Source organism: Schistocerca americana, chromosome 8 (genome assembly GCF_021461395.2).
Source record: "Schistocerca americana isolate TAMUIC-IGC-003095 chromosome 8, iqSchAmer2.1, whole genome shotgun sequence".
NCBI lineage: Eukaryota > Metazoa > Arthropoda > Insecta > Orthoptera > Acrididae > Schistocerca > Schistocerca americana.
In genome coordinates this window covers 83,046,067-83,118,155 of record NC_060126.1, presented here as the reverse complement: position 1 = coordinate 83,118,155, position 72,089 = coordinate 83,046,067, and positions in this window count along the sequence as shown.

Below are 72,089 nucleotides of genomic sequence, written 5' to 3'. Positions count from 1 at the left end.
CAAATGCCTTGCGGAAGTCAAGAAACACGGCATCTACCTGGGAACCAGTGTCTATGGCCCTCTGAGTCTCGTGGGCGAATAGCGCGAGCTAGCTTTCACACGATCGTCTTTCTCGAAACCCATGCTGATTCCTACAGAGTAGATTTCTCGTCTCCAGAAAAGTCATCATACTCGAACATAATACGTGTTCCAAAGTTCTACAACTGATCGACATTAGAGATATAGGTCTATACTTCTGCACATCTCTTCGACATCCCTTCTTGAAAATGGAGATGACCTGTGCCTTTTTCCAATCTTTTGGAATGCTACACTCTTCTAGACACCTATGGTACACTGCTGCAAGGAGGAGGGCAAGTTCCTTCGCATACTCTGTGTAAAAGCAAACTGGTATCCCATCAGGTCCAGCAGCCTTAGCTCTTTTGAGTGATTTTAATTGTTTTTCTACCCCTCTGTCATCTATTTTGATATCTACCATTTTGTCATCTATGCGACAATCTAGAGAAGGAACTACAGTGCAGTCTTCCTCTGTGAAACAGCTTTGGACAAAGGCATTTAGTATTTCGGCCTTTAGTCTGTCATCCTCTGTTTCAGTACCATTTTGGTCACAGAGTGTCTGGACATTTTGTTTTGTTCCATCTACTGCTTTGACATAAGACCAAAATTTCTTAGGATTTTCTGCCAAGTCAGTACATAGAACTTTACTTTTGAATTTGTTGAATGCCTCTCGCATAGCCCTCCTCACACTACATTTCACTTCATGTAATTTTTGTTTGTCTGCAAGGCTTTGGCTATGTTTATGTTTGCTGTGAAGTTCCCTTTGCTTTTGTAGCAGTTTTCTAACTCGGTTGTTGTACCACAGTGGCTCTTTTCCATCTCTTATGATCTTGCTTGGCGCATACTCATCTAATGCATATTATATGATGGTTTTGAACTTTGTCCACTGATCCTCAACACTATCTGCACTTGAGATAATACTTTTGTGTTGAGCCATGAAGTACTCTGAAATCTCCTTTTTGTCACTTTTGCTAAACAGAAAAATCTTCCTACCTTTTTTAATATTTCTATTTACAGCTGCAATCACCGATGCAGTAACAGCTTTATAATTGCTGATTCCCTGTTCTGCATTAACTGTTTCAAATAGTTCAGGTCTGTTTGTCACCAAAAGGTCTAATATGTTATCGCCATGAGTCAGTTCTCTAATGCACTTAAAAAATTTCACTGGATTCTTTGTCCCTGCCACCCATTATAAATGTTTGAGTCTCCCAGTCTATATCTGGTAACTTAAAATCTCCACCCAAAACTATAACATGGTCAGGAAATCTACTCAGAATATTTTCCAAATTTTCCTTCAGGTGTTCTGCCACAATAGCTGCAGAGCCACAGGGCCTATAGAGACATCCAGTTACCATTTTTGAGCCTGCTTTAAGCATGACCTTCACCCAGACTATTTTACATTTCGGATCTCCATCAATTTCCTTCAATACTATTGCACTTTTTATCACTATAAACATGCCTCCCCCTTCACTGTCCAGGCTGTCTCTGTGGTATACATTCCAATCTGAGTTTAGAATTTCATTACCGTTTACATCTGATTTCAACCAACTTTCCGTCCCTAATACTATATGGGCATTGTGACTGTTTATTAATGAGAGCAGTTCTGAGACCTTTCTATAGATGCTACTGCAGTTAACTATTACCACATTAATATTGTCATTCCCTGTTGCGTTTTGCCTACTGCCACCTTGTTGCCTCTCAGGAGGTGTCTTGTCGGGCCTAGGGAGGGAATTATCTAACCTAAAAAACCCACATGTGCGCTCCACATGTACTCCGCCACCCTTGTAACTGCTTTGTGCATGTAGTGCACACCTGACCTATTCTGGGGGACCTCACATTTCCCCACCCGATAGCGGAGGTTGAGAAATTTGCACCCCAGATCTCCGCAGAATCGTCTGAGCTTCTGGTTTAAGCCTTCCACTCGGCTCCAAACCAGAGGTCCACAATCGGTTCTGGGAACGACACTACAAATAGTTAGCTCAGATTCCACCCCACGAGCAAGGCTTTCTGCCTTCACCAACTCCGCCAACCACCTGTATGAACTGAGGATGACCTTTGAACCCAGGCGGCAGGTGTCATTGGTGCCGATATGAGTGACAATTTGCAGTCGGGTGCACCCAGTGCTCTCTATCGCCACCAGCATGGCCTCCTCCACATCTCAGATGAGACCCTCCCACGGCAAGCAGACAGAGTGAACACTGGCCTTCTTCCCCAACCTTTCCACTATTTCCGTAAGGGGCTCCATCACCCGCCTGACATTGGAGCTCCCAAATACTAATAAACCCCTCTCCCTGTGAGCCTGCTCGGACATTGCTGAAGGAGTGGCTACATGTCATCTCATAGGCAGTGATGGTGATGACGCATGGCCAGCCTCCACATTGACCCTCCACCTCGTGCGACGCGAATGCCGTTGAACCCGCCGCTCCCCTTGGGGACAGGGTGGCCCAACTGCGCCTGGTACCTGCAAAGATGTCTCAACAGCAGGGACCGTGGGTGTACCATGTGATGCACCAGACTCCCCTCTGCCGCTACACTCCAAGGCAGTAGCCTGAAGATGGCTGACCGTGGCCATCAGCACATTCAGCTGTTCGCATACAGTGGCCAGCTCCTCCTGCATCCATACACAGCAGTCACACATCCCATCCATCCTAAGAAATCAACAATTTACTGTTGAGAGTTAAGTAATCAACTTTTAACTAGACTGCTAATTCACCAAAGGTGGCTGATAGCTGACTAAACTGTGGTTACCAGAAAATTCTTGTTGGAAACAATGAAAATAAGCACTAACTGTCTCAGGACTGTATTCCAAACAAACATGAAATCTATGGAACACTATTACTAGTACTCGAAAATTAAAGCTTCCTAAAAGCAAAAACACATGGAAAAAGATGTGACAAGTAAGAAAAACACAGTTAATCCTTAAATTTACGTAGCTTGCTGCACAGGAGACATGAAGCAGACACAGTTACGAGATGAATGCCTGTTTGGTTGAAAGCTTTGTTTGACAATCTTTTTGTTGTGCCTAACTGTGAATCAGCATCTCCACTGTATGGTGAGTAGCAACTATCCTTTTTATAATACTGTCAATCATTAATCTCCCTTTTTTATTGCTGTGAGATGACAAAGCAATCCACATACAGTTATTGGTATCGCTATTTTAAACCAGACAACTGCTTTTGTTGTTATAACCAGTGCTTGATTTGTGAAGGTATACTGTGCCTCTGATAAAAAACAATTAAAATAATGTTTTAAGACATCAATAAAAAAAAATCCCTGGTAGGTCAGAGTACTGGTACTACTACTTTTCTGCAAATCAGGCACTGGTCATAGTGGTTGCAACCTCTGCTTGTTCTGTTTCTGCAAGATCGTGTCATATCCAAAAGGTCAAACCAAACTGAACATTTCCAGAAGGAACTGTTGTAAATTAGTGTTCATTTTCATAGCCCAATATGTACTCTCACAGACTGATCAATCCGAAGTTAGAAGCAGAGGAAAGGTGATGTGTCGAAATAATCAAAGAAAAAGAACTGAACACATGACAAATAAGAAGCTGTGTATCATTGGCTCATTATACCCTATTCTAAACATATACACAGTGAATCTTTGATGAGCTTTCTAGGACAGATGAATATTCAGTATTTCTTCATCCCATTCACATTCAGATTGCTGAAAGTTATGCAGTCAAAAGACTGGTTCAGTAACATCTGACAGCAAACCCATAACTTAATGGAAAATTTCCTTGCAACAAGAGAGAAATGTAGGTTCAAGTCGCAGTCCGGCAGAAATTTTCATATATCACTAATAGTTATGACAAACAATGGAAAATCCAGGACGGAATGTAACAATACCAGAGAAGGAAAGTTGCTACTCACCATGTAGTGGAGATGTGAGTCATGATAGGCACAACAAAAAGATTCACACAATTATAGCTTTCGGCCATTAAGGCCTTTGTCAGCAGTAGACACACACGCACACACACACACACTCACGCAAACACAACTTGCACACACGTCTGCAGTTCCAGAGAACTGAAACCACACTGTGAGCAGCAGCACCAATGCATGATGGGAGTGGCGACTGGGTGGGGGTAAGGAGGAGGCTGGGGCAGGGAGGGGGATGGATAGTATGGTGGGAGTGGCGGACAGGGAAGTGTTGCAGTTTAGACAGAGGGGGGAGGGGGTAAGTAGCGGAAAGGAGAGAAATAAAAAGAAATTAAAAGCCTTGGTGTGGCAGTGAAATGACTGCTGTGTAGTGCTGGAATGGGAAGAGGGAGGGGGCAAGGTGGGTGAGGACAGTGACTAACAAAGGTGGAGGCCAGGAGGGTTACGGGAACATAGGATGTATTGCAGGGAAACTCCCACCTGCACAATTCAGAAATGCTGGTGTTAGTGGAAAGGATCCATATGGCACAGGCTGTGAAGCAGTCATTGAGATGAGGGATATCATGTTTGGCAGCGTGTTCAGCAACAGGGTGGTTCACTTGTTTTTTGGCCACAGTTTGTCGGTGGCCATTCCTGTGGACAGACAGCTTGTTGGTTGTCATGCCTACATAGAATGCAGCACAGTGGTTGCAGCTTATTATAAATCACATGACTGGTTTCACAGGTAGCCCTGCCTTTGATGGGATAGGTGATGTTAGTGACCAGACTGGAGTAGGTTGTGGTAGGAGGATGTATGGGACAGGTCTCGCATCTAGGTCTATTACAGGGGTATGAGCCATGAGGTAAGGGATTGGGAGCAGGGGTTGTGTAAGGATGGACAAGTATATTGTGTAGGTTCGGTGGATGGCAGAATACCATGGTAGGTGGGGTGGGAAGGATACCGGGTGGGACATTTCTCATTTCAAAGCACAACACGAGGTAATCAAAACCCTGGCGGAGAAAGTAATTCAGTTGCTCCAGTCACAGATGGTACTGAGTTACAAGCGTAATAGTTATTACATTTATACCTAATACTGCTGATGTCTAACAGTTCACAGTAAGTGAATAAATTTTGAGTAATTGAATGTATTATAACAAAACATTCAACATTCCATGCAGAGACAATGACAAAATATTTTAATTTCATACTTTTCACAGCTTTGCTTTTGAAGAAATGTAAGCAACTCAATCAAAAAATATTATCCTTGGACCTATAATCATTAGTGGATAGACCAATAAACAACTCTTCTCAGAAGTGCATGGACTCCCCCCCCCTTCCAAGACACACACACACACACACACACACACACACACACACACACACATGATGTAACACTAGACATGATGATTCTGTTGATTCTGTAATTACTTTCTCTAGGTGGGGATGCGAGCAGGGATTGTGAACAACACACACATAAAATGAGATGATATAACATATGCAAGAGACATAACTCCTTTTGCAATATACAAGTTTATTTTACTGCAGTGTTTTTAACATGTCACACTAAAAAATCTCATTCTTTGCAACACTTCAATAAAAATTTTATGACAGTAAGTTTTCACAGTGGAATGTAAACCATTTCATTTCCTTAAAGTGTTCTATGATACAACTATTGACAGTGCCATAACATTAATATACTACCAGACACATTAATTTGGCAAAGATGGTAAAATATAAAATAACGATCTTGGGTATTTGCCATGCCCTATCCTTAGTAACTATCCCACAAAATGTAGGGTGGTACCAGAGAACTTTTAGTTGTACAATCCTGTAGTTCTGGTGTGGTACTAGATTTGTGATGTGTTTCTGACCATAAATCAAATGTATACTGAATGAATTTGTGAACAGTTTTTGATAGAACATGGCACCAATGGAAATAACTAACGTAAGTAGAATATCATCACTGTATGTCAAATTAGAAAAGAATTAAGTATGTACTTATTAGTAACATGAAGATTGTATGTAGAGTACACCCCTCCATCACCAATGAGATACAAATTAACCTCAAATGAAGTATCTATGAGTAAAAGCTCCTGCATTTGAACATATATTAAGTTGTCAAATGCTAAAGTACATATCCAGCTAGTTCATTGTAGCGATTGGGTCACCAGAGAATTCAGGGAAAGGAAATAGTATAGTGTAGTGAGGTGTTTTTATTTTAACAAAATGATTTAGAAGTGATATTATGCAGGTTTTTAATAGAGTCGGAACTGGAACTTCTTTGTGGCTAATTACAAGTCATTTTCTAGGATATTTAAAAATGCTTCAAATCCCCACCTCTAGACCCCTGCAACTGCTTACAAACTATCATATAGTTGCCCTTGCTATGAGACACATCTATCTGCTATCCTGCCTAGTCAGATAATTTTGTGTGTGCAGTATGTTTTGAGGCATAGCCTCATTGTCAGGCAAATATGGGAATACAAAACATTCAACATCAGATTTATCTGTCCTTCAGTGGCATATTCTCCTTTTTTATCAGCGGATTTTCTTGTTCACTGTGTGTAATCTTGTTAATACTAATAACACTTGTTGATTGTATACAGCATAATCAAGATGGCAAACAAAGCATAAGCTAGGTCTGACTACACTACCAATGTGCCTATGTTGATGAAATATGTCATTGTGTGATATATTCTCCACACTTGTGAAAAACATTTTTAATGTTACTATGCAAATAGTGTGATAATATTATTTCTAAAATAATCAGCGGTACGAGACACTCAGACACCTTGAATCACCACATACTGTACTTGAGTGGTGCACAGTAAGGAAAGACAAGATTAAATATCATAGTTAAACTACAACATTTTATCTGCATCAAACTGCTCTATCATTAATATTGACAAATATTTAATGCAGGTAATAGATATTTTCTTGAAGATAGGTTTAATCTGCTTCTTACACTGAATATAGAAAACCAAAAAAGTGTTGGTTTTGATTATTTAACAATGATGCCTTCATCATTTACATTATAAATTTCACTGTACTCAGCTAGAAATTTATTGGAATATCTGATGACTAAAACTGTATCTTGTCCTCATCTTTACTGACATTTTTTTTCCGCATAGTGGTTATTAGCTGGCTTACACTTAATATCATGTTTCAATGACTTTCTTTCTAAAAGAAGCTCTTCTTGAGCATCAAATATTTCTTCGTCACTGCAGCCCAGAGATAATCCTATTTTAACTGCTTTTGTCATAATCTTTTTCCTTTTTATTTACATCATCATCACTAGCAAAATCAAAATTTTTGCTTGAAATGATTTGAAGGTTGACCACCTTAGGCAGCATCAGGTGAACAACAAAAGTAATTCTAAGGTACACTGTCATCAAAGTACAAGTTTCCTCTACCCTAAAATGGCAAATAGTTCTTGAAAGCATAGATCCTTCATAATACTGATCATTTTTGATTTTTCTTATTTAACAGCACTGAAGTAAACAAATTTCAGCTGCTGCTCACTCCCCCATCCACCCACTTTTTTTAACAATTTTCAGACACATTCAATCTTTTTCACAATGTCATTCACCTGTGATATCTTATTTTTGCATATAACACTTACTCACACATCTTTCTGATGTGAATATATTTCAAGGCAACAGCCAGTTGGCTACCAATCAGTGAAGCAGATCTGAAACATTTATAGTGTAATACATTTTGAGTTATATCTCCAAAGTTAATTATGTCAACAAAAATCAAGTTAAGTCACTCTCAAAGAATATAGGCTAACAATAATCTATTCACTTTGTCTCATTCCACGAGGAAAGGGGAGCACGTGGTGTGAGAGAAGCACCTTGATCGCCCCAGGGAGAGACACAAGTATGGGGTAGAGAAGGGCAGAGTTCTCGCAGTACTTTCAATGCTCACTGTTGTCATCTGCTTCCTATGGTGTAAATGGCATGCGGAAGAGGCAGGTTGTTTGAAATAGTGTATTTACATGGACATCTATCTTCGCATGTGGTACACATTCGTAGCAAACCACACGCACACACACACCACTAGACGACTGTTCACTGCAGTGCTGAACACTGGTAGATAGCATACATTGGCAGAAGTTGCAAAAGAAACAAAATGTCCCAAATTATGTCAGTGAGTTTCTACCAGAACTAAGGTACTCAACAAAGAAGGAAAAGTAATCAGGCTAGAGTATGTGAAATAGCACCTCCAACACAGGATTTGAACAGTTGGATGACATTAGGCAACCTATTTTCACAAACGTAGGCCTACCCTACGGAAAATCTTTCTTAAGTAAATGAAAAAAATGCACAATACACATAAATAAATCAAAACAAAAGTAATGATAAACATATGTTTACACGCTTACCTCATATTACTAATATAATAGTTTTTTTGCTTTGGCGTCAGTGAACTCTTGTACAAGTTTGTCAAAATCCAAACATTCAGCTCATGTTCAGTCAACACTGTTGCCAGCCCATATTGTTGTGCCTGGTCCATCTTGATGTCAGGTATGTCAGTTCAAGCTTCAAAAAACTTCTTTCTACACCAGCCATTGTCACCAGTTGAGTTAGCACAACTTGTAAGGCTATACTTACTTTACACACAAATCCTTTCCCTTTGTATGAGTTTCAAAGTTCCACTTGGTGTGCAAGCAGGCTTTACAAATGCAGAGACCAATTTAAGTTAATCTTAAAAATTGACTGGGCTGGTGTTCTTGACCTGTCCATGACAAAAACTGTTTCACTTTTGGAACAGATGCCACTTAGTATATTAAAAAGTTCACTGTGACTTTTAAGCTATTGAAATCTCTAGCTAACAGCATCAGTACTTTAAAAAGTATGATTCTATTTTGTACACATTTCCTGATCTTCAGTTTTCTCATCTTCTCCTCCATACTGGAACTGTTTCTGCTTCTGCCTCTTGCGAGTCTCTTTTTTACCTTCTATGAGTACATTTTCTATATTGAGTTGGTTTACCAGCTCATTAGCATGTAGTGAGTAATCTTGGATTTTGAAGTCCTCTTGGTAGTTTGTGAAATACTCTGTTGTCTTTGCCTTTTGTGGACAAGTGCTCTACCAACTGAGCTATCCAAGCATGACTGACAACCTGTCCTCACAGCTTTACTTCCGCCAGTACCTCGTCTCCTACCTTCCAAACTTCACAGAAGTTCTCCTGCGGAACTTGCAAGACCAGCACTTCTGGAAGAAGAGATATTGTGGAGACATGACTTAGCCAAAGCCTGAGGGATGTTTCCAGAATGAAATTTTCACTCTGCAGTGGAGTGTGCACTAACATGAAACTTCCTGGCAGATTAAAACCTTGGGGCTGACCGAGATTCGAACTCAGGATCTTTGCATTTTGTGGGCTTGGGTAGCTCAGCAGGTAGAGCACTTGACTGCAAAAGGTGGAGGTCCTGAGTTCAAGTCTTGCTCCAGCAAACAGTTTTAATCTGCCAGGAAGTTTCATATCAGTGCGCTCCTGGCTTCAGAGTGAAAATTCCATTCTGGAAACATCCCCCAGGCTGCAGCTGCAATATCCTTTCTTCCAGAAGTGCTGGCATTGTAAGTTTCACAGAAAAACTTATGGGAAGTTTGGAAGGTGGGAGACAAGGTATTGGTGGAAGTAAAGCTGTGAGGATGTGTCGTGAGTTGTGATTGGGTAGCTCAGTTGGTAGAGCACTTGCTCACAAAAGGCAAAGGTCCTGATTTTGAGTCTTGGTCTGGCACACAGCTTTAATCTGCCAGGAGGTTTCATATCATCACATACTCTGCTGCAGAGTGAAAATTTCATTCTGGATTGTGGCTTCATCAGTGAGAGGGAACCTTTAAAGAAGTTACAAAGCAAAAAAAGTTAATTTAGAGGAGTGTGGCAAGAAGAAGAGCAGTGCAAATGGTGTTAATGACAGCTCCAAATGAGAGGAAGTGGTGGGGAAAGGATGCTTTCCACAAGAAACACCACTTAATGACAGTGTGCATATTCAAAAGCCTCTGGCATGTGATCCACACTGCATGTTTTACTTATTCTTTATTTATTTATTACAAATTGTCTTTCTCAGCAATACTGCTATAAGTGTTTAGTAATGGTTTATAGGAACTGTTAGGTTCCTACATTTATAGCCCTTCCTTTTAAATCAGTAGTGATGTTACCCTGTTCTGTGGCTTCTTGTCCTGTCTCTTATTTTACTAAAGTCCAGTCCTGGAATCATTAACTATTTTGATTTCCTCTTAATAGTAGCCATGCTGTAAGGCACTACCTTATTTATCCTAACTAATTATGTTTATAAGTTATTTCTTGCTTTGACCTTAATCAAAGACGACAGTATCATTTAGAATCCTATTGCCTAAACTGGCCCATCTTGGAAAGTTAATTGCTGAGAACAAATTTTAGAATTCAAATACGTTTTCCATACCATTTTCCTTTTCAGAATCATTTAGAAAATGTTGTTGTTGTTGATGATGATGATGTGGTGGTGGTGGTGGTCTTCAGTCCAGAGACTGGTTTGATGCAGCTCTCCATGCTACTCTATCCTATGCAAGCTTCTTCATCTCCCAGTACCTATTGCAACCTACATGCTTCTGAATCTGTTTAGTGTATTCCTCTCTTGGTCTCCCTCTGTGATTTTTACCCTCCGCACTGCCCTCCAATACTAAATTGGTGATCCCTTGATGCCTCAGAATATGCCCTACCAACTGATCCCTTCTTCTAGTCAAGTTGTGCCACAAATTTCTCTTCTCTCCAATTCTATTCAATAGCTCCTCATTAGTTATGTGATCTACCCATCTAATCTTCAGCATTCTTCTGTAGCACCACATTTTGAAAGCTTCTATTCTCTTCTTGTCCAAACTATTTATTGTCCATGTTTCACTTCCATACATGGCTACACTCCATACAAATACTTCCAGAAACGGCTTCCTGACACTTAAATCTATACTCGATGTTAACAAATTTCTCTTCTTCCGAAATGCTTTCCTTGCCATTGCGAGTCTACATTTTATATCCTCTCTACTTTGACTATCATCAGTTATTTTTCTCTCCAAATATCAATACTCATTTACTACTTTAAGCATCTCATTTCCTAATCTAATTCCCGCAGCATCACCCGATTTAATTTGACTACATTCCATTATTCTCATTTTGCTTTTGTTGACTTTCATCTTATATCCTCCTTTCAAGCCCATGTCAATTCCGTTCAGCTGCTCTTCCAGGCCCTTTGCTGTCTCTGACAGAATTACAATGTCATCGGTGAACCTGAAAGTTTTTATTTCTTCTCCATGAATTTTAATTCCTACTCCAAATTTTTCTTTTGTTTCCTTTACTGCTTGCTCAATATACAGATTGACTAGCATATGGGAGAGGCTACAACCCTGTCTCACTCCTTTCCGAACCACTGTTTCCCTTTCATGTCCCTCGACTCTTGTAACAGCCATCTGGTTTCTGTACAAATTGTAAATAGCCTTTCACTCCCCGTATTTTACCCCTACCACCTTCAGAATTTGAAAGAGAGTATTCCAGTCAACATTGTCAAAAGCTTTCTCTAAGTCTACAAATGCTAGAAACGTAGGTTTGCCTTTCCTTAATCTAGCTTCTAAGATAAGTCTTAGGGTCAATATTGCCTCACGTGTTCCAATATTTCTATGGAATCCAAACTGATCTTCCCTGAGGTCAGCTTCTACCAGTGTTTCCATTTGTCTGTAAAGAATTCATGTTAGTATTTTGCAGCTCTGACTTATTAAACTGACAGTTCGGTAATTTTCACATCTGTCAACACCTGCTTTCTTTGGGATTGGAATTATTATATTCTTCTTGAAGTCTGCTGGTATTTTACCTGTCTCATACATCTTGCTCACCAGATGGTAGAGTTTTGTTAGGTCTGGCTCTCCCAAGGCTGTCAGTAGTTCTAATGGAATGTTGTCTACTACCAGGGCCTTGTTTTGACTTAGGTCTTTCGGTGCTCTGTCAAACTCTTCACGCAGTATCATATCTCCCATTTCATCTTCATCTACATTCTCTTCCATTTCTATAATAATGTCCTCAAGAAATATAAATAAATCCAAACAAGTTCTTAAACAATAAATACTTGGGCACTGACGGTCTTCATTTAAATAGACTAGGATCCAGAATTCTCAGTAAAATGTTCGCTGATACATGTAAAATTCTGAATAATAAGGGAAACTTGTAAGTAATGATGGGGATGGGAAACAGTGTTTGCTAACAAAAATGGCGAGACCGAAACAGTACCGGTACCCAAGAAAGAGTAGGCCTATGCCTGAACCCATAAATAAAAAAGAGTGTCCATGTATAATGCACTTGAATATAAACGGTCTCAGTGCCGACTTTTCATACAAAAATCATAAACTTGACGACTTACAAATTATTCTCTCAGAATTTAAAAATATTAAAGTTATCTGCCTCAATGAACATTGACTTACATGTGGTAATATTAAAATTCTTAATACAACCGAAAATTTTGAATTAGCTAACAGTTTTTGTAGACGAGAGATATCACATGGAGGTTCTTGCATACTTACTCATTCCGACATGAAATATGAAATAAAGAATGATTTTAATCATCTGAATGAAGAATGTATATTTGAACGCTGTTGTATCGAGCTAAGGGACCTAAATGTCTTAGTAGTTTATATTTACAGAGTACCAGACAAAACTACAATTGAAGCTTACCTGCTCAAATTTAAGTACCTTCTTGAAAATCTTAATAAAGAAAAAAGGAAAAATATTATAATTGCTGCTGATTTCAATATTAATATCATATCAGACAGCAATGATGTGTCCAAATTCAATGACTTAATAAAAAACTTTGGCTTCAAAGCAAACTTCATGCAAGCCACTAGAATAAATCCACAGTCAACGACCTGTATTGATAATATTTTAACAAATTATGTGTTTGAAGATGTTAATAAATTTTGCTTAGATTTAGATGCTGCCCACTCCACATTATTCATTGAACTACCAAAACACTATAAAGAAATTTCATGTAACAAAAGCCACATGAAAAGGAACTTCAATGAAAAAAACCTAACTATATTTAGCAATAAGTTAAGAGAGGTTGAATGGCCTTATGACAGCTGTATCTCAAGTAGTACTAACTTTAACAAATTTCTTGGTAGCTTTCTTGAAATATTTAATGAAACTTTTCCACTTAAAACCAAATGTAACAGAACGACTAGGAAGATTAAATGGATAACTCAGGATATAAAAATTTCTAGTGCCAGAAAGAGGCAACTACATAATGAACTGAAATATAACAAAAACAGACATTTTGCTGTGTATGTGAAACATTATGAAGCCATATTCAGAAAAAGTTGTAAAAGCAGCAAAACAAATGGCAAACAGTAAGTTTATTTTGCAACATAATAGTAAGACAAAGGCAATGTGGTCTGTTGTCAAATCAGAGTTAGGTGTTAAAGTCAGTAGTAATGAAATAACTAAGATTAAAGTAGATGATAATGTTGTTGTAAACCCAGCTCAAATATCAGAGTGTTTAAATGAATTCTTCATAAATGTAGCAAAGTCAGAAGTTAATGTAGCATGATATCAGAGTAAAGTACACCCTTTGGACTCGACCAAGAAGCTGAGTATCTCACAGATTTTAAAAAAGTCACAATAAAGGATGTGAAAAATGTTATATTGTAATTAAAAAATAAAAATTGTGCTGGGTGGGATGGGACACCAAGTAAAGTGATTAAAGCAGTATATGTCATAATAGCACCCCCACTAGCTAAAATAATCAACCAGTCTTTTGAACAGGGGTGCTTTCCTGATGTGTTAAAATATGCCAAAGTGAGACCTCTGTTCAAGAAAGGGTCGAGGGAAGGGAAACTATCGCCCTATTTCTATTCTCCCAATCCTGTCAAAAGTGCTAGAGAAAGTAGCCACAAATCAGATCAAAAATTTTATTGTAAAAAATGATATTATTGTAAGTAACCAATTTGGATTCCAACAAGGAAAAAACACACTGGATGCAGTAAATAACTTTATCGAGAAGATATGCAAATCATTGTATCAGAGGAGTAAAGTCGCAGGTATCTTCTGTGATCTTTCAAAAGCATTTGACTCAGTGAACCATGACTTGCTTATCTACAAATTAAACAAATATGGGATTAAGGACAAAGCTCTGAAATGGCTCACATCATACTTGCACAACAGAAAGCAAAGGGTAAGTGTCACATCAAATGCAGTGAATTATTATTCTAAATGGAGTACAGTATCACAAGGTGTGCCTCAAGGCTCCATTTTGGGGGGAATCCTGTTCCTATTCTACGTAAATGACTTGCCCATAAATATAAATTCCCCGTCAGTTCTGTTTGTCGATGACACTTCTGTTTTAATTGAAGATGATGCAGAAAAAATTCAGAGCTCCATTGTGGTTCCAGTTAAATGGCTGAAACTGAACATTGCAAAACCAATATGGTACATTTCAAAACGAAACATTTTAAATGTGTAGATCTTAAAATACATCATCACAATCATCCTATGGAAGAAGTTAACACAGTCAAATTCCTAGGACTAAATGTGGACAACAACTTAAACTGGAGTACACATATTGAGTTCCTATCAAAGAAACTAAGCAGCTTTGCATTTTCAATGCAAATACTAGCAAACTCTACTGACATGAGTACACGAAAAATAGCATATCATAGTTATTTTGAATCTGTCATTAGGTATGGTATGATTTTCTGGAGAAATTCAAGTAGTGTATCTTGAATACTGAAACTGCAAAAGAAAATTATAAGATACATGTCTAGTGCACAACAAACAGAATATTGTCACCCATTATTTCAGAACCTGCAAATCCTAACAGTTCCCTCCATATACATTTATGAAATTATAATCTTTGTACACAGCAGACAAAAATTATTGGAGGAAAATCATTTTAACCACACATACAACACAAGAAATAAAAATAATTTTATGTTACCCACACACCATTTGAAATTATATGCACAAACTCCACAGTATATGGCGATGACAATATACAACAAGCTAATGCGCAAAAATATATTTAATATGAAGCCAGAGAGTCTAAAAATAAGGCTACAGCAGATTCTGTGGGAGAAATGCTACTATTCAGTAGAAGAATTCATAGAGGATGACATGATAATTTGAGCAAGGGGTAATTAATTGTTAATCTTTTATTGTATGTGTAACAAAACTGTATTATTATTATGATACCATTTGTTAAAATCAGTTGTTGTAATTAATTGTTGATTTTTTTATTGTATGTGTATTTTTAGACTGTATTATTGTTATGGTACCATTTGTTAAAATCAGGTGTTGTATGTATATGGTAAAACTTTACCAAAATTTTGACATGTCTCCTGTACCTGAATCAAATGATTTAGATTATGTACATTATGAGACTAATAAAGCACAATTCACAATTCAATATAGATCCTCTATATACTCCTTCCACCTTTCTGCTTTCCCTTCTTTGCTTAGAACTGGGTTTCCATCTGAGCTCTTGATATTCATACAAGTGGCTCTCTTTTCTCCAAAAGTCTCTCTAATTTTCCTGTAAGCAATATCTGTCTTACCGCTAGTGAGATAAGTCTCTACATCCTTACATTTGTCCTCTAGCCAACCCTGCTTAGCCATTTTGCACTTCCTATCCATCTCATTTTTGAGACATTTGTATTTCTTTTTGCCTGCTTCATTTACTGCATTTTTATATTTTCTCCTTTCATCAGTTAAATTCAATATTTCTTCTGTTACCCAAGGATTTCTACTAGCCCTTGTCTTTTTACCTACTTGATCGTCTGCTGCCTTCACTACTTCATCTCTCAAAGCTACCCATTCTTCTTCTACTGTATTTCTTTCTCCCATTCCTGTCAATTGTTCCCTTATGCTCTCCCTGAAACTCAGTACAACCTCTGGTTTAGTCAGTTTATTCAGGTCCCATCTCCTTAAATTCCCACATTTTTGCAGTTTCTTCAGTTTTAATCTGCAGTTCATAACCAATAGATTGTGGTCAGAGTCCACATCTGGCCTCGGAAATGTCTTACAATTCAAAACCTGGTTCCTAAATCTCTGTCTTACCATTATATAATCTATCTGAAACCTGCCAATATCTCCAGGCTTCTTCCATGCATACAACCTTCTTTTATGATTCATGAACCAAGTGTTAGCTATGATTAAGTTGTGCTCTGTGCAAAATTCTACCAGGCAGCTTCCCCTTTCATTTCTTAGCCCCAATCCATATTCACCTACTACATTTCCTTCTCTCCCTTTTCCTACTACTGAATTCCAGTCACCCATGACTATTAAATTTTCATCTCCCTTCACTATCTGAATAATTTCTTTTATTTCATCATACATTTCTTCAATTTCTTCGTCATCTGCAGTGCTAGTTGGCATATAAACTTGTACTACTGTAGTAGCCGTGGGCTTTGTGTCTATCTTGGCCACAATAAGGCATTCACTATGCTGTTTGTAGTAGTTTACCTGCACTCCTATTTTTTTATTCATTATTAAACCGACTCCTGCATTACCCCTATTTGATTTTGTATTTACAACCCTGTATTCACCTGACCAAAAGTCTTGTTCCTCCTGCCACCGAACTTCACTAATTCCTACTATATCTAACTTTAACCTATCCATTTCCCTTTTTAAATTTTCTAACCTACCTGCTCGATTAAGGGATCTGACATTCCATGCTCCGATCCGTAGAACACCAGTTTTCTTTCTTCTGATAACGACGTCTTCCTGAGTAGTCCCTGCCTGGAGATCCAAATGGGGGACTATTTTACCTCCAGAATATTTTACCCAAGAGGACGCCATCATCATTTAACCATACAGTAAAGCTACATGCCCTCGGGAAAAATTACGGCTGCAGTTTCCTCTTGCTTTCAGCCATTTGTAGTACCAGCACAGCAAGGCCGTTTTGATTAGTGTTACAAGGCCAGATCAGTCAATCATCCAGACTGTTGCCCCTGCAACTACTGAAAAGGCTGCTGCCCCTCTTCAGGAACCACACGTTTGTCTGGCCTCTCAACAGATACCCCTCCGTTGTAGTTGCACCTACGGTACGGGCATCTGTATCACTGAGGCACGCAAGCCTCCCCACCAACGGCAAGGTCCTTGGTTGTTGGGGAAGAGGGGGGAGGGGGAGGGGGGTGGAAGAAATCCATATGCCTCATAAATAGTTCAATATTCTGCAATGGGGATCCAAATGCAGTTTCAATCAAATGTAAACTATTTTTTGGTATTAATTCACAAGCGCATACTTCTATGTATTGCTCATTACAAAACATAATTGTTTCAGAGTTTTTAACTTTGTGTCTTGTCTTGATATATGTAACAACTCCTCCATTTCCCATATTAGTTCTACATGAGTAAGATGCTGGAGTGTATTTTTTAATATTTAACTTCTCTAACCCAATGGTTATGTGATGTGCAGATGGACACAGAATATCTTTCTTTTAAGAGGTCTCTAAATTTTCAAAACAATCAAGAAGTTCATGCATTTTATCACTCAGTCCTCCAGTATCCAGATGAAATAAACCAACTTTACATTTCTGTGTATTTTTAAGCATTTTGTAAGACTTATCTGTCGTTTCAACTTATTTCAAGAGTTGTTTCCTCCTAAATGCTTCCATCAGTTTCTTTGCCAGATGTTGCTGCACCCTACTGTGACCAACAGCCTGATGAGGCTCTTCCTCTCCTACTTCAGTCAACGAGTCTATTTTGGTGTAAGATGTTGCCAGCACACCATTCATCAAAGATGTGGATCAAAGATCTATGATAGTAGGTGCTCGGTCAAGGGGGTATAACACAAGAGAGGCCAGCAACATGCTAATGCTCTCTTGACTGCAAGTTGTTAGTCTGCTGCCGCTGACCAAAAAGCCTCACTAACTCAGTCACTGATGCACTAACTCACTCTCCAGTTTGGAATCTGTCATTTATTCCAGAGCGGGCTTAGGTTGTGATAGTACATAGCAGGACCAGATTAGTGTAACAACTAAATTACCGATATTGTCTGCAAGCTGACTATTATTACTGAGCTTGTACCATAACATATGGACTCTATTCAAAATAAATAACTTCCTGTTCTTATAAATAAAGAACCATGTTAACCCACGCGTGCATTTGTGTTGTAGAAAGAGGATACTGGCCACCCATAATAACATCCTCTCCTTTGCTTCTCTATGGTACAAGACTCTACAAAGTCAATCATATTGGTTGACATTTGTAAGCAGCTGGAAATCACGCAGACTACTGTCAAATGATAGGCAGCTTCTGTGAATCGGTGTGTTGAAAGAGCTCCCAAGAGTCGTGCACCTGTGCTATTAGTACCAAAGGTACACTATATGACCAAACGTATCTGGACAGCTGGCTGAAAATGTCTTACAAGTTCGTGGCACCCTCCATCGGTAATGCTGGAATTCAATATGGCATTGGCCCACCCTTAGTCCTGATGACAGCTTCCACTCTCGCAGGCATACTTTCAATCAAGTGCTGGAAGGTTTCTTGGGGAATGGCAGCCCATTCTACACAGAGTACTGCACTGAGGAGAGGTATCGATGTAGTCTCAGTGATGCCTGGCACTAAGTCAGCATCCCAAAACATCCCAAAGATGTGGTATAGGATTCAGGTCAGGACTCTGTGCAGGCCAGTCCATTACGGGGATGTTATTGTCATGTAACTCCTCCACCACAGGCCATGCATTACAGACACGTGTTCAATCATGTTGAAAGATGCAGTCACCATCTCAAATTGCTCTTCAACAGTGGGAAGCAAGAAGGTGCTTAAAACATCAACGTAGGCCTGTGCTGTGATAGTACCATGCAAAACAACAAGGGGTGCAAGCCCCCTCCATGGAAAACACAACCAAATCATAACACTGCCGCCTCTGAATTTTACTCTTGGCCCTAGACACCCTGGCAGATGACATTCACCAGGCATTTGCCATATCCACACCCTGCTATTGGATGGTGACATTGTGTACCGTGATTCATCACTTAACACAATGTTTTTCCACGTAAACGCTCCTTACACCAAGCGAGGTGTCGTTTGCATTTACCCATGTGATGTGTGGCTTATGAGCAGCTGCTCGAGCATGAAATCCAAGTTTTCTCACCTCCCGCCTGTCATAGTCCTTGCAGTGGGTCCTGATGCAGTTTGGAACTCCTGTATGATGGTCAGGATATATGTCTGCCTATTACACATGACGACCCTCTTCAACTGTTGGCAGTCTCTGTCAGTCAATAGACGAGGTTGGCCTGTATGCTTTTGTGCTCTACGTATCCCTTTACAGTTCCACTTCGCTATCACATTGGAAGCAGTGAAACAGTGGACCTAGGGATGTTCGGGAGTGTGGAAATCTCATGTGCAGATGTATGACACAAGTGACACCCAATCACCTGACCACATTTGAAGCCTGTGAGTGTCTGCATACTTTTGATCACATAGGATCCACAGGAGATGATGGCACTTGAGGTACACTGTCTCCTCTGCAGAAAGTACCGGGTCTGCCATTACTCATCCACTTGACTGCAAGTGGTGTGTCAATGGTAGATCTAGGCATCCTGTGCAATGTGGATGGGGAGCAGGTAGGACTAGGGTGTTGTACTAATGCCCCTAACAAACGAGTTTGAGGTGATGTCTTTCACTGAAACTGAAACTGAGCCAATGGAACTCACTTCACCTGCTTTGGGAAAACCTGTTTTGTATGGTGTCAAGATGAGGCACACACAAAAGGGAAGGGGTCTATTAATCACCAGCAGTTGAAACATATAGCAAATGATAGTACCCCTTAGGGAAATCACAGCAAGGGACAGGAAAGGACACCTGGTACACTCAATGTGTATGCCTGGTGTCCTCTTTCAACATGTTGAACAGGCTATTCCAGCAGCCACTGAGGGAACAGGGTGCAACCAACTGCAGACTGTGGCGCTTATTGGAACAAACGATGCCTGTTGTCTGGGCTGTAAGGTCATACTTGAGTCATTGGGTCATTCCAGTGACTGGCAGAGAAGGTTGAGAAGACAAGTTTCAACAAAGTTCACAATTTGCAGTATTGTCCCAAGAAGTAATCATGGCCCTTTGGTTTTGAATTGAGTGGAAGGACTGAACCAGAGCCTATGAAGCTTCTCTGACAAGCTAGGAGACTTCCTGGACTTGTCCACAGGATTGAGAACTGTAGGATCCCCCTAAATGGTTCAGCTGTGCGCTACATATCGAAGCTGACTGTGCATGGGGTGCACATAGTGTTTTTTTAGATTATGTTGCTCTCCATCCAATCCAGATAATGACAGCTGTAGGAAATGAGAAGGTACCAGTGTAAGATTGAAGGAAATGCCTCCCACAGATGAGAGTATTAAAATCCTAATGGTAAACTGCCGAAGCATTCACAACAAAATCCCAGAGTTTGAAGTGCTCATGAAAAGCAATGGGGCTCACATAATACTAGATATAGAAATTTGGCGGAAACCTGAAATTGATAGGAGTGAGATTTTTGGGGAAAATTTAAGTGTATATTGAAAGGATAGGCAAATGGGAAATGGAGGTGGTGTATTTGTCACAATAGAAAAGAAACTCAGGTCCACTGAGATAGAAATTAAAGCCGTGTTTGAGATTGTTTGGGCAAGACTCAGTATCAGGGGAGGGCAGAAAATGATAACTGAATCCTTCAATTGCCCGCCATACTCATCTCCCAATGCAACTGAAAACTTTAGAGGAAACCTCTGTTCACATGTATGTAAGTTCCTCAGACATACTGTAATCATCAGCAGAGACTTTAATCATCCAATAGTTGATTGGGAAAATTACCGTTTTTTAGTGGTGGGCATGATGAGACATCCTGAAAAACATTACTAAATGCCTTCTCTGAAAACTAACTACAACAGATAGTTAGGAACCCTACCCATGATGAAAATTTATTGCATCTAATGGCAACAAATAGACCTGACCTCTTTGAGGATGTCCACACTGAGACTGGTATCAGTGACCATGACATGGTTGTGGCAATAATGATTGTCAAAGTACAAAGCACAACTAAAACAAGAAGAAAGATATATATGTTCAGTAAACTAGATAAATAATCAATAGTGTCATATCTCAGTGAGGAACTTGAAACTTTCAGCACAGGGCAGGAACATGTAGAGAAACTATGAATCAAATGTAATAGAATTGTTGAACATGCACAAGATGGCTATGTACTCAGTAGAACAGTTCGTAATGGGAGGAAACCTCCATGGTAAACAGTGACTGTAAAGATACTTCTAAAGAAACAGCGATTACTGCGCAATACGTTTAAAACAAAGTGTACAGCTATGGATAGATGCTGAATGAAATGCATTTGGCCATCAAGAGAGCAATGCATGATGGCCTCAGTGACTACCATAGGAGCGTATTGTCAAATGATATTTCACAGAACACAAAGAAATTCTGATTGTATGTAAAAGCTGTTAATGGCACCAAAGTAAGTGTCCAGTCCCTAGCAAATGAGACAGGAACTGAAATTGAGGGTATCAAAGCAAAATCTGAAATGCTTAACTCCATGTTCCTTCACAAAGAAAATCCAGGTGAATTGCCCCAATTTAATCCTCATACCACTGAAAAGAGAAACAGCAGAAATCTTTAAAATGTAACAGAGCTTGAGAACTCAATGGAATCCCTGTCAGGTTCTATACTGAATTTGCGGCTGAGTTAGCCCCTTTTCTGACTATAATGTATCATAGATCTCTCAAACAAAAAAACATGCACAGTTCTTGGATAAAAGCACAGTTCACACCCGTCAAAAGGAAATATACTAGAACTGATACACAAAACTATCAACCAATATCCTTGATATAGATTTGTTGGAGAATCTTAGAACACATTCCAATCCCAAAGATAATGCGGAATCTTGAACAGAATGACCTACTCAGTGCCCACCAGCATGGATTCTAAAACCATCGATCATGTGAAACTCAACTCACACTTTTCTCACATGACATCCTGAAAGCTCTGGACCAAGATAGTCAGGTAGAGGGAGTATTTCATGATTCCTGAAAAGCATTTGACTCAGTACCACATCTACACCTATTGTCAAAAGTACGATCATATGAGGTATCAAGTGAAATTTGTGATTGGACTGAGAACTTTTTGGTAGTGAGAATGCAGAATGTTATCTAGGATGCAGAATGTTGTCTTTGATGGAGAGTCATCATCAGATATAATGTAAATTCAAGTGTCCCCCAGGGAAATGTGTTGGGATCCTTGCTGTTCATGTTGTATATTAATGACCTTGGAGACAATATTAATAGTAACCTTAGACTTGTTTGCAGATGATGCAGTTATCTATGATGAAGTACTGTCTGAAAGAAGCTGCATAAAAATTCAGTCAGATCTCGGTAAGATTTCAAAATGGTGCAAAGATTGGTAACTTTCTTTAAATGTTCATAAATGTAAAATTGTGCACTTCATAAAATTAAAAAATGTAGTATCCAATGACTATAATATCAGTGAGTCATTGTTGGAATTGGCCAACTCATACAAATACCTGAATGTAACACTTTGTAGGGGTATGAAATGGAATGGTCACATAGATGCAGTCATGGCTAAAGCAGGTGGTAGATTTCGAGTTATTGATAGAATACCGGGGAAGTGTAATCAGTCTACAGAGGAGACTGCTTACAAATGACTCGTGCCACTAGTTCTAGAATACTGCTCAAGTGTGTGGGACCTGTACCAAATAGGACTACCAGTGGATATTGAATGTATACAGAGAAGGGCAGCACAAATGGTCACAAGTCTGTTTGATCCATGGGAGAGTGTCACGGAGATAATGAGGGAACTCAACTGGAAGACTCTTGAAGATAGACATAAGCTATTCCGAGAAAGTCTATTGACAAAGTTTCAAGAACCAGCTTTAAATGATTAATCTAGGAAAATACTACAATCCCCTACATATCACTTACATTGGGTTCCTGAGAATAAAATCAGAATAATTACTGCACACGTAGAGGCATTCAAACTACCATTCTTCCCACACTCCATACATGAATGGAACACAAAGAAACCCTAATAACTGCTCCAGTGGAACGTACCCTCTGTCATGCACCTCTCTGTGTTTTGCACACTATGTAGATATTAGCTACCCACAAGCTCAAATGTAGTTGAAGTTAAAGAACTGCACCCTGTTCTCTCGTTACTTGTTACTATTACCCAGTTCCCAAGATCTTTTTCCCTCTTCAATCTATCTAGTTCGAATATAATCCAATTCGGTTTTGCGTCTAGCAGTGCAGTGTGTGTTGATATACGTATATTCTGTTGGCGTGTGTTTCTTGCGTTGATCACATTAGTTACTGATATCTGTATTCGCTATATTGTTAACACGCTTAGTGAAAATAAACGCTGCCAAGCGTCTCAGTGCTGTGAGGACGTTCATTTAAAAGATGTGGTAGTAAGGACCCGTACTGTATAACATTGGAAAGCAGCCTTTGTTATGCAGACACTTTATTGAGGCAGCTTTTTATCTATGGTTGTTTAAGATACCGGTTGATGTCGGGCCTGATGTACCATATTTACGATACCGCAATCTCAGCAAAAAATTGCGCTGTAGCCGTTAGCGCATGTTTTAAGTACTGCGCTTTACTATTATCTAGGCCGTGGGTTTAATTTCTGTTGTGTTTTGCTCAGTTTTTCTTTTCTTATTTTGAAATGAGTGAAGCGCTTAACTCTTATCTGTGACGGGATTCGAGTGCGACCCTCACAAAACTAGAAGCTCTCGGCTATCCCCATGACCATTACGCCATTTCACAGTGCTCAGTTTTACTTTTGAAGGAGCAGGAGCTCAAAACTCGGACGTAGGAGGCCAATGCTCCTCGTCCTTCTTAGTTTTTACAGTCTTTTGTCTGCGAGACAGACAGCGTCGTTTCGTTGCTAAGCGACCGCAGGAAGCCAGCCAATGACTGAAAGCGCACGAGCAGACAGCATGAGCAACGTTGCAGCGGTGCTAAACTAATGCGCGCGTATCTGAAACGCAGCAGTGACTGTCTCACGTGTGAGAGGTGCTGCCGTCTCTCATTCTTTAATACGAAGTCTACTTTGTAGTTGTTGCTGTTTTTAGTGTTTGTTCACTTCTGTTTCACTACAAACCACGTCCAGTGCGACGAGTGGTAGAAACGAAAAATGTGAAGTGAATTGGAGGAACAAAGCCTGCTGCATAACCAGGACTGCGAACTTGTGTGATATCTGAGGGAGTGTTTTGAAAAAGAGAATGCGAAATGTTAAGGGTTACATCGTAATTCCTGAAGGTCAGGACCCAGAGGACTGCAGCAGCTTCGAAAGTACGGGTAAGCAAAAATACTGTTGTGACGATAGGGAAAGTTCTTGTTTGTGTATGCTCTCACCGATTACTAGAATAGTGTGACAGCAGTCTGGATGGTGCTCGTGGTGTAATGGGGTAGAGTGTGATGACTATGCTGTTCGTTCTTCAGTTTACAGGCGGGCCATAGTCAGCTATAGTGGGGTTTTGAAATCCGTATCATTTTTATGTTAGTATCCGCTGATAAATATTTTCTTTTAATGTCACATTTTCCAGGTAAGTACGTTCTACATGAAGAAAACGCCGTGAACTGGCCATAATACGTTTAGCTAAACCTAATTTCCTTCGATGGTTGAGTGTGAAACAGTCAGTTTGCTCTTGGAAATGTCTACCCATTTGTCCACATAATAGTTACTACTTTCTGCCACTTTAAATGTGCCTGACTAACAAAGTTTTTTGGGTTGGTTCTGAGATGCCATACACGAATTCCTTCATTAAATGGTTGGCACAGGCGAAAGTGTTTTTCGTGCGTATTTTTAAATAATTTCACCAGTTTGAAATAACGTCTAAATATGATTGGGTTATTATCTACTTCAATTTCATGTCGATGATACAAGCGTTCAGTTGTTTATTATACGTTGTACACAAGTGTGTGTGTTTCAGATTTGTGACAATTACAGCTTTGAGACAGAAATTAAATCCACAACACAAAGTCGCTGAACTCGGGAGTCTGATTGCAGATAATCGTTTTCATGTATGTTTATGTCGTTACTAGAACACTACGATTTGTGTACTATCCCAATGTTGATCAACAATCACCCCCATTTCTCCTTCCCGAATGATAAAGGGTAGTTATTCTCATTGATCTAATCCTTAAGAAAGATCTGTAAAGTGCTCAAATTTGGTAAAAGTATTTCGCTCGCTTTCGGATTTTCGTAGTTTATTTGCGATATAACAGAATTTACATTGCAGTTTCATTTCTTATGACGAAAGGGGAGTTTAAATATATGTAAACGTTAGTATTTTTCAAAACCTACTTTTTTGTTACTGATTTTTTGCTAACTGACAATAATCTGAAATTTTGTGGTAGCAAGCTCATCAAAAAGACCGAAAATATTAATGAGCTTCCAGACATTATCTGTACTTTCAGTACGCCGCCCCCCTTTCCCCCATATACAGTGTATGTGTGCATGCTTGTTGTTAGCTATGAAGGACACTGCCCGGAAGTTCAGCAACAATTTGCCTTGTTCGTGTTGGTGTAAATGTTGAGCATCTATACCCCCTCCCCCCGTCCCTTCCCGCCCCCCGCCCCAGACACACTGTGTACAACCTCCATTATTTGTACTCCATCCAGAATTGTTCTGAGAATAGATTTCTTATTTGTTGTGTTATAATGCAAAACTGGGAAAATATTTAATTCGTGATTGAAAGATTAAATTCATATTTTACTGCAAGGAAATGAAAATGTTACATGTACTGAAAAAGTAATTTATTGTTGTGACACTAAATGCTGACATTTGTTAGTTATTAAATCCTTCTCTGAGTATGTATAACGGTCTATACTGCTGCTTGCTAAATGTGTGTAGTTCTATATACTGGCATGATAACAGATGTCTTGTAATGCTTGGGATCACCAGCGCAATAGTGAGGGGAAGGTTTGTAATTGATTACATGTATTCGCTGCATATTGTGTTCTTGGTATCTGCCGTCTCCACACGTGGGTATTTTTCTCTGGAGCAAGCAGTAAAGGAAACAAAAGAAAAATTCGGAGTAGGTATTAAAATCCGTGGAGAAGAAATAAAAACTTTGAGGTTCGCCGATGACATGGTAATTCTGTCAGAGACAGCAAAGGACTTGGAAGAGCAGTTGAATGGAATGGACAGTGTCTCGAAAGGAGGATATAAGATGAACATCAACAAAAGCAAAACGAGGATAATGGAATGTAGTCGAATTAAGTTGGGTGGTGCTGAGGGAATTAGATTAGGAAATGAAACACTTAAAGTAGTAAAGGAGTTTTGCTATTTGGGGAGCAAAATAACTGATGATGGTCGAAGTAGAGAGGATATAAAATGTAGACTGGCACTGGCAAGGAAAGCTTTTCTGAAGAAGAGAAATTTGTTAACATCGAGTATAGATTTAAGTGTCAGGAAGTCATTTCTGAAAGTATTTGTATGGAGTGTAGCCATGTATGGAAGTGAAACATGGACGATAAATAGTTTGGTCAAGAAGATAATAGAAGCTTTCAAAATGTGGTGCTACAGACGAATGCTGAAGATTAGATGGGTAGACCACATAACTAATGAGGAAGTATTGAATAGGGTTGGGGAGAAAAGAAGTTTGTGGCACAACTTGACCAGAAGAAGGGATCGGTTGGTAGGACATGTTCTGAGGCATCAAGGGATCACCAATTTAGTATTGGAGGGCAGCGTGGAGGGTAAAAATTGTAGAGGGAGACCAAGAGATGAATACACTAAGCAGATTCAGAAGGATGTAGGTTGCAGTAGGTACTGGGAGATGAAGAGGCTTGCACAGGATAGAGTAGCATGGAGAGCTGCATCAAACCAGTCTCAGGACTGAAGACCACAACAACAACAACAACAACAATATATTCATGGTCTCTATGCAAAATGTACGTTGGTGGCAATAGAATCGTTTTTCACTGGCGTTTCAGTTCTCTAAATTTTTCCAATACTTTTCCACAAAAAGAATGTTGCTTCCCTCCAGGAATTCTCATTTGACTTCATGAAGCTTTTCTCTCTAATACTCACATGTTGGTCTAACAGCCCAACTCTGAATTGCTTTGATGTCTTCCTTAAATCCTACATTATGGGGATACCCAACGCTTGGTACGGTACTCAAGAATGGATCACACTAGTATTTTATACGTAGTCTCTTTTACAGATCAACCACACTTTCCTAAAATTCTCGAAGTCGATAAGTTTGCCTTCACTATTACCACCTTTGCATGCTCGTTCTGTTTCATTTCACTTTCCAACATTGTGTGTAGATACTTCTCGGAGTGACTGTGTCAAGCAGCACACTACTAGTGCCCTATTTGGCATGCCTTCAGTTGCCACCACAACTCCCTGCGTGAAGGTGTTTTGCGCACACTTGTTCACAGGGCACGATCGATCTGCGATCAGGAGAGCCTTCCAGCAGAACTGCAGCACCTCGAGACAACATTTTGGAAAAATGGGTACAACCAGAAGCAAATAAGACACGCACTCAGACAGACTGCGCCAAGAGAACAAGAAGAAGAACACAAGTCATTGGTGTGCATTCCATTTGTTGGAAACACCTCAAGAAAAATTGGTAGAATCCTGGGGAAACACAATGTGAAATGTGTATTCTGACCCCCTGCAAAAACCTTGACTCTACTGAGTTCAGTGAAAGATGACCTAGGCCTTTGGAAACCAGGTGTTTATATAATTCCCTGTCAGTGCGGAAAATCATACATTGGGGAGACAGTCCGCACTGTAGAAGAGAGGTGCCGCAAACACAAGCGCCAGGCCACTAAATCAGCTGTGGCTGACCATTGTATAAAGACTGGCCATACTATGGACTATGAAAAAACAAAAATACTCTGACAATCTTCCTACTTCTGGGACTGCGTTACTAAAGAGGCAATCAAAATCAGACTACAGGACGATCTAATTAATAAAGACAGCGGCCTTCAACTTAGTCAGGCTTGGAATCCTGCACTCAGCCTGGAGAGAAAGATGCGGTCCCAGAGATCGAGGACCGTTCCTGATGGCAGCAGCAGGGAGACTGCAGACCCCAGTTCAGACCCAGGCGCCGCTTCCCCCACCACCTCCAGTAGCTGCCGTACCGGCCGGACCAAAGACACCAGGAGAGGAATGGTGGAGGGGGTAACGGCTACTATATATAGGGCACCGAGAGAAACAGCACAGCATTCGTCAGGAACCACCTGAAAATGGCAGCATGTACGGCTGCCGAAATATTGTGGAGTAATTATGATGCTACCCCGTTGGATACGCAAGAACTGTTGAAATTCTTTGGGTTTATTGGCTGTGGGTTGGAATATTTTGGTACTGGCTGAACATGTTGTAGTTCAAGGGTGTGTTTATTCTTTCTCCTTTGTCCTTTAACAATATTCACATACCATCTGAATAACAATACCTGACACAATATTTCCATGGTTGTTCAACAGAGACTTTCAGCACTGAGATGCGACTGAAAGCAAAAGATTCTTTATCCTCGGTAAGTTTATACTTCGGTATTTTATCAGTTAAAGGCTTTGAAGTTAAGAAATCAACCTGTTGCATTTCAGTTACATCAAATTTTCTTTTACCTGTCCTAGTATTTTTTTGTAAGATCTACCCATCCAGCAGGTGTGTACACATATTTTTCCAATCTCTTATTCTTCTCTGAGTCCAAAGTCCCTATCACATGGGAAGTAGCTATGACCTGATACTAGATACTTGTGAACTATTTCATTAACATATCGGTTGTGAATAAGTTGCAACCAAAAACATACTAAGGATATGTTCTTATTTTGAGCAAAACAGTTATCAGAATACACGATTAATTTATCAATATTTTGAAGAGTGTTGGAAGCATATTTAATTAAACATGATATTATTTCAACACCACCTCGTCCTGCAATATGTTCTGGCCATACATACATGTGCACATCATCTGAAGTACAATCATGCACACAAAAGTTAGAAGTCTACAACTGCCTCTTGTAGAAAACTTCACTGGTGTGTATATGGGGAGTAGGCAGCGCTTGTTGTAAATTTAATACTATGACTTCCACAGAACTGTGGTCTTTAGAATAAGATGTATCAGTCTTTAGATTATTATATGCCTGTTCTACTCTTAATTGATGCAAATCTAACTCTTTTTGGACGTTAGCTTTTTCAACATTTCCCTCCGGGTGTGAATTTTATGCACAATGAAACGCACACCTTGCATGTGTCAGTAGATGGTGAGGAAAAAGCGATGTTGAATTTTATATTTAAAATATCCCTGTAAATATACTCACTAACAATATCTTCAGGATTATGTTCCTGTTTGATCCAAGTAACATAAACTTTATAGGCCTACATCATAGCTGCAATAAGACCTTCGGCAAATATTTTCTGTTTAGAGTAGAAACTCTCGGATAATGACTTTCACGCAATGGAAAACTATTAATATAATTGGACTGATGATAACTAGTTTTATTGGGTCAGTTTCCATGACTTCCACGACCATCTTGTTTTGGTGTTCCCGCAGTCTGTTTCTGTGAAACTGCCTCGAAAGTCGACAATTAGTGATTCCAATCAAAGATATCAATGCCTGTTTGCAAACTTTTTATCACTACCATCTAACGAAATATAATACTCACGGGTGTGTTGTCTCCTGCTCTCATTTCCACTTGCACTGTATCTTTTCTTCACTAGGTTCTCTCTCTCTCTCTCTCTCTCTCTCTCTCTCTCTCTCACACACACACACACACACACACACACACACACACACTCTAATATACGCATTTTGTAAACTAAAGTCACACACATTCCAAAACCTTTTGAACTCTGTTTCGCGTTCTTCAGTGAAACGTGTAACACTTATGTTGACAATTGCATGGTGGGGCTTGTTTATGATTGTGGACTTCCTAGCCTGTTCTCTCTACATATTGTTTTCCTGCATTTCTTTTCCTCTTCTTTATATTCCTGTCCCAGGAATGTATACACCTTGGCCTTTTCCTTCAACAGTTTTGCATTGTTTCTTCGTTATTTCCATTGCTTGAGACATAACTCTCGCCCTGAATGTTAGCCATACTTCATGTTATTATATGTTATCCAGATACTGACCTCTCATTGGCTGTTTGAGGTTGGACCAATGGTGCACACAAACTGGAAGTTTGTACGAGGGAAGAAATTAGTGGCTTCTAAATAATATGTACGAGGTGTTAGTGCTCTATGCCAAGTGATAGAAAGGTAGTCCACCTCACTATGGCATCAGTATCTCATTTTCTGTATTGGAGAGGGTTAGACCACTGTTGCACCGACCCCCTCAATTGGAAGCTTAAAAGATAGCAATTTTGTCACTCTGTAGGCACTGACAGCATATTAAACTTCATTAAACTGTAATAGGTAAGACTTACAAGAAATAACTAGGAAGTTAAGGTATGTGGAGATTTCATCTCGAATGGTTACGTCGAGGGCACCTGGAGTTGGTGATGCCAGACTTGTATTTGACCCCCACAGTAACATTCCCAACTGGAATAGAAGTACATATTGCATCAGTGATTGACAGTTTGCTTCTAAATTGACTGTGTTTAATAATAAATTTATTTGAACCAATAATAAATGATTTTGTCTGAGTGTGCTTGTCAAAAATTTTCTTTTTTTCTTTTTAGATAATATGCATACAGTGCTTTGTACTTAACTATGTATGTTCAGTGCTTGCACGCATGTGGGCATTTACAAACAAATCTCTATACACGTGTAAATTCAGGTTGCTTCCTTGCGTTCGTCTGTATGTGTAGGCCAATTCGGGAACTGCTGTACAGATTTTGATTCAGTTTCCACTAATAGATACATTGATTCACAAGCTAGGTTTCTGTACATTATAATAAACATTTTGAAAAAAATTGCCTGAATTGCAATAAATGAAAAGTTATGGAAATGATGACACTACCACCTAGAAAGCAGCTGCCATAACTTGAGAGAGCAGCAGTACTTTGAGACAGCAGATAGTGTGACAAAATTTGCATCTAATTTCAGGATGTCCATCATTGTTACGTGCGAGGAGAGAACAGTAGCAAAAAGGAATATTAAATTTTTCAACACTACTGTCAGCTGTAGTTTCATTATCAGTTATTGGCAACTGGTTTCGATGATAAGCTTCATCAGCATCAGGCCCTTTAAATACATGGTAGCTGAGCTTTCTTGAAAGATGTCAGTCACAGAGTCCCATATGAAAATAATTGGTATATGCATCAACTCCTCTAGTAAGTAGCCACACATGGTGAGACCGCAAACTGCTGACCGAAGAAGATGGCTGTGGAAGGATGTATCTGTGGTGTCACACAACTACCTGGAAAAGTAGGACCTATGACCACAGCACTGTGAGTGGCAAGTCATACACCACATATTATCAAACTGGTGCTGGCAGCTTGGCTATACACAGTACCATGATTGTGTACAACCAACGTCCAAGGTGAGGCAGAGGCCATTTCCGGCCTACGAAGCATGTACTGAAGTGTGGTGACTCAACATGCGAGGGTCCAGCCCTGTGTATACCACAGTTTAGTCTCAATAAGCCCATAATTGGCTGCAGGTTGTAATTTTTGTATTGTTTTCCTAATTTTGTATCCTGTCGATGGTAACAACATTATACTTGCCACATAATTTTTCATTGGAAGATCATTTGATTGTGGGAATTCTAGTTCTTATGTCTCTGCTATATATGAAAAAATGTCGTTCATAAAATTTCCTGTCCTCTGAGGATCATTCATTGACTTACCCTGTCTTTTATCTTTAAGTTGTTGTGCTTATTTCTTGTGTTACAACCTTCCAGACTGCTTCACTTTTACAGTGGAGTCTCAATTAGCTGACCCTCAGTTATACGAATGTGCAGTTATCTGGATTTTCAGCCACAAGCAAATATCATTATAGCCTAGTCAAGTACAGTCATTTCGCTCGGGCACTACCAACCAGCACCCCACGCAATCTGTCTAAGGCATTTCATTATTATTGTATCCTTAATAAAAGTCGTCAATCTTTCCTCTCCCACATCCACAGAGCATCCTCCTACAGGGCCAACCACAAATTAGAACAGCATGCCACCCTCCACCTTAAAAAACTATCCAATCTCCTGGTTTCCCACCTCCGGAAAGGCAGCTCACTCACCCTTCACAACCTTTCCAGCAAACCTCAAGCTCCTCTCATTGCACACAAACCCAGTCTCTCCCATCTGCTTAATCTCTCACTTCCAGCTCCACTCCCTCCAAAACCTCAAAATTCCAATCAACACAATCTGGAACCACAACACCCTAATTCAGTAGTTAACCTTTCCTCCAAACCTCTCTCCCAATCTGAAACTGTCCTATCCAAAGGCCTCACCTTCAGCCCCACTCCCAGATTCAACCAAACAGCCCTCGTCAAAGATTTACTGTCCTACACTCGTACTCTCTGCTGGAAATATCACTTTGCCACGAAGAAAAATGATCCTAGTCCTACTCCTAATGATCCAACTCCCCAAGACACTATCCAAATTGAACCCTGCCTGGAACAGTTCCATCCTCCGTCACAGTGGGACCCACCTCCTCTTCCTCAAAATCACCCACTCCAAACCTTCCAGGAATTTCTGACTTCCAGCCTTGCCTCTCAATCCTTCATAAAAAACCTTAATCCTACTCCCAACATCACCACTGCTGAAGCCCAAGCTATCCGTGATTTGAAGGCTGACCGTTCCATCGTCATTCTTCCGGCGGACAAGGGTTCCACGACAGTGGTACTTGATCGTCGGGAGTATGTGGCTGAGGGACTGCGTCAGCTTTCAGACAACACCACATACAAAGTTTGCCAAGGTAATCCTGTTCCTGATGTCCAGGCAGAGCTTCGAGGAATCCTCAGAACCTTAGGCCCCCTACAAAACCTTTCACCTGACTCCATCAACCTCCTGACCCCACTGACACCCCGCACCCCTACCTTCTACCTTCTTCCTAAAATTCACAAACCCAATCATCCTGGCCGCCCCATTGTAGCTGGCTACCAAGCCCCCACAGAATGTATCTCTGCCTACGTAGATAAACACCTTCAACCCATTACATGCAGTCTCCCATCCTTCATCAAAGACACCAACCACTTTCTCGAACACCTGGAATCCTTACCCAGTCTGTTACCCCCAGAAACCATCCTTGTAACCATTGATGCCACTTCCTTATACACAAATATTCCGCATGTCCAGGGCCTCGCTGCGATGGAGCACTTCCTTTCATGCCGATCACCTGCCACCCTACCGAAAACCTCTTTCCTCATTACCTTAGCCAGCTTCATCCTGACCCACAACTTCTTCACTTTTGAAGGCCAGACATACCAACAATTAAAGGGAATAGCCATGGGTACCAGGATGGCCCCCTCGTACGCCAACCTATTCATGGGTCGCTTAGAGGAAGCCTTCTTGGTTACCCAGGCCTGCAAACCCAAAGTTTGGTGCAGATTTATTGATGACATCTTCATGATCTAGACTCACAGTGAAGAAGAACTCCAGAATTTCATCTCCAACCTCAACTGCTTTGGTTCCATCAGATTCACCTGGTCCTACTCTAAATCCCATGCCACTTTCCTTGACATTGACCTCCATCTGTCCAATGGCCAGCTTCACACGTCCGTCCACATCAAACCCACCAACAAGCAACAGTACCTCCATTATGACAGCTGCCACCCATTCCACATCAAACGGTCCATACCCTACAGCCTAGGTCTTCGTGGCAAACGAATCTACTCCAGTCCGGAATCCCTGAACCATTACACCAACAACCTGAAAACAGCTTTCGCATCCCGCAACTACCCTCCTGACCTGGTACAGAAGCAAATAACCAGAGCCACTTCCTCATCTCTTCAAACCCAGAACCTCCCACAGAAGAACCCCAATAGTGCCCCACTTGTGACTGGATACTTTCCGGGACTGGATCAGACTCTGTATGTGGCTCTCCAGCGGGGATATGACTTCCTCAAATCATGCCCTGAAATGAGATCCATCCTTCATGAAATACTCCCCACTCCACCAAGAGTGTCTTTCCGCCGTCCACCTAACCTTCGTAACCTCTTAGTTCATCCCAATGAAATCCCCAAACCACCTTCCCTACCCTCTGGCTCCTACCCTTGCAACCGCCCCCGGTGTAAAACCTGTACCACGCACCCTTCCACCACCACCTACTCCAGTCCTGTAACCCGGAAGGTGTAAACAATCAAAGGCAGAGCCACATATGAAAGCACCCACGTGATTTACCAACTGACCTGCCTACACTGTGAAGCTTTCTATGTGGGAATGACCAGCAACAAACTGTCCATTCGCATGAATGGACACAGGCAGACAGTGTTTGTTTGGTAATGAGGATCACCCTGTGGCTAAACATGCCTTGGTGCGCGGCCAGCACATCTTGGCACAGTGTTACACCGCCCGGGTTATCTGGATACTTCCCACTAACACCAACCTGTCAGAACTCTGGAGATGGGAACTTGCCCTTCAGTATATCCTCTCTTCTCGTTATCCGCCAGGCCTCAACCTCCGCTAATTTCAAGTTGCCGCCGCTCATACCTCATCTGTCATTCAACAACATCTTTGCCTCGACTGACATCTCTGCCCAAACTCTTTGCCTTTATAAATGTCTTCTTGTGTCTGTGTATGTGCGGATGGATGTGTGTGTGTGTGTGTGTGTGTGTGTGTGTGTGTGTGTGTGTGTGTGTGTGTGTGGGCGCGCGCGCGCGAGTGTATACCTGTCTTTTTTTCTCCCTGAGGTAAGTCTTTCCGCTCCCGGGATTGGAATGACTCCTTACCCTCTCCCTTAAAACCCACATCCTTTCGTCTTTCCCTCTCCTTCCCTCTTTCCTGATGAAGCAACTGTTTGTTGCGAAAGCTTAAATTTTGTGTGTTTGTTTGTGTGTCTGTCGACCTGCCAGCGCTTTTGTTTGGTAAGTCTCAAAATCTTTGTTTTTAGATATAATTTTCCCACGTGGAATGTTTCCCTCTATTATATTCATTATTGTTTCAGTTAGACAGCACATGTTTCATTGTTTTCTCATTAATATTAGTGCTGCAAAGTTGCTGGATTGGTCGCTAAATGAAATTCCACTAGCTAAAAATGAATGACTTTATTTGATGCATTTTGGGAAATACCCTTCATTGGGTAGTCTGGAAATCAAAATACAAATCACAGAAAATAGACAAATGCACAGCGAGCAACATGGCAAGAGTACAAGCATTACAAATTTTTGTCATATTGAGAGCTGACGTACACACTATGATCTAGATATTTAGATGCATAAAGACATGCTGTAACTGACATAGTTGTCTTGGCAGACTGATTGCAAAACTAATCGTGCTTTCCAGGTAGAAAATTTACACCATGAAAGGGTGGTGAGTGTACATAGGTGATGCCACATAGTGGTGAAACAGTGATAACTTTTTATTTACATAAAAAATTGTTGAATAAAATATCATCATAAAATCGGGAAAACATTTTTACGTTTGATGGTGTCAGGGACTTTAACCTTCCAGAAAACACATCGAATGCAGTATGTATGGAAAGCCTACTTCTGCGTAATGAAACATACAAATGTGACGTACATAGAATTGGAGCAATAACTCCCACCCTCACAGGACAGGTTGGGGGTGACAGTACAAGTAAGAACATTAAAATAAGTATCAAGTGAAATGCTGTACATAACGTAGAAAAAGTACTAAGCCCGTGGCGTTCTTCCTTTCGCATCTCCCGAAAGGACTCGACCACACTGTGTCGTCTCCACATTGGCCATACTTGTTTGACCCATGGTTTTCTTTTGCATGATGAGCCACCCCCACTATGTGGTTGTGGAGCCTTCCAGTCAGTAGCCCACATTTTGGTTGAATGCCCCCGTCTTTTGGCTCTGCGTGCTAAGTACAGGCTCCCCACACTTTACCTTTGATGTTGGCTGACGATTCCCGGATGGTCTCTCTGGTTCTTGGTTTCCTCCGGGAAAGTGGTTTTTATTCTCAGTTTTAAGGTTTTCAATCTCTCTCTGGTGTTGGGGCAGGGCGGTGAGTGTTTGGGTGTCTCCCACTGTAAGCAGTGTTCGGAGATTCCTGATTCACCTCCCTGACCGAATTCCTCTTTTCTTCCCCTTTTACTCTGTTTTTACCACTCTTTTTTTTTTTAAAAGGGGTTTGGTTTGTCTTTCTATTCCCATCCATACTTTCTACATTATAGCAGTTGTACCTTTTAAGTCACAGGTGGTCTTGCCTATGCTGCTTCAGCATAGTGTTGGGTTCGTTCTCTTACCGACTTCCCTCATTTTGTTTTTTACCAATGGCAACATGACTGCCTTTTTACGTTTTTTCCCTTTTTCCGTTTTATTGCTCTGACTTTACTGAGTTGTCCCATTAGCGGAATGGCGCATATTTGAAACAAGGGACTGATGACCTTGCTGTTTGGTCCCTTAAACCTCAACCAACCAACCAACCAACCAACCAACCAATAAGTACTGACTACTCATTAATGAGCAAATGAAATACAAAATAACTTTAAAGGCCAAAGGTGTCTGGGACTCGAACCCTCATGAAAAATACATATCAAAAAGTTTGCACAGGAACAACACATCTGCCTAAAATAACGTAGAGCAAAAAGGATAGTTGAAAGCGTAGGTAGAATGAATGAGAGTGGCTCAGGCACATGCAAAAGTAATTCCAGTATTTATTGTAATTAATAAAATATGATGAAAGTGAAAGATTTAATAACCAACTGCATGGACGTATACGTGTGTGGAGTAGGATGGCGTAGGTGGGACATACATGGAATTAAAAGTGCAGTGTTCCCTTAAATATTTCAAAGTACTACTCGCATCTTGAAGACAGCTGTTCATTCAACACTGAAGATCGGTCACACAGTTGGTGTATAAAAATTTCTGACTTTTCCAAAATATTTAACTCACACTCTTTCAGCTTGACATGAAGTAGGGCTACCTCAAATCCTCCGTCTGTGGGAAGCATGAGGTGTCCCTCATGTTCTAAATGGCACCCAAGTGCAGAATTATTTTTAGAAGCATGTTTACAAAACCTAGTGGCAAAGCTGCTTCCAGTTTGACCCACGTACACTGTTTCTCAGGCAGCATATCATTTAGTGACCAATTCAGCAATTTTGCAGCACAGGTATTAATGTGCAGTATGGTTGCATTCTTCCAGCATGACTTTGTCACTATTACTGCCATCTTTTTATGGCCTTATTACTAAAAGATGAAATAAACATTATGGTTTATTAAAAAAGGAGAAACTGATAGTAAGTTGGCAGATAAGTATGGTGCAGGTACCATACTGCTAGTTAAACAGTATTAAGAAGAATATCCAATTCAGTTTTGAAGTGGACCTGCAAACTTGGTAGTGAAGACTGGGGAAACATTAAAAAGATGAAGAAACCAAAAATGAACTTTCGGAAGTTGGCTTTGTGCTGTTGGCTTTTACAGAAACAATCACATAAGCAACCAATATCTGGTCCTTTGTTCTGTGTAAACACATTACATTTAAATAAACAAATCAGGTGGTGATTGAAAGTAACACTTGGTTGTACGGATTTAAATCTCGTAATGAAATTGGAAATAAAAGTGAAAAAGTCAGCTGATGTGGAGGCAGCAAATCTTTTGAAGGTAGTTATAAAAAAGAATTGGATGAAAATGACAGACATGGGTTTTGTTTACAGTGTAATGAAACCATATAACATTCAATTTTAAACTGTTGCCATCAAAATCTTTAGTTTCTCTGGGGGAGAGTTCAACTCCCACATACAAAATTAATAAAGAGTGAGTAATAATATTAATTTCTACAGATGCCACCTGGACTCCTAAAATGCCTTTACTCGTCAACCAAAAATCCAAAAACCCCAGATGATTAAAAAATAGCAGAGTTCATTTAACTTATAAAAACAAAAAACTGTATGGATAAACACCAAAATATTCATTGACTGTTATGACAACACTTTTATCCCTGAAGTAAAAAAAGTTCAACATGAAATTGGTGAACAAGGAACAGTCCTACTTATACGGTATAATGTGCCAACCCATCCTTCTGCTGAACCGTTAGAGAGAAAATGGTATGTTTACAATAAAATTTTTGCCTTGTGATGTGACAAACTTACAACAAATGGATTTAAGCAATTGAAATATTAAAACAACTTCATTGAAAAAGCTTCTATGTACACAGCTATTTTTTGGAGAAGGTAATGTAGAGGACATTTTGCCATGTTTCAAGCAAATGAATTTAAAGGAGTGTTGTATCAGGCTGTAGATGCATGGACCCCAATAAAAGAAGACTTTGAAGATAGCTTGGAAAAGAATACTAAAATACGTGAGTGTGAAAACAGTATAACTGATAAGATGATACTGTTCTGGAAAATATAAATGAAATAATGACAACTATACAAATATGCTGGAATGGGATGCTGATGATACAGAAGAGTGGCTATCTTCTGGTAGTAATAATGAAGGTTCCTGAGATCATTTTGTCTAACAAAATAGTTGAAATCATATTGCAGGCAAACAAGCGGCAGGAAATGCAAGAAGATGAAACAGATGAAAATGTAGATGCAGAAAACGGTCGAGGACCTACTCATGTGGAAGCATTTCAAACCCTGGAAACAGCTTTCAGATGGTTTGAAAAACAGTGTGATACCGTGGTTTACTGCTGTTGAAACAAATCTATTGTACAACAGCAACAAAGAGAAAAAATGGTTTATATTAAATGACAACTGGCAAATATTTTAAACAAAATTAAACAGAATGACTGTCCTATGCTACTTTTGTTACGTATTTCATGATTGAGAGTGCAGTATTATCATTTTCAGGAAATTCTGTATGAAAGTGTGCTCCTAATTCTTGATAAGCATTACTTTTTATTGATCCTGATAAGTTTAATTTCTTTTTATTGTTTTGAATAAACACCTAACATTGTGCATTGAGCCTAGAAAGGCAACCATCTGAGAACATACCTAAAGGTTAACTCTAAGTGGGCGACTAGGCTATTCTGGAGTACATTACAAAAATTACTCTTCATTCATTCAATTATCTGGATCTTCAAGTATCCAAATAACTTACAAAAACAGTTAGACCAATTAATAGAGTCTCTGCTGTATTTTTAGCAACTGTCGTTTGGTGACTCTTTTTGTGGCAGGCAATGCCTTTGTGCAAATGTTTTTGTATCTTTGATAATATTTTTGGAACTCTGGCTTACTATGGGATATCTAGAATAGAGGACTTCCTGTACCTGCTGTTACTGACTGGTTTACTGACTGGTTTGCTATTGATGTGGATACTTTAGAAAATGGCTGCTTAAAGTTGCGGTGGCCCAGTGTAATGTTAAGCTCTCATACAGCTTAAGTGTTTTCGTGGACTTACTTGTTGAAGAATGCTGGTTCTGCTTTCTTGTGGCGCCGATGTCTTCTGCTAGCACCGGACACTTCTCCGAAGATTTCACTGCTGGGACGGGGAAATTCTCTCTCTCTCTCTCTCTCTCTCTCTCTCTCTCTCTCTCTCCCTCCCTCCCTCCCCTTATTTAAAAAATATGCTGCTCTTGGAATATCATTCAATGCACCAGAACATATTTATTTCCACTTTGTACAAAAAACAACTATACTCTTTGACTTAAGCCCACACATTACCGGGCACCCAGAATCAGTTAATTACACATTTTTGAACATAATTAATACATAAGCTTTTATCGTGGCTGACTGTCCATGTACTCTCAACAGCAGTTCAATGTCTAATAAACAGACACTATTTCGAGTCTCTCCATTTTTTTTTTTTTTTTTTTTTAGAACAATACAATGGTACATTACTCTTTGCTGCCACGGAGCTTCCGGGCCGTATTTGCTTATTCTTGGCACGTCGTGCTGAACACTTGCCAGCGCTGACTAATTATCTCCCTTCCAGTTTCGCCTGCACAAATAATAAATGGGTGCAGTATCCCATGCTCGTCCTTACGCCTTGCTTTAAAATAACGTGTGTTCGAAACGGCTGGAGCACAAGTGTCTCCAGACTTTCGTAAAATCTGGGGGCACTACAGAGTTTAATTTAAAAACTGTACATGCCTTAAAGAATGTTGCACCTACATTGTTTTCTGTGTACATGAAACCTAATTTAATTAGGAATACCCTTGAAAACTCTTAAATTTTGTGTCTTCTGAGGAATGTTCTGTAGACCTCCAGTCTGGTGCACTTACGTAATACAGCTTTTAATTTCATTAATTGGCAGAAGTAATGAGAATGTCAAAGATCTTTTGCATGTCCAACTACTTTCCAGCCACAATTTAATTGTTCCATTGGTTGTGGCAATCTTTTTCATTTGTTCTGGGGAAATATCTGAGAGTTCTAAGGCATCCTGGAATATTTCCATGTCTGCTGCTAACCACAATATTATTTCATGACTTAAAGAATCCACTTATGATGTCTGATACTTGATGTGACTGACACTGAAATTTACCCTTGCAGCTTAAGCCACACAGATCAATGGTCCAGGCACAACTGGACTGCCTTTTTTGTTTACAATACCAGTGAATCTGAAGGTGAGAAGTGACCCCACTGACCTGACTATAGAGAAGTCCCTCCTGTAGCTCAAATATTTCATTTTGCCATACTTTGAGCAAATGAATTTAGAGGAGAGTTGTTACAGCCAACGAATCGAACTCAGTTTGTATAATTTGTCTCTTATCTCCCTGTTACCGAGCGAGGTGGCGCAGTGGTTAGACACTGGACTCGCATTCGGGAGGATGACGGTTAAATCCCGCGTCCGGCCAAACTGATTTAGGTTTTCCGTGATTTCCCTAAATCGCTCCAGGCAAATGCTGGGATGGTTCCTTTCAAAGGGCACGGCCGACTTCCTTCCCTGTCCTTCCCTAATCTGATGAGACCGATGACCTCGCTGTCTAGTCTCCTTCTCCGAAACAACCAACCATTATCTCCCTGTTTTCTTCATTGTCTTTGAACTAGTGTCACATCTACCCTTAGCTCTGTGGTGTTCAGTACAGCTTTCAGTATTTTAAATTTCACTTCCTTTTCTGTATTACATTTGAACTGTGTGTCAATCACTTGATTTTGAGATTTTGTGGTATGTTTAAGATGGTGCTTTGTATCTTTCTCTGTATTGTTCTAAAGGTTTTCTGTGCCACTTTCATTTCAAATTTTTTTTGTTTATTTGGCTTTCCCTGATTACACCACTTTATTCACGTAGTCTGGATCTCTCCATGTCGCTAGCTTTGCATACTAGACATAAGCTGGTCCTGCTCCAGGAGGGCTCTGGCTGTGAAACAGAACTCTGATCCGATATCTCTGTCTGTACTAGTCCCAATTATGTAGTTGGACTTTCATAGCAAGTGTACAAAATTTTGACAGTTGGCTGCTCCCATCTAATTTTCTTGGGAACTTATTGTTTTACTTCCTCAGGAAAATGATCTGAATGCTTCATTTCCATACACAGATTGTGTGCGTGGTGTGTCTTCCTGCTTCATTGTCCAACATGATTAGACAGCAGTCCTTTTTGTTGGAGGGTTCAAAATGTAGTATGTTCTCTTTCGTGTTTAGATATGGGTCAGTTACCTAGTTCATGCATCATCTACAAATGTATGTATAACAATATTAAGTGAACTGTCAATCACTATTGTGGTTGTGAATGTCTCCTGTATATAATTTCTAAAGGATGATCTTCTGTAGGTTAATTTTGTTGCACAGTGTCCTTATGTCTTGCTCAAGTGTAATTTGTAGGATGAGCATCTGTAGTGCCTCTTGCATATCTGTGATCTTTTTCCAAAGTTGAGGTTGGAGGATACAGCATGAAGCTTTGCTCTGAAGAGTTTGGAACACTCTTAGTTACACTGCAAATGGCAGGCCTAAAAAGTCTACCAGAAGTGTGTGTGTGTGTGTGTGTGTGTGTGTTTGTGTGTGTTTGTGTGTGTTTGTGTGTGTTTGTGTGTGTTTGTGTGTGTGTGTGTGTGTTTGTGTGTGTTTGTGTGTGTTTGTGTGTGTTTGTGTGTGTTTGTGTGTGTGTGTGTGTGTTTGTGTGTGTTTGTGTGTGTGTGTGTGTGTGTGTGTTTTGAGAGAGGGGTGTGCAGAAAGTTTAGTTTTCTAGAAAGAATTTCATTTCTTCGGTATACATCAGAGCTGCCCACAGCGTGCTGAAGTTCACGCGTACAGGATGTGTGGGCCATGTATGGCTCAAGGCCTGGCATGTGTCGGCTTTGTTTGGTTCTCAGGAGTACCAGCTGCAATGTGACACTTAATCGAGTATTGTGCTGTGATGTTTTCGGTCTGCACAACTCTCTTCAGGTTGTCAGAATTGTAGTGTCAGTGCTCTTCACCATTCGCTATATGTTTGTGGTAAAGAGGGCATTCATAGCTAGAGTGGCTGTTTGCACAAAAGGAGGCAATCTAGCAATCTATCATCACAAACTTTAGAAATGAATGGGAATGACGAGGGAAATGAGAATTATCAGTATACACCATGCAGTTGCATAAGCGACGGGTACTGCAAATTTTCAATGGAATGACATTACAAGACAGTGCAGAAAGAATTTAAAGGTTTAGTTGGCAGTGAAAGAGAAAAAACAACAGTGGTTGACAGACAGGATTCATTGTTCTGTAAATCAAGAAGCACGTTGTGCTAAACTTGCAGGCATGGAGCTATGAAGTAATTGGTGGTATGAATAGTAAAAATTTCTGTCAGTCACAACAGTCGTAGATGGAAATGAAGGAAGAGTATCTAGATTTCATATATTTCTGCAAAGTATGTTGGTTAAGTCTAGGGTTTGCCTGGAATGATTTTTTCTTTTTATTTATTTAATACCCCCTATTGTTGAATTTATGAAGAAAAAAGGATTAAAAGAATGATAATTAAAAGATGTGGAATGGATTTAGACTGTGCATTTTAAGTGGACTTGACTGTACCCTGCACACAGTAAAACACTACAAGGATAGAACCAACTTATTTCTGAAGTGATGGGGACTCATTTTATAAAGAACCTTGTTGTAGAAGTGAGACCGTCAGACACAGTCCAATTCCCTAAGCCCACTGGTGTTAAACAAAAGGCGAGGTCTGAAGGATTCATTGTCACCTTGAAAGAATTACAAATGTTATTTTCCTAAACGTTTTGAGGACACTGACAATTTTACATCTATTTCTGAGATGTTTTTGAGTCTGTTTGCCATTTCAGTTGGAAGTACCCTTGCGCATGTGCAGATGTAGATGATTGCTCTGCAAAGCGATTCCCTATTTAAAGAGAATTCCCTTTAACATTAAAACTGTTCAGGTCATCTACATTGCTTTCCTCAGGTAGGGTTTCCATGTCTCCATATTAGACTACAAAAGTGCTACAATATTTCAGTCAACATATGTGTGAAAGACATTTTTTCGTTTATGAGACTAAGTAAGTCACGATAACATGGAAACTTGAATGTGAAATTCTTTGAAATGGTCTGCGTCTTCTCGCATGCCAGCAGTTTGTACTAGATGAAAATTTTATGTCTTCATATATAAATAATACTGAAACTGTGTTATGTTTATGATTTGTGTTGTTGAAAAATGTGGAATACGAAACCAAATCCAACAAAGTCCAACTGCATTGCCATTTAAATGCGGCGTGTTTGCCGTTTTCCTCTGCTCACGTTAAGACAGCATGGCATGGCGGTGGGGGAAATGTGCCAGTGAAGCTGAGTGCTGTGGTACTTGTACCAGGGCATGGTCTGCAGGCTGTATTTTGCCCACACGTGATTTACATCAGTGTTATTCCTTCAAAATAGTCCGCATAACACACTATACACTAATGCTATTGCTTTTTCAAGTCTTGAAATGCTTCTATGACTTGATCTTTGTGGCAGCTTTTAGTTAGCTCAGTGAAACTTCTTCAGCCTCATCTGTGCTTGTAAAATGATGGTTTTCATTTCTGAGAATGAAAGAAGTTGCATGGAGTGAATACGGAGACAGGGGCATCATTACAGAATTATTTTTGACACAAAATTTGTGAACAAGCAGTGAAGTGAATTGTTTAACACAAATTGAGACACTTCCTTTTTCGGATTGCTTCACATAAGGGCATTGAACTGGTAACTAGAACTCTGTATTGAACTTTCAACCTTGGCCAGGAACTCACTGTGTGCTATGCTGTTAATACTGAAGAACACAGTGGCCATGCAGAACGCTTCCATTGCAATGGTTGAGCATCAGATTGAAAAGCATGCCCAAACACTTGTTTAACCTGTTACGGCATGTTTGAAAAGCTCTGCATTTGTGTGGACTTCATATAGCAACTCCTGAGCAACTTGCATTTTGCCAGTGTCATTGTTCAAAATTCAATAGTTTTGGAACGTTGTTCGCTGTCACTTTTGTACCCAAAACAACTGAAAAAAATTATCTAATGAACCAGCTGACACGCCTATGTCTATGAATGTTATTTGACAATTGTTGATAATAGTTTCTATCAAATTTTCCATGGTTTCATCGGTTGATGATGCGTTGGGCATATAAAGAACACTTTGCATCTTCAGTGTCTTGATTGCCTTCTACAAAATGCTCATACCATTTTGTAAACCCTTGTTCTACAAATAGCAGATTCACCAAAAACAGTATTCAACATTTATAAAACATGACTGCACCTTATTTTGTTTTTATAACAAAATTTAACACAAATTCGTCAATAGATTTTTATATAGAGTAATTGCCAATACTGTCAAAACACACATGACATTTTTGACAGCTGAGAACAGATTAAATAAGTGATATGCCTAATACTGTGTGTATACCTTTCAAACATGTTTGCCAACATAACAGTGTATAAATCTTGTGAATCGGAATAAAATGACACACAAAATTACAAATTTCCTGTTATCTTTTGGACACACCTCACATGATATTAATTTTGTTTCATTTGTATGTTGGTGCTAATGCATAATGAGACTAGTAATTTTGCTAACTGTAAGGACTTTTTATCACTTATCTGTCAAATGCATGTTAAAAAATAACTTCCTATCGAGTGTCAACCCAAGATGTACATTGACTCTCCATACATAAATCGCTACTTAGTCCAGTCAATGAAGGAAAATTGGGAAAATATCTTGTGGTCATACATTTTTGCACAGATGGAGAATCCTGAACAGCATACAAAAAATCCTGACCGTTGGGATGTAAGGGTTGAGGCTTTTTTTAGCAGGGGGTAAGGTGTTCAGGGGTGTCTTTCTCAAATAATAAGGAAACTGTAGGTTCTAGTGAAAATGTTTCACAGCAAAAATTAAATTTCATTAAATTTCTTACAAAATAAGGGTCCTGTTCATTTTTTCTCTAGTACTAGTAGTTTCTGCATTGCAGGAGATGGAAAAATGGCAGATTATTAAAAATAATGTTTTAAGAACATAAAATTAATGTTATCTGTAAATGAAGAATATTAAAAACAAATACTAAATTTGTGTACCACGTCTAAAAAGTGCAGTAGTTCCGTGTTTAGGGATACATTGTTTTCCATTGGTCTAGAGTGAAGGGAGACAGTAGAAGGGGAGTAGAAGTGCGAGGGAAAGTAGGTCATTGGAAAGTGGTCATGCAATTTCATCCTTCATAGCTCTGCAAACTGAAGATCGAACAGGTGATTCTCCACTCTGTATGGCACACGAAGCAACTACAGAGTTTCTCACAAAGCTATGCTGCCTCTCCACAGCACACATTTTGAAGCACAGGTGACACAGTGTGAAGACATGCGCAGGCAGGAGGGTCTGCAGCTCATTGTCTAGTAGCTAGTGTTGCTGCCTCTGGATCACGAGGTCCCGGTTTCGATTCCCGGCCAGGTTGGGATTTTCTCTGCCCCGGGACTGGGTGTTTGTGTTGTCTTCATCGTTTCATCATTCATGAAAGTGGCTAGATTGGGCTGAGAGTTTCATCATCATTCATGAAAGTGGCTAGATTGGACTGAGAGTTTTACAGGCACTGATGACTGCGCTGTTGAGTGCCCTGAAAACCAAACGTCCTCACAGACGAGGACGGGGAGGGGGGGGGGGGGGGTGTTTCTTTCACAAAAAATGCATTAACAATACATGGAATGAAGATATATACTAATAAAGCTAACGCAAGAAATGAATGGGAGCAGAATTTGTGTAAATCTCTGTAACACTGTTCTACACTGCTAAAGGAAAAATTGATTATTAGTCACAGTTTACAGCAGCTGTAGTGTCTTCCAGTAAAGGCAACTTCCCCCACTATGTGCTACACTCAGTTTTCAGTTTACAGGCACATTATACCTCCCCAGCTTTTTCTATCCAGTTGTCTCCTGTAAGTAGACAAAATAACGTAACCGAGCTCATATCTATATGGTGGAGTTATTTTCCATGTATTTAATGAGTACTTTCTGCAAATGTTATATGAGCTGTTGTTCAAACTACATTCATGTAAACAATGATGGAGAAGTGTTTAATTAGTAAGTGTGGTGATGTCAGTGACCTATATAGTACTAATGGGAAAGGGGCTGGATTGGCAAATGTGATACCTTGCTGCTGTCCATCATTGACAGGTTATTGTAAAGCCATGTAATTGTGTTATAGTTACTTGGCAGTGAGTTAATGAATGTTGAGAAAGTTACTGCTCTTCTCTAGTCACTGTGATAGGGAGAGGTTGTATAAATCTTCCCCCATTCAGAAATTGCTGCACTTGTAGAGTGGAGTGTGCTTAGTGGAGCCACTCACCCCACATCCACAGTGTGTCTTCCAAGGTGGGTTAGAATATGTCTGAAGGAATGGGGACTAATTGTGCTCAGATGTAGAGCAGTAATCTGCTGTAAAGCATTGCTTGACTTACATTGAAATATCTGAAGTTCTAAAACACCTACGTGACCTACCTCTGTTGAAGGAGGGTGCAATTTAAGCCCCTGGGTCTCTCCAAATGGTGAGAGCTGAGGCTGGGGAGGTGCATTTTTTACCTCTCATGCTCTGAAAAGTATTCCTGACAGTGATAGTGGAGATAATGAAATTGACATTATTTTATCCACTGTGGTGTGAGACACTGTCGAGTACTTATTGACAGCACGTTCCACATGGGACAGGTTCTTCAATATGTTCAGCTTTTTACGTAACAGCTAACTTTACAACTGCAAGTATGTACTCATTTAAGAAACTTAAAGTAACTCCACTACAGAAACATGAACTCGGTGAAGCTTTATGCACAGGAAATACTGGGGAGGTATAGTCTGTCTGTAAAATGAAAAGTGAACAGTGCTCATGGAGGGGAATTAGCCTTTCCTGGAATAATGCTACAGGTGCCATATAGAATGACAGAATCAATTTCCCCTTTAGCAGAGTTGTACATAGACTGTGTACATATGCATTTCTTGTGCTCGTGTTATTACTAACTCATATTTGCATTACATGTAGTGTTGACACATAATGTGGAAAAATAAACATCTTCCAGACTTCTCAGCACACTGCATCACCAGTGTTTTATGAGGCGCACTGTGGAAGGCCAGCATAACTTTGTGAGACATGCTGTAGTTGCTTGTTCTGACGTGTTGGTGTGAATGGAGTTGGTAATCACTTGCTCGATTTTCAGTTTGCAAACCTATGAAGGAGGGAAATGGCTGAACACAATCCAGCAACATACCTTTCCGTGCATTTCTACTGTACACTCCCACCCCATCCCCACCTCCTCCCCTCCCTCTCCCCTTTCACGCTGTTATGGTTTCTCTCTTAATACAGCTCTACTGTGTTTAGGTATGGCACAAACATTAAATATTTATTTTCAACCCATTTCATTTGAAGATAAACGTGAATTTTATACTGTTAAAACAGTATTTTTAATAATTGCGATTTTTTCCAATCCTTGCAACACGGAAACTATTAGTTGCAGGAAAAAAATGGATAGGAGCTTTCTTTGTAGGAAATTTAAAGTAGTTCAATTTTGTAGTGAGAAACATGCTTGTTAGAAGCCACAGTTTTTAGAATTATTTTAGAAAAACAAAATGTCATCCTCCCTCCTATCTCCTCCCCCCCCCTCCAACCTCCACCCCCACCCTTCCCACACCCTTGGTGCAACCTCAACATTTCACACCCCACTAGTCAGGAGTTTTAATATGTTATTCATAACCCTCTGTTCTAGTGCTCTGCAAAAATTTGTTGCTACACAATCCCCCCACCACCCCCACCACCACAACCCCACCACCACCACCACCACCACAACCCCCCCCCCCCCCCCCCCCATCACCACCATTTATATTTTTTTCCAAACAGGGCTGTTATAAATCTTTTTTGGGGAAAAATGAAATGTTTGCCTTTACCATGTTGGACTCCATTTGTATTAGCTACATCATTTCTCTACCGTGGTAAGTTGTTACTGTGACTTGAAATTTTTGTGAAGTGTTATCTTTGAGCAGTGCATAAGGCTGTATCGCCACCATGCGCTGGTAGGGATCTGACTCAGATCATTTATGTAGTTACTGAACCTTGCATGTACTATGTGTGGTCTGTGGTTTTATGATTTTTACAATTTTGATAGAGACTGCGCAGGAAATCAAAGTGGTATAGGTTAAGGAAGGTGCATTTTGTTTCCAGATAACACCATTATACTGCACTGTCCCAGGTTTATGCCCTACTTGATACCTCATGTGGTCTGGAAGAGGCGATCATTAGCACTGCAGTGGTGGCAGCTGAATCGTTTGAGGGAAGAGGAGGAGGGAGTGGGACAGGAACTTGGTTGTTTGTGTTCTCTCTCACCTATTTCCTACATATCATTCCAAGGCTGAGGTAGTGATACATTTGTTGATCTGCTTTTGTCTCGTTGGGGTCTGGTATCACTATTATTTTGCTTTAATCCTTCTGTTCTTGACAGTGCATTCATTTTTGTTCACGAGATCTACTTACATTGGTACTGAGATACAAACAATAAATACCACATTTTCACACTTGTGCAAATAAAAACATTTACTGTCTGTCTTATTGTTAGCCACCACCCCTCCCACCTCCTTTCACATGCTACCCTCTCCCACTCCACGCAGTACTGACTACAGAGTTCTATTATACAAGCTCTTTTGCATTTATATCTAATTACTGAATGAAATTTCTCAGGATTTATTTCGAAACCCGAAGGAGCTGCAGTTGTGTGGATTTCCTGTGGCTGCTGACACTGATTATTAAACTCTGACACGAAGTGAATCGACAAAGGTAAGTAGCATTGTTTCTTCTATAATGAACTAATAAATACGCATGTGGGATTATTTTCATGGCCTTACAACCTATGTGGACGACTAGTGGTTATGAGGGAGGCCTTTTTTTTTTTACCATTAGTTATGTTGCTTGGGGGGGCTTGCATAGATACTACTTTGTTACTGTCTACATTGCGAGTTATTTTGCTGGACAGTTTAATTTTGACAGAGTTTTGATTAACGGGTGTACATTTGATTTCTTGTTAGAGAAGAGGTGAAATATATACCCATTAAGACAGTGATGTACAGACTTGTTAGTAATGGAAGTTGCAAATCCCTCACTGTGATGATGTAATGGCGGCAGAAAGAGAGATGCCATCACACCAATAGGGAGCTCATGGGCTGTGGTTGGTGCATCCCTGCATTAAGAGAACTAAATTTCCCAAAATGTTGTTGAAATTTTGGATGCCTTGTTGTGCCAGGATACATTATGATAAATAATGTGAGTTCTGGTCCATCATATTTCGGGCTTGCAGCTGGATCACATTGATATCTTGGCACGATATTTCAGCTAACAAACATGCCATCTTCAGAAGATGGCTGCATGTTTGTTAGCCGAAATATCGTGCCAAGATGTCAACCTGATCCGGCTGCAAGCCCGAAATATGATGGACCAATCAATACGCCGGGAAAACTTCAAGATACACAATGTGAGTTCTGTTTGTGGCTGGGGTTCAACTGAATGTGAGGAAAGTCTTTAAAAAACACCACAAAGACTAGAACGACCTGCCTGGGGTAATCAAAAATGGATCGCAGAATGTGAACAGAAAGACAAACAACAAGAAACTGAGAAGTGGAATGGCACTACAGATACACAAAGTCTAACAAGTAGTCCATTAAGAGAGAATCTGAGATGTAACAAACGCATAGACCAAGAACCAACGTTGTGTAAAGACAAGAAGATGATAGCGAAGTGAAGACCCTACTGATTCTAGTGTTTCTGCGCCTGGCTATATTAGTCCAGAGCAGCTGTGAAGGTGGGCGCGGTGCATTTTCTGAGCAGAGAGAGGGAAAACATATGAAAGTGCACATGCAGCCCCGCCCCCCTCCCTATCAACAAACACACACAATTCTGTAAGTAATCGTGATATATATATATATATATATATATATCTGTGTGTGTGTGTGTGTGTGTGTGTGTGTCTTCCTAAATTTTAAAAATATGAGCTTAAGGATATCAGAAATCGATTATTAAAAGTTGATTTTCGTTCATTTTGCAGCCTGCTACAGCTTTATGATTTATGTATTTAATTGAATCGAATATGTTTTATGAAGAAAACTGCATTATTATGAAGCCAGAGATGAATACTTGAGCTATTAATAATTTATAGTACAGCTGCAGACACATGCATATAAACAAATTAATAAGTACCAGTAATTAATGCTTACAGGCATCACAGTAAGAAATCCTTGCCACCGTCTTTGCTGTCTGACTTAGATGACTTGCACTCAGCAAGATTTGTAATGAAATGTTCAACAGTTGTGCTTCTGCCAATTTCTCTTCATAATATTCATCCTGCAGTTTTTCTGCATGTCAAACATATGCTAGCCGTGCAGATGTTGAGATGCTGTCTACTGCCTTGTGTGTAAATGTGTCAACACCTGCAAATTGAAGTGCATAGTTTTTTCTGCAATATATACTTTCACTTGAGCTCAAAACAGATTAGCTGGGTTCTAATGAAAGTGGTGTAGGGGTAACCTAACGGGATGGTGCCCATGCTGATTTGTATTCCGGCTAGCTCATAAACTCTTAACACAGGCTGGTGGGCATCAACAGGAACCAACAATTGTTCTCTTGTATGTGATAAACCTTGAGGAGGTATTCCATCACAGGACAACCTTTCTAAATATCTGCCCTTATGGAGCTCGTAATTGGCAATTGTTCCCTAAACCACTGTTTGAAACACAAAATGTAATTCCAGAGTGGTAATTTGCAGAATTCTTAGCCTTTGAATCTTTAAAAACCAACTTACTCTAGGGAATACAGCCACTTTCTGATAATCCAATGTGAAACACTGTATTCGACTACTCTTGCCAACTGAAACTTCGTACCCATCATACCCATTGCTTATATTCCAACACTGAGCCCTTGCAATGCTTTGTTTCATGAAAGATTCATCTACGTAATAAATTTGAGATAGGCTGAAATCACTGTCTGTAGGAACAGCACACATCTCTGACGTTGTCGAGGATGTGAAATTATCTGAGTGGTATCTGCCACAGGTGGTTTAATCAAATGTTTTTTTGAGCTAACTTGTTTCTTTGATTGAGCTGTCTTACGGAAAAAACTATTTTGTGAGAGATTCTGATTCATAACTACAGAAGCATTGTGTTTTTGGCTACTCTCAGTGAATTTAACAAGTGTTAAAGCTTCTAAAGCTCTAGCCCAAGAGTTGTTAGTTGTGGGCATCTCTTCTTCATTCCTCTGTTTCTAGTGCATCCTTCTGGGTTGAAAAAAACTTTTAATTAAAACATTATTATGGAAAGGATAGTTGCTACTCCCCATATGAAAAAGATACTGAGTCACAGACAGGCACCACTAAGACTGTCGGAAAGTGAGCTTTCAGCCAACAAGACCTATGTCAAAAATTCTCTCTCTCTCTCTCTCTCTCTCTCTCTCTCTCTCTCTCTCTCTCTCTCTGTGTGTGTGTGTGTGTGTGTGTGTGTGTGTGTGTGTGTGTGTGTGTGTGTGTGTGTCCCAGCCCCTCCCTCCCCCCTCCCACAGACAGACAGGCAGAGAGAGAGAGAGAGAGAGAGAGAGAGACCAGTTTCTCGCAGCTGAAGTGTAACTGTTGAGTTGTTGTTGTACCTCTTCCTCTGAGATGGGTGTTACGTTGTCCTCTTCGTTGTTTTGCGCGTGTAGGAAAACTGGGAGGCGATCTGCTACCAGTCGGATGTGCGCGGTGTCTACAGGATTGTCCACAGGTGCGAACTTTGCAGCAAACGCGTCTGCTAGGGCGTTGACCTTTGCAGACGGCTCGCTGACATACATCGCGCCCACTTGAAACAGAGGAGTCCCTCGCACTTGGCGGATGTGGCCTTTTACAGACCTCCAGGCTGATCTGTTCTCCAAGTTCAGTTGCGTCACTTTGTGCGCCCATTCTTGCTTTCTGTGTCTGTCCACCTCAGCTTTAATGTGGCGACACATTCTGTTTAGTTCTTGCTTCGTGGCTGGGACCCTGGTGCGCTGCCACTCGCACTGGAGCCTGTTTTTCTCAGTGATGGCTTCTCTTATGGTCTGAGGGAGCGGGTACGGTTTGCAGTCGTCAGGTTGTTGTCTCCTTTCAGGTGTAGCTGCGGCCGCGGCGTCCGTGATGCTGCGAGTGAGGTGGTTAATTGCAGCATCGGCGCCAAGCGTTGCTGCGTCGGGGGCGTCGTCAAGTTTGTCAATTACTGTTTCACAGAATGTGTCCCAGTTGATACCGCGCAGGTCCAGTCCTCTGCGTTTGGTGGATGACATCAGCGCTTAACTCTACTTATGACCGGCAGGTGGTCAGATGACACCTCTGTTAGTGTGGTGGCTGTCGCGTGTAGACGCGTGCCCTTCAGGATCACGATGTCAAGGACATCTGGTTGCCCACCATTTCTGGCGTAAATGGTCGGGCTGTGGGGTCCTATGAATATCGCTTTGTGTCTCTCCGTCACGTTGAGCAGCCGACAGCCGCTGGTGTTAGCGAGTCGGCTGTTCCAGGCCGTGTGCTTAGCATTGAAGTCACCATCTAGTATGAGCTTACCAGGGAGTGACAGTAAAGCGTTTGCATCTGCTGCGTTAAGCGCCCTCCTTGGCGGCCTGTATACCGCGCAGGTTATTTTCCCTACTCCCGTTTCGACTGCGACGGCTGCTGCTTCCATCAGTTCTGGAATAGGTACTTGGTAGTGTGCCAGCGTGCGTCGCACATACACGGCCGTGCCCCCGCCGTGCGTCGGCCTGTCGTGTCTGTAGCATTTATAGTTCGCTACACCCACTCGCACGCCAGGCTTGAGGTGGGACTCCGTGACCAGGCAGATGTCAATGTCTTCTTCTCTGATCATCTGTCTGAATTCGGCGCCCTGCTTGTTGAGACCCTCTGCGTTGAAGATGTAGATTTTCAGGTTTCTTGCGCGCTTAGGCATGATGAGATGCTGCAGGTTTGATGGCGGATGCTACGTGTTGCACCACGGCCATGAGCTCTGCCATCTGCTGCAGCATTTTCTCCATGCAGGAGAGAATTCGGTCTATGTGTCTGTTGTCTGCGATGGGGCCGACAACATGGCGGTCTGCTGGCGGCCGGTACGCGCCATCTTGTCGGGCGCTGACATCATGGCAGGATGCTGCGGCACGGCTGTCCGGCAGCCGCCATCTTGTATGCGGCGGGTCAGCCGTGCTGGCTGCCATGGGCGCAGGTGGTGCTGGTTGGCTGCCAGCGGTAGCGGAGGCGGGGCTGGAGGCGGGGCTGCCTGGTTGCGTGCACGTGGGCGCCATTTTGTCTGCCGACAGCATGGCGGGCAGCTGTGTCGCGGTTGTTGGGCTGCCTCCATCTTGGCCGAGGGAAGTCGGCCATGCTGGCTGGGTCGGGTGCCGGCGATGCTGGTTGGCTCGCGGTGCCTGGATGCGGTGCAGGGGACGGCGCTAGCTGCCGTTGCTGTGGTTCAGCGGGTGTGGCTACCTGTTGTTGGCTCGCTGCTGGGCCAGCAGTGGGAGGCCTTCGGGCTCGCGGTGCAGCGATGGGTGGAGCTTGTTCTCCATTGCTCGCGGGCTTCGGGACCGCAGGAGGAGCAGGTGGGGCTTGGCGGCGAGTGGTGCTATTAGGCGACTGACCTTGTCCAGCTCACGTTTCCCCCATTCCTTCCCCTGCCGCGACGGGTGCATCCACCTCTCCTTCCTTCGTCCGCGGAGCTGGCCATCGGCTGGGGGGAACTCATGGCAGAGTTACTTTATGGTTGCTGCTGTGCTTTCCTGCTCACGCGATCGCTGTAGCTCAGGAGCACTGGGCAACTGCGATAGCAGGCTACGTGGGTGCCTGAGCACAGTTTGCACTTTGGAACGAAGTCCTGATGTGGAACACCTTTAAGTACACACGACTCGGTGATATGATTTTCGCTGCATTTCACACAATAGTCCAGCATGCGGCAATATTTTTTCACGTGTCCGGGTTCGAGGCAACGGTAACATTGTGCGAATGCCGATTCGTTCCTTAGCTCCTCGGCTTTCACTTCCACATTCCCGATTTTGGTCAGCTGGTACAGTTTCCTGCTTTCACATGTGTTTTTCGCTATAACAAGCGTCAGGGGGGCTGTGACCTCTGGTGCGCAGCGGCTTCATTTTTATCACATCTTCGACAACGAAGCCCATGCATTCGAGGTCTTCTTTCTTTTCTTCAGTTCTGAGTGACCTCAGAAGGTAATGGAAAACTACTTTAAGTGGCTTCTTTCTGTCAGCACTATACGTGTAGAAGTTCCAGGAGCGTTCTTCTACCAGCGTTAGCACTTTCCTGTAGTCCTCCGTTTTTATGTTAACCTTTGCTAATTATTCTCCGACGGCTCACTTTCCTGTAGTCCTCCGTTTTTATGTTAACCTTTGCTAATTATTCTCCGACGGCGCGAACTGAATAGTTGTTCTTGCCAATCGTGATGTTGACTGCGTTTTGGAACTCTCTGAAGGCGCCTCTGTACTCCATTACGATCGATTATGGTGTCCGCCGTTGTTGTGGTGGAGGGAGCACAATGTCTTCATCCTCTGAGTCGCTTAGAGGGCTGAAGCTGTTGGCGACTCCGACGGGTGCTGGCCCTTGCTGTGCCGCGACTTTTGCCATTTTGGTGGCCTGGGTGAAGCCGTCGGCGTCAGTCGTCATTGTGTTGGCGCATCTTCGCGCTCTTTTCGGAGGTGGTGGTGGTGTGGCGCTTGCCTTATTTCGATATTTTTGGGCAGGCGGCATGTCATCTGACTGCACGTTTCTGCGAGGATGGCTGGTCTTTTTCTGGTGCGGGTTCATGCTCCATGAACTCCTTGTCATCATTCGATGCCGGCAGCTCCATGGCAGAGGCTTGTGGCATGAGACCTATGAGAAGTTGGAGGCCATCGTCACTCTCTCCTTGTGGTGTAGTTGAGTTGGCGGGCTTCTCCGTGGGTTGGCACGCCACGTCACTGCACTCGCGATCATCCAAGACGTGGAGGCAACCTTGCATGTGGCTATCTAGTGTGCAGGTGCAGAAAAACAGTTGGTGGTGTGCACCGGCGACACAGAGGCTGGTTGGGTGAGGTTATCACTTGCAACTGACCGGATACGGTACATTTTCCTTTACTCAGATCTCCTGGATAGCCTGCTTATTGAGATACATGGAACAATCTCGAGAGGCGGCTACATGATCACCATCGAAGGAGGCGGACAATCGCATTCGCTCTTGTGCGCATCCCTACCACAAGTTACACATTTGGTCAGGCGTCGACAGGACATTCTAGTGCAGTTGAAATGGTGAGACTGGTAGCAGCGCACCGTGTTCAGAACATACTGTCAGACTGTGATAATTTCATAGCTTGCTTTCATCTTGAATGGCAGTACCACTCTATCAAAGGTGAGAAAAAGAGTGCATGTGGGCACTAAGGAGGCATCTACCTTTTTCATCACCCAATGGACAGCAATGACACACTGATCAGAAAGGTATATTTTGATTTCGGCATCAGTCAGACCATTGAGCAGCCTAGTGTGAATAGCATGGTAGTGGCAGGGGACAGTGAAGTGCTGCTTGTGCGAGCAAGCAGAGACGAGGTGGTGAGACGGTAGGGCAGCTAGGTGGAATCAGGAGTTAGACGGAGGACCGGGGGAAGGGGAGGGGAGATTAGTGGAAAAGGGAGAAGTAAAATGCCTGTGGGTGCATTGGTGGAACAGGGGGTTGTGTAGTGCTGGAATGGAAACAGGGAAGGGGATAGAGGGTTAAAGGACAACGACTAATGAAGGTGGAGCCCTGGATGGTTACAGGAACCTAGGATATATTATAGGGACAGTTCCCACATGCGCAGTTCAGAAAAACTGGTGTTGGTGGGAAGGATCCAGATGGCACAGGCTGTGAAGCAGTCACTGAAATGAGGAACATTGTTTTGGGCAGCGTGCTCAGCAACAGGGTGTTGTCTCTTGGCCACAGCTTGTTGGTGGCCATTCATGCAGACAGACAGTTAGTTGGTTGTCAAGCCCACATAGAGTGAAGCACAGTGGTTGCAGCTTAATTTGTATATCATGACTGGTTTCTCAAATAGCCCTGTCTTTGATGGGATAGGTGATACTTGTGACCAGACTAGAGTAGGTGGTGGTGGTGAGAGGATGTATGGGACAAGTCTTGCACCTAGGTCTATTACAGGAATATGAGCCATGGGGCAAGGGGTTGGGAGCAGGCGTTGTATAGGGATGGAGGAGGATTTTGGGTAGGTTTGGTGGGCAGCAGAATACCAGTGTGGGAGGGTTGGGAAAGAAAGTTGGTAGGACATTTCTCATTTTAGGGCACAACGGGAGGCAGTCGAAACCCTGACAGAGAATGTAATTTGGTTGCTCTAGTTCTGGGTAGTACTGGGTCATGAGGGTGAATGACCCTGTGTGGCTGAATGGTGGGACTTTGGGGGGTGGTGGGTGACTGAAGAGACAAGGCACTGGAGATCTATTTTGTACAAGGTTGGGAGGGTAATTAGGATCTGTGAAGTTCTCAGTGAGATCCTAGGTATATTTCGAGAGGGACTGCTCATCACTAAAGATGTGATGGCCAAGGCTGTATGGAAGGGTCTTTTTTGTATGAAATGAATGGCAGCTGTTTAAGTGGAGGTATTGGTGATGGTTGGTAGGTCTTTTATGTACAGAGGTACTGATGTCGCCATCTCTGAGGTGGAGGTCAACGTCGAGGAAGGTGGCTTGTTGGGTTAAGCATCAGGTGAACCAATGAGGCAGAAGGTGTTGAGGTTCTGGGGGAATGTGGATAGGGTGTCCTCACCTTCAATCCGTATCAAGATGATGTCATGAATGACTCTGAACCAGGTGAGGGGTTTGGGATTATGGGTGTTTAGGAAGGATTCCTCTAGATGGCTCGTAAATGGGATGGTGCCATGCAGGTGCCCATAGCTGTGCCCCAGATTTGTTTGTAGTAATGCCTTCAAAGGAGAAGTAATTGTGGGTGAGGATATATTTGGTCACTGTGACTAGGAAGGAGGTTGGTTGTTTGGAATTCGTCGGGCATTGGGAAAGGTAGTGTTCAATAGTGTGAAGTCCTTTTCCTCTGTCCTCCTCCCTCCCTTCTCTGGCTAACCTCCCAACTGCACCTAGCTGCCCTACACTCTGTCCGCCTCATGCCTACTCTCTCCCACAAGCAGCACTTGACCACATTGCACCCCTCCCCCTACCCTACTATCCCTCCCCCTCTTCCCCAGCCTCCTCTTTACCCCCACCACAAAAAAGTTGCCTCTCATGTGTTGAGGGCCTGATGAGGTTACAAATCTGCTCCTGAAACAGCTGCCAGACGATGTAGCAACTCACATCACCTGCATATTCAATCAGGTGCTACAAACGAAGACTTTCCCAACATGCTGGAAGCATGCAGAGGTGATCGCCCTTCCTAAACCAGGCAAGGACGCTCACCTACCCAAAAACTACCAGCCAATCAGTCTGCTTCCGGCATTGTCAAAAGTCTTCGAACGACTGTACCTAGCCCGCCTGCAGGCACATATGGAAGCGGAAGGAATCTTACTGGAGGATCAGTTCGGCTTCGGGCGACATCACGCAACAATGCACCAGCTGCTGCAACTAACGGAGGAAGCGTTCGGTGCCATCGACCGACGTGAGTACTTCGGCGCTCTCCTACCCGACGTGTCTCGTGCCTTCGACTCCATGTGGCACGACAGCCGCCTGTTCGAGCTACTTGACCTGGGGGTACCTGTGCCACACGTGAAGCTCATCAAGAGCTACCTAGAGGGCAGAATGTTTCACGTTCGAGTAGACAGTGGAAATTCCAAGGAGCGCCAGGTACTTGCGGGTGTACCTCAAGGCTCGGTCCTTGGGCCGACGCTTTACTCCGTATACACCGCAGACCTTCCGCACACAAATCGTACACATGTTGGTCTGTATGCGGATGATATGCCAATCTTCAGTCGCAGCAGGTGCGTTAATGCACTCCAGCAGCGCCTCCAATCAGCCACAGACGCCCTCACCGAGTGGGCAACAAAGTGGCGCTTAGCATACAACGGGGAGAAATCTCAAGCACTCATCGTTGCTACGCACCACTCCCGTGAAGACACTCCAAATGTCACAGTACGGGGAGTCCCAGTCCCATGGAGTGCTACAGCTAAATACTTGGCGGTCACACTGGACTGTCAACTCACTTGGAGGCAACATATTGAAGAAATCGGGGGGAAAGCACTGGGGCGACTGAAACTGCTCTACCCCCTGCTAAATCCAACCTCCACACTCCCAGAACAGGTCGACCTCACACTTTACAAGGCTGCCATTCGACCTCTACTGGATTACGCGGCCGTAGTATGGGAGTAACGCGGCCGAAACAAACCTCACGAGACTCCAGACAATCCAAAACAGAGCCCTCGGGTTTGCACTCCAACTCCCATGGAACTTCCCAACGGAGGAACTACACAGGCTCGCCGACATCCTGCTGCTAAGACAGCGGTACAAAGAACTGGCGGCCAAGTTCTACGTGAATGCCGAACAGTCACCAAACCCCCTGGTGCGCGAGCTCGGCAACAGGCCACACTGGCGAGCAATGCTTCACTGGCCTGACCTGCTGCGCTGTTGAATCGACACAGAACAGGACTGATGAAGAGCTACAAAGTAGTAGCAACAAAGCCAACCTGCCCCACCCAGCTGCGGCGAGCATCATATACAACATAGCTCAGGATGCAGAGCAACTTTGACAACCACAAGCCTAGAAACTAGTAAGAATCACAACCCGTTGAAGGTAAGATTGCGAAATGCAATCAGTACTTCAAGCAAAAAGATGAGGTCCCGTCCCCACACAGGAGGGTTGCACAGGAATTCCTCAACATAATGCAGTGGCCTGCTCAGACCCTGCTGAAGGTGCGACCACCTGTCTACTCACAGGGTGAATGGGCGAGGCCAGGCGACCAGTTTCCACATCGGCCATCTGCCTCGAGTGATGCAGATATGTTACCAACTGGCACTCACCCTGCTGTGAGGGTGGACCCACATCAGGTGCACTAGGAGGTGCCTCTGAAGCAGAGACTGTGGGCAAAACAAGTGACACCTGAGGTGTCTCATGCAGTGCGCCAGATTTTCCACCATCGCTACACCCCCCGAGGTGATTGATCGTAGCAAAAACCATGTTCAGCTATTCATGAACTGTGGCCAGCTCCTACTATGTCCACACACAGCATGCAGACATCCTAGCCATCCTAGCAAGACTAACTGAAGAAGTGAACAACAAAAGCAGACAGTTCAAGGTATGCAACTTGCAACCCTCCTGATGTCACCATTGGATGCTGCTGTGTTAATGAGCTGCTGGCTGTTCAGTGAGCAGCTGTTGCGCTACATAATGAATGTACAGTTACAAAAATTCTATATTAAATCTCGTAAACAGAGAAACACGCACAAAATTTAATTAATATACTATATGGAAAACACAGACAAGTCTACAGAGCAGCAAGTGAGGGGTTTATCTTTTTGTCAGCTGAGAGCTATAGCCTCTCAGGAGAATCTCAGCAAAGTCTGTGCTAAGGTTGCAAACAACCAAGCATAAGCAACTTTGTTCGGTGATCGCACATGCCATACTGGACACTGTGAACAGTAATCCCTGCTTTTATAACACAGTGATAACTGGTGATGAGCCCTGGGTTTTTATGACCCAGGAGCAAAGTTCCAGTCATCGAGTGGAAATATCCATCATCCCAGTGACACAGAAAAACAAGACAGGTCCACAGCAATGATGAAAGTCATGCTGGCCATCTTTTTTTGATTCCAGTGGCATGTTCCATCACAAATGTGCTGCAGATGGTACTAATGTCAGTAAGAAGTACTAGAAAAGAGGGTGTGCATTGCCTTCTTGAAGCAGTAAGGTGCAAACAGCTACATTTGGGGCAGCAGACAGTTGGCAATTCAACCATGATAATGCAGCTGCTCATCATTTTCAATAAACTTGACGTTTTTTGGCCAGACACAACATGGCTATGGTTTGTCAGCCTCCTTGTTCCCCTGGCATAGCACAGAGTGACTTCTGACTTCCCTAAACCAAGAGTGAGTCTGAAAGGAACCAGATTTCAGAACAGAGGAAACATTATGCAGAAATTGGAGCAGCTGCACACCGTACCAAAAGAGGCTTTCTAGCAATGCTTTCACCAGTGGCAGCAGCATTGGAAGAGGTGTACAAAAGCTGAAGATGACTACTTTGAAAGTGACCTAGTATTAAACAACTGCATCAGAATAAAGATCGATTTTATAAATAGAAGTTGGATAATTTTTGAACAGTCCTTGTGTCACTGTGAATGAAATGTTGGATGCTTTTTTGTAGTCAGTTTTCATGTTTTAGTAAACATTTTAGCATAACTTTTCACATTATGCATTTAATTGAAGTAACATAGTTCTGTCCATCAAACACATCTACATCTACCCTGCAAACCAATGTGAGGTGCTATGCAGAGGGTACATCCCATTGTATCAGTTATTAGGCTTTCTACCTATTCCATTCACATATGTAGTGCGGGAAGAATGATTGCTTGAATGCTTCTGTGCATACGATAATTATTTCAAGTCTTATCCTCACAAATCCTATGTGAGCGATACATGGGCGATTGTAGTATATCCCTAGAGTAATCATTTAAAGCCGGTTCTTGAAACTTTGTTGTGGACCATCTTGTTACAGTCTTCAAGAGTCTGCCAGTTCAGTTCCTTCAGTATCCCTGTGACACTCTCACAGGTTAAACAAACCTGTAACCATTAGTGCTGCCCTTCTCTGTATATGTTCAATATCCACTGTTGGTGCTATGTGGTACGGGTGCCACACACTTGAGTAAAATACTAAAACTGCTCACACAAGTGATTTGTAAGCAGTGTCTTTTGTAGACCGATTGCACATCCCCAGTATTCTACCAATAAACCCAAGTATATCACCTGCTTTACCCATCACTGAACCTATGTGATCATTCCATTCCATAACACTATAGTGTGTTACACCCAGGCATTTGTATGAGTTGGCAAATTCCAACAGTGACTCAGTGGTATAGTCTTAGGATACTTCAGTTTTTTTATTTTATGAAGTGCAAAATTTTACTTTTATGAACATTTAGAGCAAGTTGCCAATTTCTGGACCACATTGAAATCTTATTAAGATCTGACTGAATATTGCCTGAAAGGCTGTTAATATACAACATGAACAGCAAGGATCCCAACACACTTCCCTGGGACACACCTGAAGTTTATTCTACATCCGATGATTACTCCCCATCCAAGATAAAATGCTGTGTCCTCTCTACCAAAAAGTCCACAAATCAGTTAAAAATTTCACTGAATACCCCATATGATCATACTTTCGACAATAAACACAGGTGCAACACTGAGTCAAATGCTTTTCAGGAATCAAGAAACACTGCATCTACCAGGTTGATTTGATCCAAAGCTATCAGTACGTCATGTGAGAAAAGTGTGAGTTGGGTTTCAGATAATTGATGTTTTTGAAATGCATGCTGGTTTGAGCTGAGAATATGTTCTAAGATTGTACAACAAATCGATGTCGGGGATACTGGACGATAGTTTTTTATCCTTCTCGTAGACGGGTGTGACATGTATCTTTTTCCAAGAACTGGGCACTGTTTTTTGGTCAAGGGAGCAACAATAGATCATAGTTAAGAGGGCTAACTCTGTCGCAGGTTCACTGTGGAATCTGACAGGTATTTCATAAGGGCCTGGAGCTTCAGGCAATTTTAATGATTTCAACTGTTTCTCAGTACTGCTGACAGCAATATTTATTTCATTCACCTTTCATTGGTAAAAGGATTAAATTGGGGCAACTCGGCTGGATTTTCCTTTGTAAAGGTACATTTGAAAACAGAGTTAAGCCCTTCAGCTATTCCTTTGTGCCCATGGCTCGTTCTCGGCCATCGATCTCTCTCTTTGGAGCCCCGGCCTTGTCCCATCCCTCCACTGGAGGGTGCACCCTGACCTGTGCGGTAGTGACCATTTTCCCATCTATTTGTCACTACCCCAGAGTCGTTCTTCTGGGCGCCTGCCCCGCAGGGCTCTCCACAGGGCAGACTGGCCGGCTTTTACTGCTGCTGCTGCCATTGAGTCTCCCCCACAGGGTGACATTGACGAGGTGGTCCGTGTTTTAACCACATCCATCATTTCAACGGCCGAGGCTGCCATCCCCCGATCTTCTGGCCTCCCTCGGAGGAAGGCTGTACCCTGGTGGTCGCCGGAGATTGCTGAGGCTATTCGCGACCGTCGGCGGGCTCTCCAGCGTCATAGGCGGCACCCGTCTCTGGAGACCCTCATCGCCTTTAAGCGGCTCCGTGCCTTCGCCCGTCGTCTTATTGCACGGCGTAAGCAGGAGTGCTGGGAGAGGTACGTCTCCTCCCTGGGCTCCCGTGTCTCCTCCTTGCTCGTGTGGTCCCGGATCCGGCGGATTTATGGATCCCAGACCCCTATGGGTGTCCCTGGGCTCTCCTTGGATGGCGCTGTCTGCACGGACGTTGCCGCCATTGCTGAACGGCTAGCCGCGCACTTTGCTCAGAGCTCTGCGACTGCATCCTATCCCCCCGCCTTTCGCTCTCTAAAGGAGCGAGCCGAGCGGACGCCGTTCTCATTCCACCTGCGTCATTCTGAAAAATACAATGCTCCTTTCAGCGAGAGGGAATTCCTCGCTGCCCTCGCCGATTGCCCTGATACAGCACCAGGCCCAGACTGCATCCACGCGCAGATGCTGAAGCATCTCTCCAGGGACTGTCAGAGACATATTCTCGCGATATTTAATCGCATTTGGAGCGAAGGCGTGTTCCCGTCGCAATGGCGAGAGGGTCTTATTGTCCCCATCTTGAAGCCCGGTGCGGACCCACTGGCGGAGGACAGCTATTGTCCCATTACCCTCACCAACGTTTTGTGCAAATTGCTCGAACGTATGGTGGGGCGGCGTTTGTGTTGGGTCCTTGAGTCGCGCGGTCTCCTCGCTCCATCCCAGGGTGGCTTCCGTCGGGGCCGGTCTGCAGTGGACAATTTGGTGCGGCTGGAATCTGCTGTCCGTACGGCCTTTGCCCGACGTCAGCATCTCGTTGCTGTATTTTTCGATCTGCGGAAGGCGTATGACACCACATGGAGGCATCACATCCTCGCCACGTTGCATGGGTGGGGTCTTCGTGGTCGGCTCCCGGCTTTTCTTCAAAGCTTTTTATTGCGCCGCTCTTTCCGGGTGCAAGTTGGTGCCACCTCTAGTTCCTCTTATATACAGGAAAATGGGGTCCCGCAGGGCTCGGTGTTGAGCGTCCCCTTATTTTTAGTGGCCATTAATGGTTTGGCTGCAGCAGTGGGGTCGTCGGTGTCTCCTTCTTTGTATGCCGACGACTTCTGCATCTCATTTAGCTCCACGACTACGGGAGTCGCCGAACGCAGGCTGCAAGTCGCCGTTCGCAAGGCAGCATCATGGGCTCTGACTCATGGTTTTCAGTTCTCTGCTGCCAAGACTCGAGTAATGCACTTCTGCAGGCGTCGGACGGTCCACCCTCATCCTGCACTTTACCTCGACGGCCACCTGCTTGCAGTGGTGGACACTTGCCGCTTCTTGGGACTTGTGTTTGATGCCCGGCTCACATGGGTCCCTCATGTTACTCAGCTGAAGCAAAAATGCTGGCGGCACCTCAACGCCCTCCGCTGCCTTAGCCACACGTCTTGGGGTGCAGATCGCTGCACGCTACTGCGATTGTACAGAGCCCTCGTGCAGTCCCGGCTTGATTATGGGAGCCTGGCCTATGGGTCTGCGTCACCCTCAGTGTTGAAGTTGTTAGACCCCATACACCGCTGTGGGGTCCGGCTTGCAACTGGCGCTTTTCGTACGAGCCCCGTGGATAGTCTACTGGTGGAGGCCGGGGTTCCCCCGCTGCGGATTCGCCGCCATCGACTGCTCGCCGACTATGCTGTCCACGTGCATTGCTCGCCAGGCCATCCCAATCGTCGCCTGCTTTTCCCTGCCATGGTCCTCCATCTGCCCGAACGGCGACCTAGGTCTGGGCTTTCCGTCGCTGTCCGCGTTCAGTCCCTACTGTCGGAATTGGGTTCATTCCCTCTTCCGCCTCCCTTCCGGGTCCGTGCACCTACGCCTCCCTGGTGTTTGTCCCGGCCGTCCGTCCGTCTGGACTTGGCACAGGGACCCAAGGACTCGGTTCCGCCTGTGGCCCTCCGTCGCCATTTTCTTGCGCTCCTCGCCTCACTTTCGGACTGTGAGACTGTCTACACTGATGGTTCCCTGGTTGATGGTCGCACTGCATACTCTTTTGCTCATGCTGCCCATGTTGAGCAGAGCTCCTTGCCGGCTGGCTGCAGTGTCTTTACTGCAGAGCTGGTGGCCATATTGCGCGCTCTTGAGCATATGCGTTTCTGCTCAGGTAGGTCCATCGTGATCTGCAGTGACTCCCTGAGCAGCCTTCAGGCCATCGACCGCTGCTATCCCTCCTCTCCTCTGGTGTCCTCCATTCAGGAGTCTGTTTCCGCCATTGCCCGTTCTGGTCGTTCGGTGGTCTTGGTTTGGACGCCCGGTCATGTTGGCATCCCAGGGAACGAACGTGTAGACAGGCTGGCCAAAGGGGCGATCGACGCCCCGGCTTTGGAGATCGGCCTTACGACTCGCGACCAGCAGCTGGTGTTGCGCCGTAAGCTGATTGGGATGTGGGCTGCTGAGTGGCGTGGCATGACAGCCCTGAATAAACTGCGGGCTGTCAAGGGGACGACCGATATGTATCGTTCCTCCCTGCGGGCTTCTCGCAGGGACTCAGTAGTCCTGTGTCGGCTGCGCATCGGCCATACATACCTGACGCACGGCCATCTGTTACGTCAGGAGGATCCCCCCTTGTGTCGGTGTGGGTCCCGGCTGACGGTCGGCCACATTTTGCTGGAGTGTCCTCGACTGCGCACACTCCGACAATCTTTTAATCTCCTGGGCACTTTGGCTTTGGTTTTATCCGACGATGCCTCCATGGCTGACAATGTTTTACATTTTATCCGTAGTAGTCCTTTTTATGGTTCGATTTAGGGAGGTCCTGCGCCTTTCGCTTTCTGTGTCTTTTGTCCTTGTGTCTGTTGCTGTTCTGGTGTGCCGTCAGATGGTTGACTCTTTTCCCTTTTTTTCTCGTGGTCAGTCAACCAGTCTCCGGCCATCGTCCTTTCTTCTGTTTCTTTCTGTCTGGTGTTCCTCTGTCCTGTTCTTCTGTGTAGTGTTTGTTGCTGCATTTGTGTTCTTTTAGCGCCTGGGGGGACATTTCCTCCCCCTTTGGTTTTTACCTGCTCCGTAGATTTTCGGCTCACCAGATTTTGGAATGGGGGACTGATGACCTTCGCTGTTTAGTCCCCCTTAAACATCCCAACAACCACCACCACCTATTGCTTTGTGACCCTCAATTTCAGTTCCTGTCTCATTTGCTAGGGACTGGACACTAGCTTTGGTGCCACTAACAGCCTTTACATACAACCAGAATTGGTTTGGATTTTGTGAAATGTCATTTGACACCATTCTGCTGTGGTAGTCATTGAAGGCATTACGTGTTGCTCTCTTGACAGCCAAATGCGTTCCATTCAGCATCTCTATATCTATATTACTTCACTTTGTTTCACAACTGTTGTGCAGTAGTCTCTGTTTCTTCAGAAGTTTTTTTACAGTGACATCTCACAACACAGTTAAATATAATTTCAGTGCACAATCTGTAGTTTTCATTTAGTAGTGAATTTAGTGAATATATTGCCTTATAGACTAGAAAATAAAAGTATGCTGTTGACTAGTTCAGTTTTTACCTCCTGTCACAATTCTTTGTGGTGCCCAGGCAGTGGCATGTAACTCCTGCCTTCTATTAAACGGCCATGTGAATTCTCAGAATAGTATATAAAATTTGTTTGTATTCTGCACTGATAAATGCAGCAGTTTCTCTTTTAATCTATTTTTGATTGGTGGTGTGATTACATATATTTCACTGTATGGCCCTGTTTCCTTCCTCTTTGAGCCTTACTTTACACATAAATGTACAATGATGGTTTCTCGGACCTCCCATAGACTCCTTTTCTTCTGCATTCCACTCTTCACTATATACTTCTACCTTTTGTACAGTGGCAAGTCCTGTTCCATAAGACATTGTTACCATTTCATCTGAAAATTATTGTAATACTCGAGGAAAAGTATTTTTCCATTGATACTTGCAGCTTGGCTGCTTCTTCCTTTTGCATTTCATTGGAGGTTGGCCAGAACCTCAGTTCAGGTGAACAGATCAACTAGGAAGGAGAGTTCTTGCTGCTCTTGGATTTCGGTTACTATCTAGGAAACGGTTTTCTTGTGTTTCCATGAATAATTTCACTCGTGTGTACCTTCAACATTAAAACACAAAGTTTTGTGTAAACTCAGGAAAGAGGACTTTTTTCCCTATTCGACACAGGCTTGTGTAGTTCTGTCACTGGTAAAACAATGTACTTTGTCCTCAATGTGGACATTCTGTGAATGTCAGGCCACAATTCTGTGAAAGTCGTGTAGGATATGGTTGTGCAGAATTACACCATTTCCTGCTTTTTCTTCTTGAGTGCTTTGGCCTCATTATTGTGTGTTCTGCACGGGAACGAGGTGGGAGAGGGGAGGTGCATAGATTCAACAAATTACTGTCCAGCTGTTTGGAGCACTTGGGGTACCATCTCATGATCACTGGCTTTGAATGTATAGTTTATATAAAGTTAGTTAATATTTAATCAAAGCACTAGAATGAAGTAAAATTGTTAACCAGTGGTTAATTCACTAAATATCTGCAGTGCTAAATGGTGGGCATTCACAAACTATAGGCTGCCCTGCACGGGTATATCTTAATACTGATTACTTCTTTGTACTCATTGAGCCATGCTTCAACTGTAGGCAAATTATAGAAGTTCCAGAATGAGGAATCAACACATACCTAAGGTATACCTAAGTGTTCCACTATACAGAAGTAAGTAAACCTCACAACAGGTTGGTCTGTCATCACCCAGAATTAGTCCAGAATGTGGAAGATTTCCACAGCTGTGTCACCAGCAAATGCTCGCAAACGTCTGGGGATACGTATCTCAAGGATATAGGTCATCATAAAAGCATTTTAAATAATTGTTTTAATTATATATGAACATATTTTTATATACTGGAAGTTCACCATGTTTTGCACGCTGCACTAGGATCTCTTGTACACCTGCACTTGGGCTCCTTGCCTTCTGAATGTAAGTCAATAATGAAATTATTTTGAAAGTAGAAAAGCACTTGTCTTTATTTTTAAGACCTAAAAATTGGTGTTACAAAAAAATAAAGATCAATCAAAAAACGTACAATCACGCCGACTTGCTGCTTGGAATTTAGGCCAAGCGGCTACATTTTTTAACGCCAAATAAGAGATGATGGATGGGTAGTACAAATTAGATTAGTTCTGTCAGGTCTTTTACTTTTTGAGGTTTTAGTTTGGACTTGGTTGTTGGTTGTAGATTTGGGAGCTTTGCAGGTAGTTTCCCAGTGGTCTTTTGTTCCAGGCTAAGTTGACTGTATGGCTCTAGGTATCCTGTCAAATACTTGTAGTATAGGATGCTTGGAGTACTCTTTTTAAATTTAAGAATTTGCCTTTTTTAATGCCTTTTTGGGGAAAACATTGATCAAGGCATCAATATCAACAAAGTCTTCTTCTCCCATTTTAGTTACAATAAAATTCTGATTTGCTGATGCTACAAGGTTCACACACTCGTCCAGAACGTACATGTCTCTGTTGTTTATTTTTTCTTTTCTTTTTGATCTCTATATGCCCAAAGTCTCGGTCACATTCATTGTACGAGTGGCCAGGTACAAATTGATGCTGTGTGACTGTCTCAGTGCCTGTGTTTCTTACTATGTAGAACCAAAACTTTGATCTCAAGTGGCTCTTGTTCTGTACTCCACAATTGCTGGCAAGTGCCTCAGTGTGCTTGATGTAGCTAGGGAGGGTCTTAATGTATTTTAGAAGGCAACTCGTTATTTCCTGACACCCCCTGTTGGCTTTCCCCTCATGCCACATGTACATGTTTCCGGCACAGTCTTTGAGATGATGGACATTTAAGTTACGTTTCTGCAGTTGTCGCATATAATATGCTTTGGAGTTTCTAACTGCAAGCATTGGTGTCATTCTTTGAGGGTCGAAAGAGATTGATGCTGTATCTTGTGCCTTGTTTTTGGTGTTCTTCTTCTAATTGTTTTATAGTTCCAGCCTTTCTCAAGTGTAATTCTTTTTGTTTCATCGACAGCTTTTTTCTGCTTTTGAGCCACGCAAAATTTTTATTTGGAACTTGTTGCAAGTGACACAGGTATCCATCTGAGGCCTCTGGAAACCGAAATTAAACTGTGTTGAAAATTTTTCGATAGAAGCTTTCTTTTTCAGGCACGATTCCTCTTTCCACACATGACTCTTTGTACAGCTTGTACATAATTGTTAGGTTTAAGTCTGGATTAAGGAATTTTTTGTTGACAGCTTTTGCTCCCCCTGCGGATCCGGGTTTAGAATAAGTCCGAGGTATTCCTGCCTGTCGTACGAGGCGACTAAAAGGTGATTCACACATTTTGGCCTTTATGTGATGCTCCCCTGTAGGGTTTGACCTCCATTCTTCAAAATTTTCCCGAAGAGCGAGCCAGTCGCGGAAGGGCGCCTTACTTGGTGCATCGTGTCCATCTTGCATTGAGATCTTTACCCCCCTTTCTTGTCGTCGCATTGCGGTCCTGCCCATTCTCCATCTCTTCGGCGAGGACACCTTCCTGGGTGCATTTTCCACCATGCGCTATGCAGTGTTGATTTCTGCGTCGACGATGGCCACGGGCTTCTTTGCACTTGATATACTGCTTAGTAGCCAGTCCGTTTTGGTTACCCACCATGTACCCTGTTGGTTGTAGCCCCCTGGCCACACAGGGATCACTCTGCTGATGCCTGCACCGTTAACTCCCCACGTGTGCCAAGGGGTAGATGCCCATCTCCATGCAGCATTGGGACTCCTGGCAACGGCCATCCTGCCAGGTGACCCTTGCTGCGGCTGGGTGCCACCCGTGGGGAGGGCCCCTGGTTGGAGTGAGTGGCATCAGGGCAGATGACACGCGATGAAGCATAGTCCATCATCTCTTGGTGGTGAAACACCAGCAGTCTCTAAGCGGTCACGAGCTCAATTCAACGCAAAGAAGTACGACCCCAAATCGTTCCCCTTCCTGGCCACACCATGGGAGGAACGTCAGGCTAAGGATGGGAGCAGATCTTACTCGCCCCAGTACCTTGTATGTTCGAGAGCTGATGGGGAAACTTTCATGACAATGAAGCCTCAGTTTTTTGTTGAGCATTTAGAGGACAATGTTCAGGGAGGTGGAGGGATTGTCGAAAATGAGATCTGGGTCAGTCTTGATCAAAACGGCATCCTCTGCCCAGTCACGGGCATTACTCGCTTGTGACATGCTGGGGATGTTTCTGTAACCATCACGCCCCATAAGAGCTTAAATGCGGTCAATGGTATCATATTGCAGTCCAACAATGAACTGCGTGCCAATTTAGAGCGGCGAGGTGTTTATTTCATCTGGCTTGTCCATCGGGGTCCGAAGGATAATCAGCTTGCCATCTGTGCCTTCATCTTGGCCTTTGAGGGTAATTCATTGCCCGAGAAGGTCAAGGTGATGGTCTACCGGTGTGATGTAAAGCCCCACCCCCGATGCAATGCTTTAAGTGCTGGAAGTTCGGCCATTTGTCTTCCCGCTGTACTTCCAGTGTCAAATGCCGAGATTGCGGACGCCCATCACATCTCAGTACTCTATGTGCCCTGCCTCCCATGTGTGTCTACTGCGGAGAGCACTATTTTCCTTTCTCACCAGACTGCAGGATTCTTTAGAAAGAAAGGAAAATCATAGGGTACAAGGCCCTGGACCGACTGACCTACACTGAGGCTAAGAGAAAATTTGAACACTTGCATCCTGTATGTGTGGCATTGTCTTACGCTGCCGCTACAACAGTTTTGGCACCATGAGCTCCGCCAACCCTAGTCACCTCTCAGGGCCGGAAAACTACAACGGCCCCCTTGATGGTGAGGGGGGGGGGGGACATTTCCCTCCCTGTTGCTCCTGCGCTACCTACTTCGGGAGCAACGCCCCCCAACCATCGATGATATCAGTCCCCACTTCTCAGCCAGAGAAGTGTAAGTTTTCTTTGGCTCCTCTCGCTAGGAAGGGGTCTCGAGGGTCAGTTCTTTCCCAGGTTTCTGCTAGTGGGAAAGATGACACCTGCCAGTGGCTGAAGAGCCCAAAAGCAGCCGGTCGTAGGTCTTCATGCTCATTCTCAGTCCCGGAGACTGAATCAGTGAAGTCCTCTCAACCAGGGAAACCCAAGGAGCAGCGAGAGAAAGCCAAAAAGACCACCAAGACCAAGGGAATTGCGGTGGCACCCACACCACCACTACCTAAAAGCTCTGTGTCTGAGGATGCGGTGGAGATTTTGGTGTCCGCTGAGGACCTAGATCTCCCCCGGACCATCAGACACAATGGATATAGGCTGCTCAGGCAATAAGTCAGTGGCAGCAGGTGACCTTGAGGTGTAAACTGCCTCATTGGATATTCCATGCTTTTCCAGTCTCATGATGACCTCATCCTCCAGTGGATTTGCAGCGGTTTTTTCTACCGCCTGGCTGAGCTACGGGAACTGTTCAGCTTTGCACCTGGTTCCTGCATTGCCCTACAGGAAACCAGGTTCCCGGGAATGCAGAACCCTGTCCTCTGTGGCTATAGGGGATATGACAGGAACCATAGCGACTATAATCGAGTGTAAGGTGGAGTTTGTGTCTATGGCCTGAACTCCTTCTGCAGTGAACCTGTGCCGCTTCAAACCACCCTTGAAGCTGAGGCTGTCAGGACAAGGAAATAACTGTCTGCAACGTATATCTTGGTCCAGTACCCCTGAATGCATTGGGTGCGTGGGTTGATCAACTCCCTAAACCTTTCCTACTTTTGGGAGATTTAACACTCATAACCCCTTGTGGGGTGGCACTGTGCTTACTGGTCACGGCAGATGTCGAAACTTTCCTGTCTCATTTCGCATTTCAGTGTGGCACATAGTAGTTACTAGGCCATTGATTTATCAATTTTCAGCCCAGGACTTCTCCCATCTATCCACTGGAGAGCACATGACGATCTGTGTGTTAGTGACCACTTCCCCATCTTCCTGTCACTGTCCCAGCGTCATTCACATGGACGCCTGCCCAGATGGGCTGTCACTGCGGAATCTCCCCCACATGGTAACATCGATGTGACGGTTGAGCAGGTGACTAGCACAATTGTTTCTGCGGCAGAAAACATGATCCCTCGCTTTTTTGGGTGCCCGAGGTGTAAGGCAGTCCCTTGGTGCTCACCGGAAGTCGCTGTTGCTGTGGTGTCACCGCCAGACACCACACTTGCTAGGTGGTAGCCTTTAAATCGGCCGCGGTCCATTAGTATACGCCGGACCTGCGTGTCGCCACTGTCAGTGATAGCAGACCGAGCGCCACCACATGGCAGGTCTAGAGAGACTTACTAGGACTCGCCCCAGTTGTACAGCCGACTTTGCTAGTGACGCCACACTGACAAATACGCTCTCATTTGCCGAGACGATAGTTAGCATAGCCTTCAGCTAAGTCAATTGCTATGACCTAGCAAGGCGCCATCACCAAGTTATATTGACATGATAATACTGTATCAACAAGACCAATGTTCACCAATTGTGGATTAAAGTTAAGTATTCCAGCAGCTACATACTTTTCTTTATAGCATTCATTACGTATCCTGT